The following is a 66,059-nucleotide window of genomic DNA, read 5'->3' on the forward strand; positions in this document are numbered from 1 at the left end:
GTCACTCTTAGATAGTAGGAGATTATGATCTGCGTTTCATTCAATTAAGTCAATGATGAAATCCTTGGCCAAGGTGTACTCATAAGTCGAAAAGGAGTTTTCGATTTATATTGACTTAATAGTGGAGTGAAAGATATGATCGATGATCGAGATTGACACAATTCCATATCTCGTAATTGATCGGATCATATTGACGAAGGGATTATAGTTTCACGGTAAGCGAACGAATTTGGTTTTGTCATATCACGTGACATTTTCCGTCACATGTATTGTCCTGACACATTGCTAGATGTCAATCAGGGACGGCGAATGTGAATTGACGATAAATTAAAAGGGTGTTTTAATTTATCAATTTTGATTAGATCAAAATAATATTTCACGTCGTTAGGCATCGTGGTCGGGAACCTAATGGGTCACACACAAAAGAGAATTGGAAGATTGCAAATTGCCAATTAGTTAATTTAACAATCGTTGGATAAATTAATTAATTGGATTTGTTATTTATATTTTCGAATTAATTAATTAGATTAATTAATTCACGGACCGGGTTTAATTAATTGGATTAATTAATTATTGGACCGGACCGAGCCGAGCCTGTTTGGGTTTATATAAATACATAACTAGGGTTTGAGGTCCATTAAGGTTTTCATTATTCTTGCTGGCACAAGAAAAAACCCTAGAGGCTGCAATCATATTCTCTGTGTGGATCACCGTTGGAGGCTGGACAATTGGACAGCTGTGGTGGCGAATCAAAGTTGTGGAACGAAAAGAAAGGCAAAAGGATTGCAGATCTGGAAAAGGTAGAATCTTATCACAATTCCTAACCAAACACAATGAGATCTATTGGATGGGAATCGAAAATTATTTTAAATTCCGCTGTGCATGTATAAGTAGATTCCCAACAGCTACATCGTTGGATGAGGCATTATAAATTGTCAAGCAGAAAATCTTATAAATTTCCCAATCTTGAAGGCAAGAAATCACCTTATTTCCTACCATATTACCCTTATGACTAGAGACTTGGATAAATCTTATGATTCATTTTTGAAGTCTCCAGTCATCATCAAACCAATAATCGTTCAAACACAAGTAACTCATATTTTGTATCAATGTCCAACAGTTAGTAGTCAAACAAACTTGGTGTTTGATAAATATCCCTAGCAACTGCCATCCTTGAAGGAAAATCAAAAGTTGGAAAAAAAAATACCTTGGGTAACATTGAAAAACTTCATCTTCATGTGAGGAAAAGTTAGCTCGAACAATATAAAGTACTTAGTAGTTTTTTTTTTCACCCTTTGTTCTTCTAAAATTGGATCCATATCTAATTATCTTTATGCAAAAAACAATCATGTTTTGTGCCTTTATAAACAGAAGTTTGTCCAATTTCCCACTAAAAATGTCCCTTTTCCAAATGTACCTTTAGAGAAAGACATTTTGTCCCATTTTCTCTTGACCAATCTGAGAAATCAATAGTATTGATATTATAGGTAGTACAACTGGCTAATTCTCAGCATGGCCAACATAGGTAGTATAACTGGAACTAGTCTTGAGAGGTAGTTCTTGAACGAGTTATTATTGTCGACGCAAATTATATTATAGTTGTAAATTGAGGACATTACCAACAGCTTCCTTTTTGAAATATTTCTTGAGAATTCAAAATTAACAAAAGTAAAAGTTTAATCAATGGCAATAGTTATATTTCAATTTATTATGAAACTCTTACGTCTCGTAACACGAAGTTCTTAGTGGAAGTCACGCGGAACCACATGGAAACATCTGAAAGTCAACAAAGGCTTAATTGGTCAACATAAAGAAGTTAATGGCTAAAGTAGTATCTCATTGTTCAGAAACTTTTTTATTTTTACTTGCCCTCCATTTGTGCTATCAAACTTTTAAATCAAGCTAGATGTGATCAACCTTTTGAAAAGGCATCTTCAATTCAATAGGACGACACATAAACCTCCATATATTCATATCTTGCGATTTTTGAAGATGTGTAATAATTTCGTCTATGTGGACGTATTGAATGATGTGATTCTCGTGAAATTATTTCCACACACCCTTCGAGATAGGGCACCTGATTGGTTAAATGTTCACCCGTCCTCAAGTATCACGACTTCACTATAAAGTACTTTCTTCTGACAAGGTTAAAGTTAGAGAATGATATATTCATCTTTCGTCTACTTGATTCAGTGTGTTTATATGAGGCATGGGAGAGAGTCAAAAGCATGTTATAGAACTGCCTAAATATGGGATCAAGAAGCCATTGCAAGTACAATTTCTGCCTAAAGTAAATTCTACCGATTCAATGAATGTTGATTTGACCTTGAACGGAGCCATAACCACAAAATCGACAAGTGAAGCTTTTGATCTATTTGAGAGCTTGTCAAGTCAAATTCTCTAGAATTTCATGAGATTGACGTGCACTCAATTTTAGTAGTGCAAAATCCAACCAACCCGCCTTAATCGCCCAAAGTGACCCCAATTGACTAGTTGGGTCGATTTTTTATTTTTTATTTTTTTTGTTAGGCTCGGGTTTTGGGTTACGAAAGTGGGTTGGGTCGGGGTCATGGATGGGTTGACCCATGAAAATCAAGTTAAATTGACCCGACTTGCTTAATTTAATAAAAAAAAGGAAACCGTTGTTTATAACCCACAAAGCACAACCCTAAACCTAATTCCAAGTTTCGAACTCTCTGACTCTCCTCTTGCCGACTAGCCATCTCTCACCGTCTCTCATCAAATCGTCGGCACCAGAACAAACTTTTCAGTTGCTGACGACTGGCAAAGTGAAAAGTTCCTTTCAGACTACAGTATTGTCATTTCATTAAAAAAAATACTTTAGGAAATACAAAATTTCTTGTAGGCATTTGTGCACTGTACTCTTATATAGACAGATTGATTCTTATTGGTCTTTTGTAGATGTTATCTTGAAGTTTATCTATTATTATTCATGCAGTGACTTTTGCTGCCATATTTGAAATAATCACTCCTCAATTATTTATTGTTCAAAACTCTCTATGTAAATTTTTTTAGCTGCATATGTGAAAGCGTTAGCTTAAGTTGGTAAGATATAAAGGGCAACATTTCTTGCATTAAGTGTAGTATTTACCTATAAATAAGTTATTCATTCCTTTCTATCCTAGTGAAGACATTCAAAATTTCTATAAATGCATTAGACTGCGTGCTAAGAGCTTGACCACACAATGTGTTATATGTCATATGCAGCTCACTATAAATTAAATTTAAACAATGTCATGACAAAATGTGTTACAAAATAACGGAATTTGGTGCCTTTGAAAATAAGTAATATATACAGCAATTTTATAATTTTGAGTTATTTCTAAAATTTTATTATGTTTCACAAGCAAAATAAGTAAAATTTCTATAGCTGCATATGGGAAAAAGGACTTGATGTTCTCGATTGGTGGAAGGCTAACAAAAATAAGTATGGTGTTTTGTCTAGTTTGGTTAGGGATGTGTTAATAATTCAAAGTTTCAATCGTTGCTTCAGAAAGTGAATTTAGTACTTGAGGAACGATCCTTGATCCTTTTCGTAGATCTGTAAGTCCTAAAATGATAAAGGTCTTAATATGCACTCAAAATTGGTTGAAAGCTTTTCCAAAGTTGGATGATTTTTGCATGGAAGATGTCAAGTACTACAATCAATTGGATGAAGGTAATATATACAGCAATTTTATTATTTTGCGTTATTTCTAATTATTTGTTGTCAACTTAATTTTTGGTAGAACTTTTAGAATCAATGAATTCTACAACAACTGAAGATGATCAAGGGCCCAACTATAAGTGATTAGTTTGTTTTACAAGTTTTCAGGCATTTTTTATTTTTTTTTAATCAATTCCCAATTTCAAAGTTTTTTGACACTTCAATTTTGCTCATTTGATAGTTGACACCCCTCTAATGCTTCACATTACAAGTGCTACCCTTTCCAATTTCATTTCTGCCAATAGCTTTCGTTTATCTACTCTTATTTTTGCCAACAGCTTATTGCTTCACATTGACTATTGTAGAATTCAGATGCAATTTTAATTTCTTTATGTTAGGTTTTGAGTTGGCAATTCTTTGAACAAAAGGTCCAAATTGTAGATGTTCAAAAATTAAAGGTCAATTTGTCAATGTTTAGAAGTTAGGGGGCAACTTGTACATGTTTCAAGGTCAGGGAATACGTTGCAATTTTGTAAAAGTATAGTAGGGTTTGAGTTTGAGTTTGGGAAAACGGGAAGAAGTGTCGTCGAAGTTTCGCTAGCTGCTCGTTAGAAGATTACTCAAGCATAAAAACATAGAGGCCTCGTAGCTAGCTCATCGCCCCTGTCTTACTCGAGCGAAACAACGTCGCTCACTTTTCGTTCGAGCGACAATTTTATCTAGAGGAAACTTATTTTGTGATTTTCGAGATTTTAACCAGATTCACACTACCCAAAACATGTCCTATATATTCTAGTGCGCTATATCTTTCGGGTAGAGAGGATTGAACTTGAAGAACACACCCTACACCTTTTTACTTTGATTCAATCCCACAATTTAATTGGTGCACTCACTTAAAACATCAAATCCACATTCATCAAACACCAAAACCTGTCCTTTTAGCGCAAAGTTGAAGAACGAGGAAGGATCGATCGTTGGAGAACCGAGAGTTCTTGGCAATCCACATGAAATAAACGAAATCTAGAGCTGGAAGGTGGTGCAGGGATACGCATTCCAGAGGGGCTTAAGGGAATTATAGTCAGGAGATTAGAAAAACTAGTGTTGGTTGAGCAGGCAGATTGTAAGTTAATTTTTCGTTTATAGTAGATTCATACTAGCTTGGGCTTGAAATTTGTAATCTCCTAAGGGGTTTTCTCCGTCATCAAATTATCGTATTCTTTAATTTTCAGCAATTTACTATTTTGCTACAGTTCAACATAGGGTAGTAATGTATGTGAATGAATTTGGACTAAATTAATAACTGTGACTTGTTGCAATTATTAATTGGTTGTTTAAAGTTCCGCATAAACACATATTCATTCTCCCTCTAGGTGTTATTTGGGTCAAACTACGTTATTTCACTCTAGATGACTGTAATATTTACTTTTGTTTTGTTTTTGATTTTTTTTTTTTTTTTTTTTTGCGAGGCATTTACCACACTATGGCTATTGGAAAACTGACAACTGTTAGCATTCTTTGTATTTGTATTTTTGGTTTTTGAGTATTCTTTTAGTTTTTATTTTTGTTCAAAATTTTCAATGATGGTTCTATGCAGCTTTAACATCTGAGTTTGAAATTTTTGAATCATTCACAGTTTAAAATTTCTGGATATAGTCTAAAATTCAATTGTCGTTATATTTTCTTTTGAATTTTTAACCAAGTTTTCTACAAGAAAGGCTTTTGAATTATTTATTCATTTACTTTCGTTGCCAAGTTGAGGCGATTTTATAAGGTCTGGAATGAAATGCTTAGTTCCTTAAATTTTGTATACAAGTGGTAGAAAGGATATACATATTAATGATATTTGCTATTGTTAGCATCCTCTGCTTTAGTGACTCGGATTTAACTCGTGAAACCCGACCTTAATAGTTGATAATAAATAGCTTAATAGTTGGCAATCTATTTTTCTATCTTCACTGTGGATCGGGACAAAAGGTAAACTAAAAACCGTCCAAACCAATTAAACCAATCCAATCCAACCCTATCGAACTTGATTGTTTTGGGTTTCAACGCGTAATTGGATTTGGTTAGGTTGATTTTATACTGAACTGAACATGTTGGGTTGAGTAAAAACCCAACCCACGCCCAACTCTATTTATTTTTATAAAATGAAACTTCTATTAAAAAAATAGGAAGAAGTCTCTACTCAACAAACAGTGAAGGCGGTTTATGCTCCTCTATCTAAGTGTGAAGTGTATGGAGGGGATACGATGTTCAAGACTTTCAAGTACTCAAGACTTCAACATCATGTGAGCAAGTTAATCATTCTCAAAGCTTCAACTATCAACAAGACAATCCCTATTTCAACAAGGATAATATATGTTTGAAAAATTATCCAAACTTTTCTTGGTTCAATACTCAAAACCAATGGAAGCCACTAGATTTTATCAACTTTATCCGACATTAGAAAAATTTGCCTTGGAGGAAATTTTTATATAATTCATGAACAAAATCAAGACACCCTTTCAAATCATGTAGCTACAACCAAGAATCTTGAGACCCAAGTGGGTCAATGGGCAAGAATGATGACGGAGAGGCAAAAAAAGAGCTCTGCCTAGCAATATCTTAACAACTCCAAGAGAGAATGTGTGAACGATTACCACAAAGAGTAAGGTGTAAGTACCAGAAGATCACAGTGAAACGTTGGATTACTTAAATCAAGAAAGCACGTTCAAAAGAGGACGAGAGCCTATGAGAAGCCGATAAAATTGATGAAGAGGCTAAAAAAGATGAGCCAGCACAACAACGCCTAAAGACATGGCTTCTATCAAAGTCTATGTATCTCTCATTCCATTTCCTCAAAAACTATAACATCATAAGCGAGATGCTCATTTGCAAAATCTGGATATCTACAAAAATCTTCACATAACATTCATTTTGTCAATGCCTTTGCACAAATGTTACTCGGTGTGTGTTTGAGCCATATTATTTTAAAAGAATGTATTTTAGAATAGTAGATTAATTGAGAATGTGTGACTAAAAAATAAAGAAAAGTTTTAGATTTGCGTGTAATATTAATTTATTGAATAATGTGTTGTTAACCTAATATCAAATCACCATTTAAGAATATATTTTTATTTAAATAATGCGACTCAAACGGAATCTCAATCTTAAGTTTATGAAAGAAATGTTGTCCAAGAAAAAACGACTAGAAGAGTTCGAGAAGGTGATACTAACAAAAGAATATAGTATTATCTTGTCAAGTAAGCTACATCTAGAATTAGAAGATTTAGGGATAGAAGGGTCAAATGGGCAAGTCAAACCTGTCCGCTAAAGCATCTTACAAACTGGCCCGTAATTCGAGTGGAACAATTCACGGGCGGTGATGTAAAGTTCAAGCCTGTCCAATTTTATTGATTGGAACCGTAGGGCCCATTTCAATATAAAAAACTTAAATTTTCAAAAAATAAAATAAAATAAAATATTAGCAGTATTAGGTTCTACGTGGCTACCAAAAGGACGTTGTCACGCCTTTATAAAAGACGTGGCAACCTTCATCTTTAAAAAGAAGGGTTTAAAGTTAGCTAAGCATGTTCATTTTTTCCCTTGAAAAAGTGTTTAAAATCATTTTCATTAGAGGGAATAAATGAAATTTTCAATTTTTGATTCTTAATTTCAATTGAAATTTGTTGACAAAAATAATTATAGCAATCAAAATAGTATATTATATCAAAACTTTAAAGAGAAAACCCGACCTGACCTGAAATACTTTCTGGTCTTGAGCTGAACTCAGGATCTTACTTATATTTACTAGTCGATCTAGGCCCAGATTCGTTATCAAATGATCCATCCATTTTTACAGCAATATCTAATGAGTTTAAAATTACCTTGCATTATTGGTAATCTTTTAATTTTAATATTTTGTGTGATCTTGATGCTTGCATTTCAAGTTACTTGAAACATTTGTCTATTTATATGAGACTTGGTTTGGGAAATTTGAAGGCAAGCTTATATTCCAGGTAGATTTCAGTTTTTTAGACATTGAAAAAGATCAAAATATATCGACGATTTTGGATTGACGATTCTTAACAATTATTCGAGCTTTAATTGACATGGAGAAGCTTATATTAAGGGTGCAAAATGAATAGCTACTTTCCTCATGTTCATAGCACCTAAGAATTATCATCCGATCTTGGGGAGTGCATTAGGATGGAAGTAGTGAACCAAACAAGTTAAAAACAAAAATTGGAGACGAAATGCTCAATTAATTGAGAGTGAAAATTGGAGATAAAGGGTCCGAGCCAAAAGCAAACAAGATAGAAGTTGCTGAACAAATGAAAAAAGGCAAAGAAAAAAATCAAGATTTGGTGAGTCAAATCAAGATCCCTTGAACGAGATTTTATTTTTGTGCACCTTCACTTGTAGGCTCCCTCCTAAGTATGTACTGCATTTTATCGAAGTATGCAAATCGAGATCAATAAAAAGATCCAGATAAATGAGTTAAAAATCTTTGTATTTTTTAATAAAAACATACCATGTTTTGTGGTTTAAATGATAATTAAAAAATCATCTATCTTTAAAAACTTGCTTGTTTAAAGAAAATGGATAAGGCCCCCTTGCCAGGAAATTGTTTCAAGGGTGAGATGATAGATTGTAATTAACAGTGTTAAAATAAATTTTTGCCCAACTGTCAATTATAGTCTACCAAGTGTGAACCTGGCAAAATGCTTGGTAAAATTTTCTGGCATTGTAGCATGATTCAAGACAAATCTCTGTATATTTGCTTATCTAGACATCTGTGAAAAGTCATCCCATTTTTTGCTTTTGAATTATGATGAAGATAACCATTTATAAAAAGAAACTTGAGAAGTTTTACGTAATTACTGTTGGGGCTGAACCCTGGTTCTCTCTTAAATTGGTGCTAGCAGTTTTTGCTATTTTTGGTAAACCTTGTTTAATTGAACACACTTTTATAAGTTGTGTGTTTTCTTCTGGATGGTTGACACGTGGTGGTCTCTTAGATGTTTGATGATTATGGTTCTAGAAGAAGCTTTAGCTCTCTGGGGATGATTCGTATTTTTGGGGCTTTTGTCTCGTAAGTTCATTGATTCGAATGTTTCACAGGCTCTAGGGTTGAGAGAAAAGTGATAGAAAAAAGGAAGAAGATGATTCTTCATTCATGTTTTCTTCTTAAAATCTCTAATTTTAAGTTTAGAGTGATTCATTGATCCTTCGTCAATGTAATATTCTGTGTGAATATTTTAAGAATTTGTGATTCTGGGTGTTGTTGGTTCTTGACTTTGTTCAAACGTTTTTGATAGATTCTTAGTGGATCTTAAGAGTCATCACTGTAATTTGAGAGATAAGTTCTCATTCTTCATCTCTCTGAACTTTTGTAATCTTTGTTGCCATTTTGAGCTGTTCTTAGGGCAACCGAGTATAAACATTTCATTGGATGTTCAACAGGGGGATGTAGGTGTTAGAAGCGGTCATCGAACCTCCAGGGCTACAGTAGAAATAATTCTTTGGCATTCAACTTTAATTTTCTACAGTTTATTTTGTTTGGTCAAGTTATTTTTGTCCCTTAACATTTATATCGTGTGATCTTGGCTTTTCAGTGGTATCAGAGCACTGGATTGATGATCAAGATACCCTGATCTTCGAGGAAAAAGGTAGATCTTGAAGTTTTTTAGTATCTTTTTTGAGCAAAAGTACAAATTCAAGTTTATATAAACTCGCTTGATGAGATCTTTAACTTTTAAGAAATCTTACTATTTAAAATTAGGGTTTCTTGAATTTTCCCTTGTTCACCGTACACCGTTAAAACCCCCTTAAGACTGGTCTTTGTCTCGAGGCTCCTACGAGACATCTGAAATCTGAGACAAATCAAGTATAGTTGTGTACTTGCGAAATCTTATTGGAGAAATCTGTGAAACATAGTTAATTGATCTCTGTGTTGTTTTCTTTAAGTAATTTTGCCTGTACTTTTCATAAAATGTTTCAACTAAGTGAATCTTGCACCCCTGTGTGTAATACTGAGATCTTTCCTTGTTTCACCAACTTGAATACTTGATTTGTCCCTATACCGTGTTGGCATTAGTGCATCATTTTCTTGCTAATATGGCTATTGCTAGGTTTAAGGTGAGTCAATTTGATGGAAAATTTGATTTTAATATGTGAAGCCAAAAAATGAGAGCCATTTTAATGCAAATGAGATGTGTAAAAGTTATAGATGATACTTGGCCTGCTGATTTTCTTCCTGCTAAGAAAGCTGAACTTGAAGAAGTTGCCCGGAGTACTATATTCTTATACTTAACTGAAAATGTGATTAGAGAAATTGGAGAAACTAAAACTGCTGTTGATCTTTGGGCCAAACTTCAAGCCAAATATGTGACTACGACTACTACAAATAAGTGTTTTCTTTTGAAACAATTCTTCTCTTTTGAAATGGATCCTTCTGTTGACCTAGATGAGAATTTGAGCAGATTTACTAAACTTAAAACTTACCCAAGAGTTGGCCGACTGTGATGAAAAACTTTTAAAAGATCAATTGGTTATAGTCTTGTTAAACTCCATAAGTGTAGATCTAAGGAGATTAAGGTTGCCCTAGAATATGGGAAAAATGACATCACCACTGATATTATAATAAATGCCTTAAGAAATAAGGCACAAGAAATTAAGGCTAAGTCAAGTAACAATTACACTGGGGTAAACTTGTTGTCTAACGGTAAAACTCATAGTAGGTCAGAACACTACTCTAAGTTTTCTAAAGAAAATAAGAAATGGTTAGAAAGAAACAAAACCAGAAAAAAATGCAAAAGGCAAAAGGTGCTATTATTGTGGAAAAATTGGTCATTTTACCAAAGATTGTTCTAAAAAGAAAAATGATACAAAGGCAAAGGGTCTTGAAGATGGCAGTAATACTTTGGTCCATGATAAAACTAAAACTGAAAATGGTCCAGTTTTAGTTAGTACTGAAAAGAGGTTAAGTAGTGGATGGATGCTTGACTTAGGCTGTTCTTTTCATATATGTCCAAATAAAAATTGTTTTATTGATTTTGAGAAAACCAAAGTTGGCAAGTTATAATAGGTAATAACTTTCCCTGTAAAGTCAGTGGCATGGGGACTGTTAAACTACTACTGGATATTGGAATTGTTTTGTTTCTAAATGAAACTAGATATGTCCCAGATTTGAAAAGAAACTTAGTGTTCTTAGACATGTTAGATGATATGGAGTTTAACATAAATATGGGAAAAGGACACATTAAAATTCTTAGGGGAGATAAAGTAATTATTTTTGCCCCTAAGAAACATGGCTTGTATTGTTTGAATGCTAAATCTTTCTTAGGTCTAAATGCTTCTGATGTATCTAAAAACTTTACTTTGACAAAGTTATGACATCAAAGACTTGGTCATATTGGTAAAAAAGAATTTAAATACATTACAATCTAAAGGAGTGTTTGGAAAATAAATCTTGGTAATTTGGAATGTTTGGAAAATAAATCTTGGTAATTTTAGTTCTTGTGAACAATGTATTATAGGAAAACAAGTTAAACTTCCTTTTCCAACTAGAATCCACAAATCTAAACAAAATCTTGAAAATTTGCATGCTGATTTGTGTGGTCCTGCCACTGTGTCTACCCTATTTGATTTCATATATTTTCTATTAATAATTGATGATTTTTCAAGAAATTTTTGGGTGTTTTTATTGAAGTCAAAAGATGAGACATTTTCTGTTTTTAAAGATTGGAAAACTCAAACTGAAAATCAAACTAATCTTAAAATAAAAGTGCTAAGAGCTGATAATAGCCTGGAATTTTGCAATCAAGAATTTAATAATTTTTGTAAAGAGCATGGCATTCTGAGACATGGAACACACACACACACACACACACCACAACAGAATGGAATAACTGGATGAATGAACAGGACTTTGTAAAATAAGGTAAGGTGTATGCTATCGAGTTCTGGATTGCCTAAAATGTTCTGGGGTGAGGCAGTTAAGACTGCAGCCTATTTAATTAACAGGAGTCCTACAAGTGTCTTGAATTTTGCTATTCTTGAAACTTTGTTGTCTAATAATCCTGTTAATTACTCCTATTTGAAAGTCTTTGGCTGTGCTGCTTATGCTCATCAAAATATTGGAAAGTTGGAACCCAGATCTCTTAAATATGTTTTTTAGGATATGATGAACATTTTAAAAGGTATAGGCTGTGGGTTAAGTCTAAAAGGGGATACATAGTTATAATTAGAAAGATGTTATCTCCAATGAATCCTTAATGCCCTGCCTTGAAGGAAAAGAAAATGTTTTAACTGAAAAGGATGTTCAAATTGAGGTGGAGTCCTCTAGTAATAACCAGAATAATTCTGACCTTACTGCTGGGAATTTTCAACATGAAGAAAATGTTATTCCACAATAACTGAAACTGAACAGGAATCTGATCATGTTGAATCTTTGGATCATGCAACTCTTCCCTTTGATGAGCACTAACTCACAAGAGATAGGGAGAGAAGGCAGATCAGACTACCTTCCAGATTTGACAGTGATAACTTTGTTTTCTATTTACTTACCAAGAAATTTCTGAAGGTGAATCTAACTCCTTTGATTATGCCATACATGGTAAAGACAGTGAAAATTGGAAACTTGCCATGCAAAAAGAAATGGCCTCACTTCTTAAAAACAAAATTTAGGAACTTGTAGAAAAACCTTAAGGGCAGAAACTTCTACATTGCAAGTGGATCTATAAAATAAAATAGGAAGAAGATGGTAGTAATAATATAAGATACAAAGCTAGACTTGTTGCAAAAGGCTTCACTCAAAAAGAAGAGATTTATTATAATGAAATTTTTTCCCCTATTGTGAAATATACCACCATTAGATGTTTACTGGCCCTTGTTGCTCAATTTAAAAGGGAGTTTGATTAGTTAGATGTTAAAATTGTTTTTTTGTATGGTGAACTTGATGAAATCATTTATATATAACAATCTGTTGGTTTTGAAAAGGGTAATCCTGAGAAAACTGTGTTTATTAAAGAAATCTTTATGTGGCTTAAAGAAAGCCCCTAGACAATGGTACAAAATATTTGATGCTTTTGTTTTAAAATTGGGCCTCAAATGAAGTCAATATGATGCTTGTTTGTATTGTAAGGAAAATGGGGGTAAAAATGCTTTATGTGGATGATATGTTGTTGGCTAGTTCAAGTAAAATTGAAATTGAGAATGTCAAGAAAATGTTGAAATATGAGTTTGACATGAAAGATTTAGGGTCTGCTAAAAGGATTTTAGGCATACAGATTGTTAGGGATAAAGAAAATGACCTGCTGTTTTTGAATCAACATGATTATGTCATTAAAATTTTGGAAAAATTCAATATATATGATTGTAAACCTATATCTTTACCCTTAGCAATTCATTTCAAGTTATCTGCTGAAAGTTGTCCCAAAACTGATGAAGAATATGTCAGGATGTCTAAATTCATTATGCTAATCCCATAGGCTCTGTAATGTATCTAATGATTTGTTCTAGACCTGACATTGCACGAGGTATAAGTACTTTAAGCAGATTTATGAATAATCATGGAGAAAATCACTAGAATGGCATAAAATAGTTGCTAAAATACTTAAAGGAAACTGCATGTTTAGGTTAATGTTTAAATCTAATAAAGAAGGTGTGATCTTAAAAGCATACACAGACTCTGATTTTGCTTGAGATAGAGATAATAGGAGATCTACTTCATCCTATGTTTACACCTTATGTGGCACTGTTGTAAGCTGGAAATCCCAATTGCAAAAGATAGTTGCTTATTATCAACCGAAGCTTAATACATTTCTGCCACTAATGCAATAAAAGAAGGAATGTGGTTAAGTGATTTATTATCTGAGTTTGGTTTTGTTGATACTAAAACTGTTCTGTTTTTAGATAATCAAAGTGTCATTCATCTTTCTAAAAATCCTATGTCCCATGATAGAACAAAGCGTATTGATACTAAATATCATTTTATTAGAGATATAACATCGAAAGGAATTATAAAAATTGTAAAGATTTCAACTGTCTTAAATTCCTATCTATTGATTCGTTGTGACTCTTGTACAAATACATGGAGCAAATGAAGATGAAATGAGTAATTGCTCTTGGCTGCACATACAGACCAAAATCTGGCAGTAAGGTGGAGATTGTTGGGGTTGAACCCTAGTTCTCTCTTAAATTGGTGCTACCAGATTTTTGGTGTTTTTGGTAAATCGTGTTTAATTGAAACATGCTTTTATAAGTTGTGTGTTTTCTTCTAGATGGTTGACACGCGATGTTCTCTTGGCTGTTGGATGATCATGGTTCTAGAAGAAGCTTTAGCTTTCTGGAGACGATTCATATTTTTGGGGCTTTTGTCGCTTGAGTTCATTGATTCGAACGTTTCACATGCTCTAGGGTTTGAGAGAAAAGTGATAGAAAAAGGAAGAGAAAAAGAGATGATTCTTCATTCATGTTTTCTTGTTAAAATCTCTAATTTTAAGTTTAGAGTGATACATTGATCCTTCGTCTATGTAATATTCTGTGTGAATATTTTGAGAATCTGTTATTCTGGGTGTTGTTGATTCTTGACCTTGTTCGAAGGTTTTTGGTAGATTCTTAATAGATCTTGAGAGTCATCACTGTAATTTGAGAGACAAGTTCTCATTCTTCATCTTTCTGAACTTTTGTAATCTTTGTTGCCATTTTGGGTTGTTCTTACTACAACCAAGCATAATCCCTTCATTGGATGTTCAACAAGGGATGTAGGTATTAGAATTGATCAACAAACCTCCAGGGCTACGGCCGAAATAATTATTTGGTGTTCAACTTTAATTTTCTGTAGTTTATTTTGTTTGGTCAAGTTATTTTTGTTCCTTAACACTAATATCGTGTGATTCTGGCTTTTCAATTACAAAAAAGAAAAAACAGTAAAATACATGACTAATTTTCACTTGTACAACTTAAGATAGCCATATTAAAAGATTTAGAAAATGAAAAGGCAATATTTGCTAGATAAAACTGGAGGCATTGCTATAATATTAAAGATTTAGCCCTTTTTTCTTTTTTTTTTTAACTTTTTACTTAAATTTTACTTTTTGAAGTCCCATTTCTTGAAACACTCATTTGGTGAAAAATAAAACTTTGCAAGAGTAAATGAAACCCAAACAAGCGTGGTTGAATTTATTTATTTATTTTAACTAAAAAGAATAATGTTGTCTTTTACAAAAATAAAAAATAAAAATAAATCTTTAATAGCTAAATGTACCAAAACTTGCATTTGGACTAACTATGCGACAAACTCTATGATAGTGATCGAAGTTGCAACTCAATATCAAAGAATACGTGGCATATTTGGTTAAGATATTTGAACCATTATGTAATTTAAATTAACAGCATTAAAAAATCACAATATAATTATAAAATCACTTACAAAGTAGATTTAAAAATGTTGTGATTTTCTTAGATGACACAGCAATGCAATGCTATTTTTAACACATTTTATTGAAAAAGAAAATTTGCCATAATATTTTTACATTTGATAATTAAACATATCAGGTTGGTAGATCAGTGTGTTATGAATTTTTTATTTATGAATGGATTACAATTTTGTGTTTTATGCCTTGCAAACCATTTAGGGCCATTTCCCCCATAAGTTTAGAGAGGCCCAATTTTACTGCAAGCCCATATCACCGCCACTAAATAATAGGAAAAATACATAATTACCAACTTTAAAAATAAATTTCAAATTTGACAAACTAGTGAAATTCTTTCAAAATTTGGGTGGTATTAATTAAATAGATAATTAAATATATTTTATTAATTAAATAAGTTAATGTCACAACAACTTACAGTTTATTGTAACAACTATGCACCTGTCACAATCACAAATCACAATTTTATTGATCACAAATTATCAAATTGATCGCAACTTATTTCTCATTTACAAATCACAAATTTTATAAATCACAATTTTTTTGCGATCATAAATTATCAAATTAATTGGAGACAAATAATTTTTTGATAAACAATTATCCAATTAATTGGTTACAACTTTTTTTGATAACAAATTATCAAATTAACTGGTCACATTTATCCAATTAAATGATCACAAATTATCCTAAATATCCCCCACCTCGCACCACCCAAAACACCACCACCTTAGATCTATAACCCATCACCATCAGGTCTACTAACAACCATAGTCATCTCACCATCATCGCAACCATACCACCACTACTGCCTATAGCCTACACCACCACACTGCACACACCACTACAATACCATAGCACAAATTGACGCATTTTTTTGTTTGTCCACCACACATATATACCATGAGGAAGTACGTTTGTGGCTACTTATATCAACGTTGATGAGCGCTCTGTAAAATGAAGCTACGTTCATCGTCGTTGTGTGTGCGCGCTGCTTTGCTTGATGTCGCGTGCTGCAATACTAGAGGAATGATCTTACTGAAGAAGTGAGGAAGGTAAACCGTGCCGGAGAATGAAGTTTTTGTGACACTTGTTGAAAAAATGAAGATTCTGTAACATTTGATTGAAAAATGAATCAGGGTTAAGGGGTGGGATGAGGTGGTGAGCAGGTAAGGTACACTTGATTTATGAAAGATGAAACTTAAAATCCAACTAATAAAATGTAAAGTTTAAAAACAGGCCTATGTGTAATTTCCCTCTTAATATATTTTTGGGAAAATTGCAGTCGAAGTACCAAACCTTTCGTTTATTAGCAGACTTTGCCCAAACCTTTGATTTGTACCACCGTGAGTACCAAACCTTTAAAAAATATGCAGCTCAAGTCCAAAATGACGGTTTCCGTCTATTTGACACCAAAATCCATCAGTTGACCCCAGAAATTAAAAATTTAATAATTCGACCATATAAGACAAGGCTAAAATGGTCATTTTACCATTTTAATATTAATTAATTAATTAAACTAATTATATATATATACATATATATATACACCCACACACACACACACACACACGTACATACAACCTCTGTATGTATTTCTTCTTTCTTCTCATACCCAACTACCCAATAATGGGGAAAATCAGTCTCACCATATGCCACCCTTCACCCACCGTTGGTAGTGCCACCACCGTCCGGCCATACCCATAAATCATTGCCCCCACTCCCACCTGTAAAAAATTTGGAGTAAAAACTTTCCATTATCAAATCTCAAGTTCCCCATGGAACATGAATGAAAAATATTTAGGAGATTTAGAAATTGGAAAATGAGCAATTTCTAATTTCCAATTCCAAGGTTCTTTGTGAGTTTTGATTTGGTGGAAATGAATTACAGAAACTTTCAAGGGATGAAAATTAGGCGTAGAGGGACATAAGTCGTAATTGATGTTATTATTGGCGTTCCGGCGCTGGAGTCTAGGCAGCAGCTTCTGCTTGGCGGCAGCTTTTCGGCGGCTTCCGCCGGAACTGGAGCCGAAATCCATGCTGGTTCTGTTTCTCCCTGAGCTATGAATTAAGAATTTCTGTATTTGATGAATTATGGTAGGAATCTAAATCCATGGTGTAAAAAAAAGGAAAAAAAAAAACCTTAATTTCAAAATTTATGAAATTTCTTCTTGTTTGGGAACTTCTGTTATAAGATGAAGATGATACTTAGATATTAGTGGATGTGGGTGTGTGAGGAGTAGGCGGAGAAGACGGGCAGAGGAGGCGGCGCGAAGTAAATCGAGGCGTCGGAGAGAGAGACAAAATGGAGAGCCAGGCTGGAGACTTGGAGAAGATGACCAATTTTCATTTTTCCTTCTTTTTATTGTTTTATATTAAAATGGTAAAACGACCATTTTAGCCTTGTCTTATGTGGTCAAATTATTAAAATTTTAATTTCTGGGGTCAACTGAAGGATTTTGGGGTCAACTGATGGATTTTGAGGTCAAACAGACGGAAACCGTCATTTTAGACTTGAGCTGCATATTTTTTAATAGTTTGGTACTCACGGTGGCACAAATCAAAGATTTGAGCAAAGTTTGCTAATAAACGAAAGGTTTGGTACTTCGGCTGCAATTTTCCCTATATTTTTTGAAATTTTCTCCACTTGTACATTCTTTTAAGTCGTTGTTTGATAAATTTTTCTAAAAAGAATGAGTTTTTGAATAGTAAATTTGGAAGAATGCGTGGTTAAAAAATAAAGAAAAATTTTGAATTTACTAAAAAATATTTTATTGTTGGAAGGTGTGGTTAAAAATGAATATGAGAAATAATGGTAAATTCCTAGAGAGGTCAAAGTCAAACCATTCAACATAATCATTTTGCATGATACACGGGAATTATTTCGTCTTCAATTTTGTCTTCGAGATTGGGAACAATAAATATAATAATAATAATAATAATAATAATAATAATAATAATAATAATAATTGAAAAACTAAGGGAATAGAAGAATTTATTCCAATGTTTCACATTTGTGTGATTTCTTCACTTTGGCTAGTCATATTAGTAATGTTTTAATTTTATGTTCGTATTACGATTAACATAAACAGCTTTCAAGTGATCGACTCTCTAAAGTTGCATATAAAAAGTTAAAACGTATGAGAGTTATTATTTAGCCCAAAGTTTTTCACATAATATCTCGTGTTTTTGCTATTATTGTTATTCTCTAATTTTATTTGTTCCCTTTTTTTATTTTTACATTTCTTGAAGGAATACATTGATGTAAATTTAAAAATCTACTCAATTTCTTAACTATATTGTCGATACCGTTTCAATATTTTTGGGCTTAAAAAGATATATACCACATTTTTATTTTAATTCGAGAATTTTATCAAATAAAAACGTACTTTTAATTAAACTCTTTACTTCCTTTTTTATTATTATTATTATTAATTTTTTTATAAAGGATGTCTAGTACCAATGCATCGAAATGGATGAATTGTCAATACTTCAAATATTTAATCGTCAATGTGAAACGAGACTCCAACGTGGATCTTTGAAACGAGGCTCAAATGTGAACAAATATTCAATTCGAAAGCAAAGTTTGTTGAATTAATTACAAAGCTTTCCATTCAAAGAAAGCTGGCATGAGATGTTAAGGCATATTATTTGAATAAAAATAAAAAGTAGATTTGTTTAGTTGGCCGAATATTAAAATTGCTTACAAAAAGTATACCAAATTGGATTTAATTAATGTCCGTTGGTTGGGAATATGCCGTTGAATGTGCACAAGCCAACAGCAGCCCTTTTAGACAAGTTAGGCATATACTGTAGCAGATGCATTATAGCAATTCCTTTATTGAAATAAAAAAAATACAATATTGTACGTACCAAAAATGTACATGTCATAATTTGTTTCACCATTTAAAGTTATGAAAATAAAATAAAATTTTATTGTTAGGTGATGTTAGTTGATAGCGAATACAATTGATTTATTGTTCGATGAAATTAAAACGGTGAGGCGAAGCATCACTTTGACAGCTGTGTAAGCTCCTGAAATCCTAAATAACATTTTTCAGAATTTTTGAAAAATATTTAATATAAATTGAATAGGAGCGTTTAATATCTTTTACTAGGAGGTGAATACGGTTCGATTTGAACTGTTTGTAGCAAAATTTTAAAATCAAACAATTTAGAGTGATTTAAAATTTTTTGAAATCAAATTAAACTATTTCAATTTTTAAATCAAATCAATACAAACGACTTTTTCAATTTTGTTCCATTAAAAACTATAGCTTAATAAATAAAAAGAATAATATATCGAATAAGTTATATTATAAATATTGGTCTAAATTTTCATGCCCAAACGAAAAACTAAATTCCGCACTGTTGCTGAGTCGTCGGACTGATCCACCAAGGGATTTTTAGTCCACATTTTTATGTAGGAAATTACTTCATTCTTCCTCCAAGAGAAGTGGAATATCGATTGGTGACAACCTATTGGTGCAATTCATATTTAACGCCTCATTCTTGCAAAGAAAGAACCTAGACTACTACTACTATTACTCTCTCTTTGCTCGCCAGCCTCGTCGATCTTTCACCATCTGCTTTTTCTTTAGTTTAGCCCTTTCATTATACAACAAATTTTTAGGGTAAACTATTGCCTCAATCATATTTGACTGAACAAACTCTTAAATGAATCAGTAATCCTACCATTAGTAGAGAATGCAGACACGGAAACAATTGTGAATATTCGAATAGCTAACACATCTTTAACAATTTGGGAGACAATCTTTTATTTTTTATTTTTTTATGACGGGGAACTCGCAGCAGTTATCTTTCGAGTGCGCACTGGGTAAACTCTCGGACTAATCCAATAGTCTGCAAACCACGCCAGTTAGGTAAACCGTACTAAACAAACCCTGTGCGATAAGCTCGACCAAGAAAGTATTGGTAGGGGAAATCGAACTCATGATCAAAAGCATTTACGCTCACCTACTCCACCAACTTGATCACCCCATGAGGGGCAATTTGGGAGACAATCTTGTATTTATTTGCATTCAACTTCTACCAAAGTAATATGTCAAAAAGTGCATTGGTCAAATTTTCAAAACAACCATTTAAATAATCTACCAAATCATTTTGATAACGAACAGTAAAATCTAGAAAACTAAGTTAAAATGTAAATAATTAATTGAGTACATACTAGGAAATTGAGATACAAATAAAAAAAAAAGTTGTTGTCCGGTAAAAATTTAAGCGAGTTCGACACATATTAGAACAAAACAACATAACTATCAATAAAATAAAGCAAAGAACTAACAATAATATGGATGTATCTTTTTTATTGGGATGAATTTATTTTTCATTGGGTTAGACAAAATTGAAATTAATTTATTTTCATTTTTTTGGTGAACAGTTTGAAACAATTTGTAAAATTTGAAATCTAAACTAAACTATTTCAAACGCCCTGAATCAATTCAAAATCAAAATATTGACAAATCCACGCTAACCCAAATCAATGGTTTTAAAAACGGAGTTTCAATTTGGTTTGACGATTTTGTTGACCGATCCTACCTTATACAATATAAAAGTAATTAATGCATTTTCCCATTATCCAATGCATTTTAAAACTTCTACAATAATATTAGGTGGCATTAGACTCTACTAATATATTTTCGATGAATGAAAATGGTGAATTCAACGACCATTTAGACTGATGCTAAGCTCTTGTAATCCCACATAGAATTCTTTGTACTTATCACAGCGTATTTAATACGAAAAATTGAATTTGAGTGCCTAATATCTTTCACCATATAACACATTATCCCAATATTTAATGCACTCCAAAACTTAAAATGATAATGTTAGGTGGTAATAAACCTCATTGATAATCGTTCAATTAATAAAAAGGGAAGGGTCATTCGTAATTAGATTAATGCTAAGCTCTCGTAATCCTACAGTGCATTCTTCAAACTTAATATGATATCTTTAATACGTAAAATTGAACTAGAGAGCCTAATATCTTTCACCATATAAAAGTAATAAATTTTCAACACATTATCTCGATACTAAGTGCAATCCAAAATTTATCTAATAATGTTAGTTGATATTGGATCCTTCTAATTTATTGTTCGACGAATTAAATAGTGGGCCAACTGTCATTTAGACTAGTGCTAAACTCCTGTAATTCTACATAGCTATTTTCAAATTTTTTGTGATATTTTTAATACTTAATATTGGATTGGGCATTTTATGAATATTTAGTGCATGAAATTGAACCTGTTTGCCTAATATCTTTCACCATATAAAAGTAATGAAAATCAAATAAAAATTTAATCAGTATCTTGACATTCGATACATTTCAAACTTATCTAGTAATGTTAGGTGTTAGTAGACTTTGTTGACTTATTGTTTGTTGAATCAAAATGAATAAAGCCACTTGTTCAGAGTTAAAAACAGGAGAATAAATAGACAGACTGATGTGTGAGAAAATGATTGAATATTTTTGTTTTAATTTTGCAAACTGTCCAATCATGTGTTGACAGGTGTTCCATCTGAATTTGAGGTTGAATGTATAGCAAGATTGAATTAAAATAGTGAGGTCAATCACCATTTAGACGGGGTGTTAAGCTCTTGTAATCCTACATACAATTCTTAAAACTTATCACGATATATTGATACATAAAATTCAACAAGAGTGATTAATATATTTCACCATATAAAAGTTGAAAAATAAAATAAAACTTTCAAGACATTCAATGCACTCCAAAACTCATCCAATAATATTAGGTGACATTGGATCCTACTAATTCGCTATTCATAAATCAAAAAAGTAAGATCAATAATCTAAATTGCTGCTAAACTCTAGTAATCTTACACAGCATTCTTCATACTTATACTTAATACACAACTAGAGTACCTCATATTTTTCACCATATAAAAACAAATAAAAATAAAAATTTAATGCATTATCTCCACATTTAATACACACTAAAACTTGTACAACAATATTAGGTATCAATCTCAACCTAAAATGGTACTAAATACTAGTAATCCTACATAGCATTCTTTTGACTAATCGTGATATATTTAATATGTAAAATAGAATCGAAGTTCCTAATATCTTTCACCATGTACAAGTAGTAAAAATCAAATAAAATTCTAATGCATTATCTCGATCACTCTAAAACTTATTCAGTAATATTAGGTGACAAAGATTCTTATCAATTCATTGTTCAACTAATCAGAATAGCGAGGTCAACTATCACCTAAATTAGTGCTGAAATCCAATAATCCTACGAAGCTTTCGTCGTATTTATTAAATAATGCTTGTTTAATAAAACTTTGTTAAAAGATCTGGTCAAACATTAATTTTAGCAACATATTTAATCAGGCCTATAATTTTTGTCAATTTTTCAACAATACTTTTTATAATATTTTAAAAAAAAAATAATTTTTTTTAATCAAAAGTTTTTTCAAATAACCCCTTCAACATTACGATTTTGTTCGATAGTGATTGTGAAAATTGATTTTTTGACCGTTAGAAGGAAAAATGAGGCTCGCCTATAAGTGAAGAATTTAAAAACGACTGCTGAAATTGTGAAAATAAGATTCAAAAAATTAATTTTTTGAAATGAAAAATTGCTATCAAATGGGGCTAAAATTATCATTAAATGTTAATTTTGCCCAAACAAAGTTTTTGTTTCCACGGTCCAAACCATAAGTAATTAGGTAAAGGCGGCCGAGAATAAAGAGAAAAACATGCACAATTCCCTTTGAATGCATCCAAATTCCAACCTTATCCCATTCCGTTACACATTTTTGAAATATTTACATTTACAATTATACCCCCCGCCCATTCTGCAATAAATTTCCCTCTAGAATCCTCTACCGACTTGTGTCCTTGTCAATAAAAGGTGAAGGTCAAAGGTGACATTTCATATTCGGTCTAGTTGGTTCAATTCAACTAGACGTTACATGAATTCGCCCACCGCTCCACCAAACTCCGGATAAGCGCATTCATTCCGCATCGTGCCACGTAGACTGATGGTGTCATGAATGACGTAGGGCAGCGTCTACAAATTGTGGCTGGCCCTACTAAGTTAATATTCCTGTTATAATATGCTGTTTCGCGCGCAGGAGAATTAGCCAATCGGAATAATCGGCACGTGGTAAAATTACCAAAAAATTGTGGGGATGCCCGCGGTTATCTGATCGGACGGCTAGAGAGAAGAAACGTAGATAACAAGTGAAGAAGACACGTCTGTGATTCTGTAAATAGCGCGTGACAGATAAACACAAGTGTGCCAGCTGGCGCCACTAGGTTTCTGCTGACCGACCTTATCCTATTGTATTTTTTAATTTCTTTAATTTCTCTTTTTTAATTCTTTCCGGTTAAATTTGTGTTCTTGTCTAGCCAAAAGCATTTGAAAGAGAGAGAATTGAGAGAACGAGAGAGAGGCTGAACCCTAAATTTCTCTCTGACTGAAAGCAGAGTTTTTGGATTTTGATTATCAAGATCCTAAGAAAAGATATACAAGAATTCAATCCTTCAATACAAAGGTTAGTTTTTTTTTTTTTTCGTTTTTTTTTGCCATGTTAAATTTTACGAAAAGTTGATCTCTTGTGTCCAATCTGGTTAAATACTACATGCAAGTGAAGTTTTGCAATATAGGAATAATGTTGCTGCAAGTTTTTTGCGAACGATTGGTTTCTTTTACTGCATTCATTCAGTGGGTTTCTGTTTTATTATATTGATCTAATGTTTTGATATGTTTTTTTTTTTTTTTTATCTGTTAACCGATATGATTTTGATTTTTGATTTTTTTTTTGGATGAAACGACATTTCAGATCTCTCTTAAAGTTGCTTGCTTGCACTCTAGAAAAGCAATCTTGGGTCATTTCGGGAAATTAGGAGAATGATTGGAAATAATCTCGGGGATTGAGTCTTGTTTGATTATAATCTAAGAGCTATATTTTGACTGGTTGGTTGTTTTATGATTTGTAGGTTTTGTTGACGAGTTCTGCTTGAATAAATCTTGCGAAGATGATGTCTAGGTCGTATACCAATTTATTGGATCTAGCCTCTGGGAATTTCCCAGTGATGGGGCACGAAAGGAGGCGCCTTCCTCGTGTAATGACTGTTCCAGGGGTCATTTCTGAGCTTGATGATGATCGAGCTAATAGTGTTTCATCGGAGGCTCCATCGTCTGTTGTTGCCGATCGAGTAATTATTGTTGCAAATCAGCTTCCAGTGAAAGCTAAGCGTAGGCCAGATAACAAAGGGTGGAGTTTTAGCTGGGACGAGGATTCATTGTTGTTGCACATTAAAGATGGTTTCCCTGACGATATGGAGGTTATTTATGTGGGGTCACTGAGGGTTGAGGTTGATTCAAGTGAACAAGACGATGTTGCGCAGTTACTGTTGGACAGGTTTAAATGTGTTCCGGCTTTTCTCCCACCAGACATTCTGTCCAAGTATTATCATGGGTTTTGCAAGCAGCATTTGTGGCCACTATTCCATTATATGCTTCCGTATTCAGCAAGCCATGGAGGTCGCTATGATCGGTCATGGTGGGAAGCATATGTTGCTGCAAATAATATTTTCTCACAGAAGGTGATTGAAGTAATAAATCCAGATGACGATTATGTATGGATTCACGATTATCATTTAATGGTTTTGCCTACCTTCTTGAGGAGGCGCTTCAACCGGTTAAGAATGGGATTTTTCCTTCACAGTCCTTTTCCTTCATCGGAGATATACAGGACTCTACCAGTGAGACAAGAGATTCTGAAGGCATTACTGAATTCTGACCTAATTGGTTTCCACACTTTTGATTATGCAAGGCATTTCCTCTCTTGTTGTAGCCGTATTCTGGGTTTAGAGTATCAGTCGAAGAGGGGTTATATTGGGGTAGAATACCATGGGAGGACAGTTGGAATAAAAATCATGCCTGTTGGAATTCACATGGGACAGATTGAATCTGTGCTTAAGCATGCTGATAAAGACTGGATAGTTGGAGAGCTGCAGCAACAGTTTGAAGGAAAAACAGTGCTACTTGGTGTTGATGACACAGATATATTCAAAGGTGTGGATTTAAAACTTTTGGCAATGGAACAAATGTTGAAGCAGCATCCAAAGTGGCAAGGAAGGGCAGTGTTAGTACAAATTGCAAATCCAGCCCGAGGAAAGGGAAAGGATCTTGAAGAGATACAAGCAGAAATAGAAGCAAGCTGCAACAGGATCAACGAGACCTTTAGGCAGCCTGGTTACGAACCCATTGTTTTTATCAATAGACCAGTGTCTCTTAGCGAACGTGCTGCATATTACACTATTGCAGAATGTGTTGTCGTTACGGCTGTAAGGGATGGAATGAACCTTACGCCGTATGAATACATTGTGAGCAGGCAGGGAATCCCTGGAAGTGAATCTAGTTCAGATTCAAATGCTCCAAAGAAGAGCATGCTTGTTGTATCTGAGTTTATTGGCTGCTCCCCTTCACTTAGTGGAGCTATCCGAGTCAACCCGTGGAACATTGAAACAACTGCAGAAGCATTGAATGAGGCAATTTCAATGGCTGATACTGAGAAGCAGTTGCGACATGAGAAGCACTACAAGTATGTTAGCACGCATGATGTAGCATATTGGGCTAGAAGCTTCTTCCAGGATTTAGAGAGAACTTGCAAAGACCATTTTAGGCGACGCTGCTGGGGAATTGGTTTGGGTTTTGGTTTTAGGGTTGTTGCTCTTGATCCTAATTTCAGAAAGCTGTCCATTGATGCCATCGTCTCTGCTTATTCAAAGGCCAAAAATCGGGCAATACTTTTAGATTATGATGGTACTGTCATGCCTCAAGCATCCATAAATAAGGTTCCTAGCGGGGAAGTGATCTCAATTATCAATAGACTTTGTGATGATGTAAAAAACACAGTATTTGTTGTCAGTGGACGAGGAAAGGATAGTTTAGGCAACTGGTTTTCTCCATGTAAGAAACTGGGTATTGCTGCCGAACATGGATACTTTCTAAGGTGTGCCTTCTTCTCTTTACTTACATGTTTTTTCGTGTTTCTGCATGTATGCTATTACATACTTATTTTACATATAGTTTTCTGCTTGTCTGCTATTATATACCTGTTTCCCATGTCGCTTTTTGCTAATTACCTAAGATTTTAGGCGGAATGCGGATGAGAAATGGGAAACTTGTGGACAGAGCACTGATTTTGGATGGATGCACATGGCAGAGCCTGTAATGAAATTATATACAGAAGCTACTGATGGTTCCTATATTGAAGTAAAAGAGAGTGCACTTGTTTGGCATCATCAAGATGCGGATTCTGGTTTTGGATCCAGTCAAGCAAAGGAAATGTTAGACCACCTGGAAAGCGTGCTAGCTAATGAACCTGTTACTGCTAAAAGTGGTCAATTCATTGTTGAAGTGAAACCCCAGGTATGTAATCTTTTAACACGTCAATTTTCTTGATTCTTTCTTGTACGAGACTGTTATAGATATCTTTCTTTTCTATGTTACACTGCAGATAAAAACATGTGAATATTAACTGGCCTTGCTTCAAGCAAAATATTAAAGTTGTACTTGTCATTTTCCATTGTTATATAAATTAGAACCACCTCTTTTGTTGCTTTGTGTGTCTGCCTTTCGAATTTTCCTGGTATGCTGATGATTGAATAACAAAATTGAGCTGCATTATTGGAAGTGTAATTACGTGGTCTCTTTTATGTAATACTTTCGACGCATTCTCTATTTTAAAATTGGAATAAAGCAGGAAAATATTGGAGTTTCCTGCAAAAGTGACTCCCAGTCTTCAGGAATTGCCTCAAAAACTGATACCTTTCAGGAACAAATTTACCAATGTGTTATTCGTGGTACCTTTTCCATTTGTACGTAGTTGTTGGTCTTATCGCATTAGCTTTGAAAATGATGTGATAATATTATCTCGATGGTGCGTGATGGTAATGGGTCTGAAATGCTCTTCAGATGACTCACACTTTTGAGAGGGATTATCTTGCAATGAACCACATTAGGGATTGTGTTCATTAGAACAATGCAACGATTTTGACACCTATCACTTATATGTTAATGATGGAAAAGACACAGGAGGTTGAAATATCTAGGATAATGTCTAACGTGTCTTCTCTCTAAAACTAACAAAATTTGATTGTGAAGAAAAATTTATTATATCCTAAGTTTCTAATGATACTTGCAGTGTTTAATTTACTGGATAAAATTGAAAGTGTTTCTTTCTATTGTTTATATCTTATTGAATAGTAGTTAATTGAAAAACCAAATTTACAACGACAGAAATTGTCTACCTGGTGTAATCTTTTACCGACCGTCTTGCATTGTCCTACATCTTCATATGCAAAATTCTATCCTATTAAGATTGGTTTTTCACTCGAGGGTTCAATCACTTGAGCTACCAGTTTAGTTTTATAAAGATGAATAGTTCTTGTCCTTGTTTTTATTCTCTTCATTAAGCTGTACTTTTCAATTTTTTTCTCCTCCTTTTTTTTTTTTTTTTTTTTTTTGGGTGTTGTCCAAATATTTCAGGTTCATTAAAAGCAGGGGATACCACCTCTCTGAAGAGTAATACCTAATAAGGACTGAAATGTGGCATTCTTTTCACCTAAAAAGATTATTGGTGTCATCGATTTAGAAGTCCTAAGTCATAAAATTTACAGTTCTTTTTCTGATTTAAGGTCAACGCATCTTCAACTAATTTGTCTCAACTATTTCAGGGCGTTAGTAAAGGTCTAGTTGCAGAGAAGATCTTTACGTCGATGGCTGAAAATGGGCGGCAGGCAGATTTTGTCCTTTGCATCGGTGACGATCGATCTGACGAGGATATGTTTGAAAAGATTGAAGATGCAATAGACAGTGGTTTCCTTTCTTTCAATAGTTCCGTTTTTGCCTGCACTGTTGGGCAGAAACCGAGTAAGGCAAAGTACTATGTGGACGACACGACGGAGGTCATAAACCTGCTTCAATTTCTTGCCGAAGCCTCCGACCCTTCACCTGCAGAGGATGCTTCAGAAATCCCCAATTAGGATTGATTCAGGGATGTCTTCTTCTCCATACACTTCAGGTCTCTTCAAGATCCATTTGTTTTTATTTTGAAGTGGGGAGACAATGGGAGCCATATTGTCCCGCTTTCTGTGTGACAAGCTATTTGAACTAGAGGGAGTTGGGATTTAGTGCAACTGATGGTGGGAACTTATGGCAAGTGGCTTCAAGTCGACTCCGCTTTTTCCTTTGGTAAGTGGACGTGTAGCTGCAATTTCTGGATTCACTCGGTTGACATGGTTTATGGCGATGCATCATTGGAGGTCTTTTTGGCTTCCTATTGGGATTCCTACTTTTATTGGGTTCACCATTTTTATGAAGCTTGAAGCTGCAATTATGGCTGCAACGTGAAGATTAAGAGTGCGCCTGAAGGTTATTTCTTTAGTCTCTTTCGACTATTGTACAGAGTAATATTTACCTGTTTCGTTCTCTTTATTTCTTTTTTGTTTTTTTCCATTTTTTGGAGGTTAAAAGACTTGTCTACCTTTTGCTGCACCAATTTGTTGGATAATTATTGTAGTAATTGTAAATATTTATAGAAGCAAACCTTTTTTTCTACATTTTTCCCCGCTGATTTCTGTATTAGAATGTCCACACGAGGTTCAGATAGGAAATTAGGAAATTAGGAAAATTTCCGAGAATAAAATTATGTAGTTAAAGAGAAGTATGTGTTGCTACTAAACTATTTCTTTTTACGATGAGAAGAAGTTTGGTAGAGCTGCGACATGCAATCTAACATGGCTCGGGTTTGACCTTCAAATTCTTAACAAGACTCAGGTTATCGAGTTCAGGAGCTACTGAAGTCAGCCATGGCACGTCAGCTCATGCCCTCGATGTGGAGGGCCAAACCGAGAGGTTAAAGTTCACTCTTTAGGCAGAAGAGGTTGTAAGTGTGCGCAGCAATGGAAGTTGGTAGATGTTAAGCTTGTTATATGTGGGTTATGGAGGTGCCTAAATTAGCATTAGCCAGCTTCACAGGGGCAAGGACCATGACACAAGGGTTTTTCCAAGACTGTGCACTTACAGCCCTCTCATGAGGGGCTCTCTTATGTGAGGGGGCTGTCATGCTTGGTGTATAGTCACAACACAAACGAGTCATCATTTGTAATATACTCTTTAGGGGGCTGTCAAGTCGAATAAAATATATGTTAATGATTTTTAACTCTCCGTACTGGATTCAGATTTTGAATCATATACTGTTATATCTATAAACTATGTATGTGCGTTATGGTGGGGTTCCGTTTTAGTTGAATGGATAACAATGATGTCAATTGGATTGGATAAAAGCAATCTCTTCTCAGGCTTGAATTCAATAACCAAGACCTATTTTGCTTCCTTTATATGAGGTGAAGTGATATGTACTCTAAATCATAGCCAAATCATCTTCACCCCTATCCCTTGCACTCTTTCCATCTCGTATCGACAGGAGACTTGATTATCAGAGATCACGATTGTCTAGACTTTCTTGAGTTGGTGACATTTGTACTAATGGTGTTTTTCGACGTGCAGATGATTACTAGTGGACAAATTTTCATATCTAGTAGAAAATAGTTGCAAGAAACAAAAAGTTCTTCACTGGAGAAGTAGTAGAAACGACAATCATATTTACTCTACATACACTATAATTATATATATATAATAATAAAGGATTTCATAGAACTTGCAGGCCTTGATCTGTATTTCTTTCTTGGGATAACTTTCAACAAAAAAAACGAAGAGTTCCAGAATTTATCGAATATAATTTTCTCCACAATGGGTCCTCAGTTCTCATCTTTTTGAGCAAGAAACAAAAAATGGCCCCACAATCTACCGCTTATTTTGCCTTTTCTCCCTCTTCAGCCTTCTCTGTGTGAAAGTTCAGCTCATGTCCTGCCTCAATTCCTGACCATGTGGGTCCAAATGCTTCTTGATGGTACTGCCGTTCTTGCACTTGTGTCGTATTGAATACGACAAGTGCATTTTTGGTATTATTATTGGACTATCTTACCTGCCGATTCTATCCAAATACGATTGCCCCCTCAGCTTAGTTGTCGTCCAGTAGATTTTCGATAGTGAAGGATTTAGGAATTCAATAAGCACAGATGAATTCAGATGAGCACGAACGGTTGCTAAACGCTCGTCGAGCGACCGCCCTATATATGGAAAAGAAAAAAAAATCTGATGGAATCATCACAGGTGATCGCAGGGGCTTGTCGAGTGCTGACTCCATCGCTATCCCTGTATATCACATTTTCTTAACAGATGAAAAGAAGTCAAGATCAATTTCGCACATTGTAACTTGGAATATTTTAGAAGTGATGTGCATAGATATCAAAAATGCATTGGACGATAGCCCAGGAACACATGCATTCGAGACACCGGATCTCAACTTTAATAACATAGCGGGATACTTGTATATGTAGATGTTTTTGTGCATAATACAACAAGAGAGAGTGGTTTCCATGCGCTGCCATCGCTTCTTTCTGTTTACCGCCGTTTATATGACAATGTAACTGGGTATTAATATATGCCTTTTAACAAATGTTGTTTCGCCATCTTAGCACCACATCCAGAGTTGTGTCAAATTCTGCAAAGAACTACTGACACTAACTTCTGGGTGGAGTTTTGGTCGAAGATAAGTATACCTGGCTCTGCACCACCGTCTGGCCAACCTTGAATCCCGGAACCACCGTGAATGCCACCCAAAAATCACGCTGTGCCGCCACGAAAATGTCGTCCGTTATGCTTTCCATGTACACTTCGGAAAATCTGGAACTTCTTTTCACTTGAAATATGCTCACTTCTTGATCAAGTGAGAATGCCAAAAAATGTAAAAGCCAAACTCTCCTTCCCATCTCTGCGTAGGCCTTGAAGAATTCAGTTTCTGGGTACTCACCGGAATTAACCATTTTCCTTTGATTCAAATTCCCAGCGAATGAAAATTCCATTTTGGGATGTACTAAATGAAGGTACTTTGCTTTCAAGAATTTCCCAAACAAAGAATTTGGATTCTGCCCGAGAAACTGGATTACACTCACTGATCTCAATTTCTTGAACTGTTCAAAGAAGAAAATTCGAAGCTGATCAGTGTCATTAGGCAACGACTGATGATCATTTTGTATGGAAAAAAATGGTTCATTGAAGCCACTGAAAATTTCTCTGCAAACAAAGGATTCAAATGCAAAACCCTTATGATCCCTCTTGCTGAAAGTGATTTCGGGCTGTATTGCATTGGCTGCAGCATCAGTATCCCAATTTGCAGAGACCATATTCCTAATCATCAACTTGACGAAATTGCGTATGGATCTCAATGCATAGTGAAAAACCATGATAAAAACTCTAGGATTTGAATCAGAGAATTTGATATTGTCAAGAATCGAAAAAGATCCACTTGCATTGAGTTTTATCTCGAGGGATTTATTGTTCTGAACAATTTCCTGCAACTGATCTTGTAGTAATGAAATTTGGGAGTCTTTTCTTTCCATCTCCCCCTGCATTTTTTTCATGGTGATCTCGTAAGTCTTCATTAGAGACTGCTGTTCTTGAATTTCTGCTAGCATTAATGTCACATGGGGCGGCGAAGAATCGATCTGTTTCTTCAAGAATCTGTGCTTCAGCTCTGAAAGTGCTTTTAATTCATCAACCACAGCTTGATCTGCAGATTGTACAGCCTCATTGTTGTACGGAAACTGAGCCATTTGTAGCTCTGCATAAGCTGCTTTAACTGCAGAAATGGTGGCAAAAAGCTTTGCGACGAAGGCTTCAACTGCGGCTCGGTTCTTTGATTCTTTTGCTTCTTCTTCGAGATTTTCTTTCTCGAACTGTTGGGATTCACAGCATTTGAGTTTTTCTTGAGGAATGAAGAGGCAAAATCCAGGGTTTGAGAGATTTTTTTTGGCTGATTTTAAGTGAATAACTTTCTGAAATGTCTTGGCAATTTTGCTTTTTGATGGAGCTGGACATGGAATGGTAGGATCCATTTCAACTCAACAATTTTTTGTTGATCAGAGCATGAAATCAATATTAGAAGAAGAAAATGGCTATGCCGCTATGGTGGAATTGATGGGAGTAAAGTAAGATCTAAAGCGCGGGAAAAGAAAAGCAAAGTTCCTTCACCCACACAAATTACTAATATAGATATGATTAATTCGCGATGGACAAAATACTCCCGACTCCTTTTCACTGAAGAATTCTTGATCACGATCACATTGATTTAGGATCTTTATTTATTTATTTATTTTTAAATCATATTTAAAAAATAAAGTAAGTATTTGAACGATAAACAAAGATATTATGATTCCCCTTCTCATTTGCTAGGGATTTGAATGGAAATTATTTGATAAAATTAAGAAATAAATATGTAAATAATTAAGCATGAATTAGTAAAAAATCAATAAATCAGCCCAAATCTCATCTTTATTCTTTCTTTCTCTTTTATATTGTTTATTTATTTATTTTAATTCGTCGCCGGTGATGTATATTTTTTCAATTTGAAATCTTTATTAGATTGCTTAAAATTAATGGGTGGGATCCACTTTATAAAGCCAAAAAAGTTCCAAAAGAAATAGTAAAAAAAATTTTAAAAAATAAAAAAATCTATTGACTCTGAATAATTAAGGTACATAGTGCATGGCATAGGACGAGGAATCCAAGGCTATATACACCGGTGGTGACAACTATAATTGATTTATAAATGAAAAGGGCAAAAAAAAAAAAAAAAAAACGCAAATAAAATAATGCCGGTCTTAAACTATAATCCAGTTGAATTATAGATAAAATAATAAAGTTATACTTTCGCTCATTTAGCAAGTGAAAATGGATAAAATTGAACATGAAAACATGATAATGCTATAAGTACAGATTTTTTCTACAAAATTTGTACAGGATGACAGCTGTCTTCTTCTCTTCAGGAAGACAGCTGTCATCCTACACAAATTATGTTAAAAAAAAAAATCTATACTTGTAAATTTAATCTCGTGTGTTTCTTCTCTTATATTATTGTAGATGAAGACAGCAGTCATCTTGTACAAATTCTGTTTACAAAATTTCTATACTTGTAACTTAATTGTAAATTTGATTTTGTGTGTTTTTTCTCTTATATTTATTTACAACTAGGCTAGGATGGTTAAACTAGGGTAAAATGATTTTGAATATCGAAGAGTCTCAATTAAGATTCTATTCACTTATAATTTAATTAATTAAGTTGATTTTCAATTATGAAAAGATAATCCTAGAAACATAAATAATTGCAAATTATTGTCATGCGTATTGAAGGGCAAGCCATGTTAATGGAACGAACATCATTACGAGACAACCAGTGCTATACAAAGGTTTTCAATTAATTAATTAAAAGTCTATTGGCCAAAAGTGGTTGGCTCTCAATTTTTTTTTTTGGCATGGCCAATGATCCTATCAATTCACATCATTGTTTTATTTATTTATTTATTGTATGTCGACATTTTGAAAAATCTTGACATGTTCAACAGTGTAATAAGATGAAATATCAGTCGAAGGGTTGAAATTTTTGTTAAAACTTTATCCATTTCTTAAACATTATTGAGTTGGGAAAGACAAATCAATTTTTGTTCAATTTAAATTTTGAGTCCTAGAAGTAACATATTTATCAAATAAAAGGTTGATACAAGTTTTTGTTTGTTATATTCTTACTAATAACATAATAATCAATGGTCCTCACTACGCGCTCGTCGAGCCAGTCCATCGGTGGCGAAGCTGCGAGTTCATGAACAAGTGAATGAACGAGCCATCTTCCTAAAAGGAGTGAGAAGGTTCTCACCCGCAACAAGAAATGACTTATAAGGACTAGGGGCACTCTAATGCCTTAAGTTTGAACGTAGAAATGTTATACCTTTCCTAGAAGAAAGAAACAATAACCTTATTAGTCAACTCGATAGGCTAATTTCATATTGATTTTTGAATCCAAGTTTTGCATATTGAAGGGATAATATCTTTCTTTCTTTTTTTTCTTTTTTTTTTTCCTCCAATGGAAGCAAAAGTCTTATGATTTATTACTTGTTATCGTGTGATTAAAGTGTAGTGGCAACATTTGCAATGATTTTAACATAAATTTGGTACGCATATTGATTGTACGCCAAGAAATTCTTGGAATTGACATTCAAAAATCAGCTCAAGTAGTGGTATGCTATCTCGACATATACCTACCCAAATGAAGTACTGATGTAGCATTATTCTTGTTAGGTTTATATCCAGAATTTTTCTATGTACACTTCTCTCACGATAATAATAATAATAAATAAATAAATAATCCCTTAGGATATTCTTCATGCGAAGAATCATCTTCAGACCCAAATAGGATATAACTTCCCCCCCCCCCCTTCAATTTAACATCACCATGTGAGCAACACAGTTTTATTTCACGTACATGTTACCGAATGTAATTTTTCGCGCAATAGCTTATTGAGCTCCTAGTTGGATTCCATTAAAATTAGTTTTCGATATAAACGTATTTTAGAATGGTAATTTTTTGAAAAAAAGTGTGATTAAAAAATAAGAAAAAAGTTTTAGATTTATTATTTTATTGAAAATTGTGTTCTTGAACAGAAGAAAAAGAAAAATGCATTAAAATTTAAATGGAGCCCAAACAGGGGTGAGATTTTGAGGAAAATTTCGTTTTGAAATAGTGATTTTTCTTTACCCCTTTTAAGAACGTGTGGCTAAACAATGAGAAAAACTATTTTGAATTTACATATTATAACATTATTTTATAAGATAATGTGTGGTTGAAGATGAATTTTGAAAAAATATATATTTATTATTGAAAAAATTGAACCTAAACAGGTGCTGAATTAGTCACCACACAAATAAAAATGCATGCCACAAAAGGGAGGGTCAAAGTTCGTAGGGAAAATACCCAAAACCCTAGATATAAATATTACCATTCTTATCAGGTGAATTAGTTATAATTTAATTTATCAAGTATTAGTTATGCCTCCGTTTAACCCCCATTTTTTTGAAATGAAAATGGGTGGAATAGTTTTTTTTTTTTTTTTTTTTTGAAAAATAAATGGTTGAGAAAGAGGAAAAATTTTCGATTTACGTGTAATATTATTTTATGAAAGATTTTGTGGTAGAAAATAAAATAGAAAAAATTGAATGTAATTTAATGAGTACCAAACGAGAACTTAATATCAAAATCTCAAAACATGAGATTTAGCGTTATCCTAGCATCTATATAATTAGTCAAGCATCATATTAATTATAAGAACACTATAGAATTGGTACAAAATCACCCAGAATTAAAATTTTAAAAGAAGGTTGAAAAGAACTCTTCGAAGTTTCGAATCTCTTTTAATTGCTTTTTGATCAATCTCTTTTAATTTTTCTTCTTCTTCAACCCAAGCAGTAGATATATGAAATTGATATAAATAAATGGTTGAAAAAAAATTATATTTTCAATTTACGTTTAATATTATTTTATGGAAGATTGTATAATTGAAAATAAGAGAAAGAAAGATGTAATATAATTTAACGAGTACCAGACGAGGGCTATATATATACTTTCTCTCTCTACCCCACCTTGACCAATGTCAACAATGACCACCACAAAAATTAGATATGAAACACTCCATCGAACTAGATCTCACTTGCCTTTCTTCGATGTAGTCGAGGAATAAAATCTGCATGGTGCATTGCAGGTGGTGGCAGTTGTGATGTAGTACAGGTAGTGGTGATTGTAGTACATTTGAGTTGGAGACTGTGGGAGTTTCTTGTTCAATTTTTTGATTGGCTTGCTATTTTGGGTTGTAGTGTTGGTCTGCGGAGTGTGCAAATTTATTTGTAGTGACCCTCTTTCATCCAATCTATATTAATAGTGATTGGTGATGATCAAGTCTGTATTAATTGTGATCGGCTATAACTATATGTGTTGTGATACTGGTCTAAAGTGTGTGAGGATTTATTTGTAGTGCCTACAGATTTCGATGAGTTGAAACTCAAAGCTCGAGCTAGGCTCGAGTAAAAATGGTTTAGGCTTTTTTGGGCCCGAGCCGACTCGAACTTTGTTCGGCAAAAAAATCTAGACTTAACTCGAGATTTCGACTTGGGCCTTATCAAATCGAGCCGAACCGGCTTATGATTTTATTTAAAATTAAATTTTTAAAAAAAGGTAGCCACACAGCTATTGCTGCCTGCTACAGACAACAAGACGGCTATGTGTAGTTGCCATTTATTTTATTTGTTTTTTTTTTAATATAAATTTGCTCACAGGCCGACTCTCCAAAATGGGGCTCGACACTAGCCTCGGCTCGATTGACCAAGTCTGAGTTAATTGTAATCAATATGTGACCTCAGCACTCAAAATATTGCTACTACCTCCACCACACAGGTCAAGTCTAATGCTCTAACATCACCTGCAATGTATCGCCATCACCAACATACCATCACCTCTTCATAAGGAATCTCAATATGGTTGTTTTCATTTTGTGATTGTATGTATATATAGAGATTAGAGAGAATTTGTATTTATAGAAAAAGAACATTTGCAAATGGAGAGAGAAAATATTGCTGGCAGAAAACATTTTTGCCATTGGTGTTTGGGCGTGTGGTGGTGGGTTAGGAGAGAAAATAATGCGGCATTGGAGATATTAATATATTGGAATGAAGCTTGCTCCAGATCCCCAGGCCTAAAAACAGGGCACCCACCTCAGCCACCCGTTTTTGGGCTCTTTTTTGGCCTGGATGAGGAGCATTTTTGTATCAGAATTATGTCATTTTCCCACGCTCATATTGCACACAATCAAGAGTTGAACCAGACCTTCCCCCAGGCCCATGACGTTTTTAAGGTAAAAATGAAATTGATGAGGAATTATTTTTTTTCCCCCTATCTATTAGATCAGTATTAAAAAAAATATATATATATATATATATATATATATATATATCACCATAGGGGTGAAAATGGGACTAGTTGCTTGTAAGCTTGGTTCAACTCGCCCTGGAGGTGAGTCATGGGGCGAACAGAGCCACCATTTTGCAGTGTCAGCCGCTCATTGGGAATAGGGATATCTCAAAAATTAATTTTTTCAGTATTGAATTATCTACAGTGTCTGCTATACCACTCCCTATGCAATTGATTTTGCGATTGTTACTTTGTAATTGTTTCTTCAAATTCTCACTTCTCTTCTACTGGTTATCACTTTCTGACTTCTATCTTCTAAAATATTTCTAATGAATTACACTTGAATTTGTGAACCTAGTGTCTGCTATACCACTCCCTATGCAATTGATTTTGCGATTGTTACTTTGTAATTGTTTCTTCAAATTCTCACTTCTCTTCTACTGGTTATCACTTTCTGACTTCTATCTTCTAAAATATTTCTAATGAATTACACTTGAATTTGTGAACCTAGATGAGAATTTTAACCAATTCCTTGCCAACCGTGAAACCAAAAAACAAAATTGACCTACAATATTCTTGAAGTTAGCCATCCTTCGCTCGGCTCCCCAAATCGAGCACTGACCTGCTCTAAATCACTATCTCAGTGGAAAGGATGGTTTGCCTCCTAGGTTGAACCTCCAACGAACTATTATAGGATTTTTTGATGTCACTTTGTTGGCAAGAAAAGGCTGATTTTCGAATTAATGATGATAGAATCATTAATAAAAAAGTATTTATTCAATATCATATTTGATTTAATACGCAAAACACGTATATGATGTTAATGCACAAAATAGTGAACGTAAGATAGTTTTCTACTTAGTCCCTACTCCACAAAATTCATTGGAGCGTCGTGATTTCTAAGACATGGATTAGGATATGATTTACTCCAATATCCAACCGTACATGCAGTTGACATTGTCAAAGTCAATGATCCAGACATGGTTCATGCTTGTATGAAAAGTAATCTGGACCCCGACAAAACCACTTATGAATAATACTGCATCCGGCAAAAGTGGAGAGAACTGTTGTTCAACCTCCATACGCACCATCTTCAATCATCACTGCAGCCACTCATTTTTCCTACTTTTTTGGCTTAAAGTAACAATTTTATTTGATGATATAAAATACGTTCGTGTACAAATTTTTATAGAGCGTTCATCTCATTTCCCTCAATAGCATCGTGGGAAGTATTACATGTACATAATTATCTATATAAAATGTCCATAATTACACGTGACACTAAATCCAACATTTAATTCAAATCTCACACTTGCACATTAACAATCGGATGATTGTCACATCATATTATGGACACCATTATGTGCAATATTTATGTACAAGTAGAATTTTCCATAGCATAATTGACCTAGTTCACCATCATAAATTGACTATTTGTTAAATCGTGCAAATTCCAAGAGAACAAGCTCTTAAGGATTTATTTATTTATTTATTATTATTTTAATACTCAAAATATTGCTACCATCTCCACCACACTGGTAAAGTCAGGGCGAGGCCCTAGGTGACTGATAATATTATTATGAGACCCTTAAACGTAAAAAAAATTTACATGCGTAAAAATACTTAAATATTTAAATAAATCATATATTTACATTTTAAACAAAGACTTGGTACGATTCAAAAGATAAAGTAGCAAATTCAAGTTATTTTCGATAAATCATATTATGGACATTATGGACTCAAGAAAAATTTATTTTGGATAAATAAAATTCAAGTTATAACTTATTAAAGTAAACTACTGAATGTATAATATTGCTTTTCAAATTAAATCATATTGCCATAATAATATTGGACTCACTTGATAGCTTGCAATTAATCATGTATATTAAACTCAAGAGAAACTTATTTTGGATAAGATCGAACTAAGTTAGAATCAACCCAATAAATTATTGTTAAATAATTTTTTAATTAATCAATCTTTTAAATTTATACTAATTTAATTGGGCTTTTATCATGATTTTCATTTGGAGGCCCCCATTAGATGTGAGGCCCTAAGTCATTGCTTAGTTGGCTTTGGCTTAGGGCCGGCCTTGAATCAAGTCCAATGCTCCAACATTACTTGCAACGCATCGCGATCACCAACACACCACCACCTCTTCCTAAGGAATCTCAATATGGTTGTTTTCATTTTGTGATTTTATATATATAGAGAATTTGTATTTTTTTTTCTTTTTTTTTTTATAGAAAAAGAAAATTTGCAATTGGAGAGAGAAAATGTTGCTGGAAGAAAACATTTTTGCAATTGGGGGTTGGGCGTGAGGTGGTGGGTTTAGGAGAGTAAATAATGCGGCATTGGAGATATTAATGTATTGGAACTATGTATTTTACCCAAGCTCATATTGCACACAATCAAGGGTTGAACCAGACCTTCCCCCAGGCCCATGACGTTTTTAAGGTAAAAATGAAATTGATGAGGAAATTTTTATTTTTATTTTTTTATTATTTGTTTTCTATCTATTAGATCTGTTAAAAAATAAAAATAAAAATAAATAAAAAAACTTGCTCTTCTTGACTCTGCCCCTATATAAAATACTCTAGATGGGGCTTCCTTCGTCATTTTTACAATTTTTAAGAAATTAGTGGGAGGAACAATAGGAAGGAGCAAACTAGTGACTTCACCATAGGGGTGAAAATGGGACGAGTTGCTTGTAAGCTTGGTTCAACTTGCTCCGGAGGTGTCGTGGGGCGGATAGAGCCACAATTTTGTAGTGTGAGCTGCTCATTGGGAATAGGGATGTCTCGAAAAAAATAATTTTTTCGCAGTATTGAATTCTCTACAATGTCTACTATACCACACCCTATGCAATTGATTTTATGATTGTTCCTTTGTTTGGAATTGTTTCTTCGAATTCTCACTTCTCTTCTACTGGTTATCGCTTTCTTACCTCTATCTTCTAAAATATTTCTAATGAACTGCACTTTAATTTGTGAACCTAGATGAGAATTTTAACGAATTCCTTGCCAACTGCGAAACCAAAAAACAAAATTGACCTACAATATCCTTGAAGCCAGCCATCCATTGCTCGGCTCACCCCAAATCAAGCACAGACTTGCTCTAAATCACTATCTCAGTGGAAAGGATGGTTTGCCTCCTAGGTTGATGTTGGGTGTGAAACCTCCAATAATACACGTTGATTTCAAACCAGATTGTAAAGAACGAGATTTAATGACAATATTAGAATATATTAGATTACACCACGAAAAACACAAGATTGAATTTGTAAAGAAAGAACACAAAAGGTAAACGCAGAGGAACGATGTTTATTAATTCATCAGTATGGAGAATACAACACTGACTAGCAATACTGTTTCTATGTTACTCTCTACAAACTGACCAGAGGAGCCTCGTAGTTATAGGCCAACCCTAGAATAGTTCTAAAAGACAAGAAATTATATTACAATTAGGAGACCCAACTTCAACAGGATTTTGTTTCCTTATTCAATTTAGTCTCCTTAAACTCTAGGTTAATATTCTCCTAGTCCAAGTCGAATACGCCTTTTCATAAGACTCCTATTTGAGTCATACTCTTCAAAAGACTCCTATTTGAGTCATACTCCTAACAATCTCCACCTTGACTCAAATTTCGGTGCTACGAACGAAACTCCTAGATTTCAAATTCATCTGCATTGAAATTAATTGGTCGAATCTCCTCAACACAGTGACCACTCCATATAAACCAAACACTCGTCCTCTGCGCGGCATCCACAACCAACACCCAAACCCCATTCCCAGGGTTCCCAATTCCACTGAGGAATTAATGTTCACACAGGGTCGAAGCACACCCTGTAGTAAGAATCAAACCAAATGCTTGATCAGAAGGCCCCTTGCCTGAGCTTTCGCCTTCAACATCCCTAGAAGCATCTCAGACATTGCTGACACCACTGTACCTGCACTCGATGAGTCCTATCCCAACTACTAAACATAGTGTACTCGCTGAGATTGACGACAAAGCGGAATCACCAACGCTCTCCCTAGCAGTGTTCTGAATCGACTCAAAGCCCAACACAAGAGGTACTATACCAAACTAAACTTTCACCACGATACTAAACTTGTCCAAATGTCTCCTCTTAACTGGTTCGGCACTCCCCCACAAAATGTACAACTGGAATCTTTTTTGTCCATTCAGTACAACTCGGACTCCCTTTCGGACTTTCAAGACTCCATCTTCTCCAGAGAATTTATACCCTTTTGCATCTAGGGTACTTAGCGAAATGAGATTTCTTTTTAGGTCAGAAACATGTTGAACCTGATCAATTGTTCTAAATGTTCCATCCCGCAGCCTCAATCTGACTCGACCGATCCTAGCAATACGGCAAGATTAGTTGTTTTCCATTACAACTCCACCTTATTGAACAGCCTCATACATTCGAAATAAATTCTTATCAGAACACATATGATGCAAACATACTGAATCAAGAATCCACTCCTTGTCAGGTCTAGACTTGCATCAGATACCACGATCAACATCACATCTTCGTCATCTGAACAATTCTCAACTATATTGATTTCGTCTGAATTCAAAGGTTGCACCCCACGATTTACAGCTAAATCACTTTTAGCCTGCAATATATCGCAATCCTTCCAAATATGTCCCTTCCTTTTACTGTAGTAACAGGTTACATTGCTAAATCTAACTCTCGATTTGCTTCTTCATCAACCACCTTGAGATACAAGAGTTTCCCCATCCCTTGATGTAGCATTAACCAAATGCTTCATTTTCTCCTTTGAGTGCAAAGCATCATGACATCTTTTATAGTCAAAGTATCTCGACTATACAAGATAGTGTCTCGAAATGACGTATAAGATCCAGGCAGCGAACACAACAGAATCAAGGCAAGATTCTCTTCATCATACTTAACCTCCAACGTCTCCAATAATTTCCTTGAACAAGGCAACATGGTCTTCCAACGACTCTCCTTCCGCCATGCGATGTGATTACACCTTCTACTTGAGAGCTAGTTTACTTGTAAGACTTTTAGTTATACACAACTGCTCCAATTTCAACCATAAAATAGCCGTCGTTTTCTCCTTCAAGACATCCTGTAGAATATTATTGGATAGATGAAGATGAATCAATGAAACAGCCTTTCGATCCTTCCGTTGTTTCTTTTCCGTTGTCCAACTAGCTGGCATCCTCTCAATACCCAGTAATGCATCATCCAAATCTAATTGCGCCAAAATAGCCTTCATCTTTACTTGTCACAACAAGAACTTGTATTGCTATCTAACAGCGGAACATTACAATTCAACCCAGCCATCTCGAAAGAATCTCAACCAATCCACAGAAAATCAACAACCTCGCTCTGATACCACTTTTGAGCGCGGAAGTTCCAATAATACACGTTGATTCCAAACCAAATTACAAATAACGAGATTTAATGATAATATTTAAGTATACTAGATCACACCATGAAAAACACAAGATTGAATTTGTAAAGAAAGAACATGAAAAGTAAACGCAGAGGAACGATGTTTATTAATTCAACACTATGGAGAATACAAGACAGACTAGCAATATTACATCTATGTTACTCTCTACAAATTGACCAGAGGAGCCTCGTATTTATAAGCCAACCCTAGAATAATCCTAAAAGACAAGAAAATATATTACAATTAGGAGACCCAATTTCACTAGGATTTTGTTTCCTTATTCAATTTAGTTTTCTTAAACGTGAGGTTAATTTTCTCTTAGTTCAAGTCGAATACGCCTCTTCAAAAGACTCCTATTTGAGTCATACTCCTAACAATTGAACCTCCGACAGACTATTATAGGATTTTTCGATGTCACGTTGTTGGCAAGAAAAGGCTGATTTTCGAATTAATGATGATAGAATCATTAACAAAAAAGTATATATTCAGTATCATATTTGATTTAATACGAAAAACACGTATTTGATGTTAATGCACAAAATAGTGAACGTAAGATAGTTTTCTACTCCACAAAATTCATTGGAGCGTCGTGATTCCTAAGACATGGATTAGGATATGATTTACTCCAATATCCAACCGTACATGCAGTTGACATTGTAAAAGTCAATGATCCAGACATGGTTCATGCTTGTATGAAAAGTTAATCTGGACCCCGACAAAACCACTTATGAATAATACTCCATCCGGCATAAGTGGAGAGAACTGTTGTTCAACCTCTATACGCACCATCTTCAATCATCACTGCAGCCACTCAATTTTCCTACTTTTTTTGGCTTAAAGTAACAATTTTATTTGATGATATAATATACGCTCGTGTACTAATTTTTATAGAGCGTTCATTTCATTTCCCTCAATAGCATAATTGACCTAGATCACTATCATAAATTGACCATTTGTTACATGGTGCAAATTCCATGAGAATACGCTTTTAAGGGTTTGAAAAAAGGAACAAGTTAAGACGAGAAGGAAGCGTCAAGGTTATATGATAAGAATTTTTCTCCTTGTACAATCCACATCGAACTGTAAAAGGTACAACCCCCTAACATGAAAGGGGCCCCATGCCAAGGCTAGGAACCCTTGTGAGGGGGCTATGAACGTGCAAAGCACCGTATAATCACTTGCATATTATGAATATAATCTGTGTTCATGCACGATACCACATGTTCTGATTTTGCACTAAATTCGTCTTCAACGAAAGGACAAGCCAAGGGTTGTCCAGCATGGGCTCAAACCCAGTAGTTGGCCTAGTAAAAAAAAAACTAATCAACCAACCGAGTTCCGATTTCTTCTTTTGCTTTGTCTCACAAGATTCTTGCATTGAGATATCTATATCTGCTTCTAAAAGGATTTTGTGAAATTACAAAACTCTACAATTTTCAAGCTTCCACTAGCATCTTTACAAATAATGGGTTGTATGAACATTGATTTTCTCCGAGTTAAACAAAAGACTGAGCTACATATCAATTTTTCCCTGCTAAATAAAGGGAGTATCACCTTGAGTCAACTTCATAGACTCATTTCATCGGAGAGAGTTCTCCTAAACACAGTTCAGCTCAAACTACCTACCTACCATTCCATCTTTGTCATCTCAGGCTGGCAACTTCATTTTTGCATTAGTTTTCCAGCTGCAAACAGATTGCTTGGTTAGTATGATAACGTTAGATTATGTACCCAATGAGACCAGTGAGCTTGTCACCTGATAAAGTAGTAGTAGAAGAAGTCTGCATAAAGAGCTGTTTGGACAAGGCCAGAAAAGCAAGCTAAGCAAAGGAAGAATGATTATTAGTCAAGGAATAAAAAAAAAAAAAAAAAAAAAAAAGGGTTCTTTGGATGTAGAATGCTCGATATGCCCTGTTGATTCATGAGACATGAGGTTTTTGAGAATTTTGGACTTATGATCCATACTTAATATAGGTAAAAGATAAAAAGTATCAGGGTTAAAATGGCGATAATTGCATAAACCAATATTGATCCAGTAATATTTAAATGCATCATTTAGTTAGGATCACTTCAAAATTTCTGCAGCAATTCGAACACATATTTCATAAAACAGTAGAGAAGTTACAGCTACAGCTACAGGAGGAGGAAAGACACTATTGAATACCCAGTAAAAGGGAGAGACAGGAAATTCTCACATTTGGATAGCAATGGCATACTAGAAATATATCTACTTATGGTATATAATTCAAATTGGACAAATCGTAGAACATATATATAAATTTCAGAGTGACAGAAAACACGAGGCAGAATTGCAACGGCCTCCAAATATATTTTCCAGTCAGGTTGTCCAAACACGTCCAAATTCAGTATACCTGAGCAAAACTTATCTTTTCTTCTTTAGCAGCAGTCGGTGAAAAGAGAGTAAAATTACCCGAGGAAGAAAACATATTGCCCAGTCAGATTGTCCACATTTCCACTTCTTTGCAACAGAACCAACTGGGGTAAAATAGCAACAGCCTCCAAATATATTGAAAATGCCCAAAATATCTGGAAAAAATGTAAACAGGTTACAAAGTATATAAAAAGTTTAAGGTGCAATATACAATACGGGTAAATGCAAAACTGATAGATCATATGCACATTTAAGCTAGAAGGATATCACTACAGTGAGATAATGTAAATCAATTGCAACAGTATTGGCATTTTAAATTAATTAGAAATACAAAAACTAGACGTACTCATTAAAATATTAAAACATGCATTGAAATCTCGATGTTTATTTATAACAGAATATAATCACATATGTAAGCAAGCATGAACTCCAGTAAAATAAGATCACACATAAAAGAAACCTAGAAAAACTAAAAAAAAAAAGATGATTTCAAAAGTATGCATAAGTACAGTATTAAAAAATTAACTGCAAGGGCAAACAACAACAACAAATGTATCCACAAATTCATTTGAACAAGCACACACACCGAAAATTACAGAACGAACAGAGAACAATCAATCCAATTTGCACATCACTCACACTACTCAAGGCAAGCACATTCTTATTTGGAGCATCAATTTCGAAATATGTCAAACTTGCTTTAACCGAGCAACTTTAGCTCTCGTGCAGATTGGTATTATTGTATTCTAATTGTTGGGTTGGAAAATTATAAAGAAAATTATCGTATTTTTATGGTTACGTAATCAAATTAATAGAAAATAATATTAAAAAGCAATAAAACATCGTGAATAATATTATGGCCATGGTTGATAAGTTTACAAGGGTAACTAATTTGACTTAGACATAAACATGCAAAAGGTGATTTTGACCATTGATTGAGTGGGTTGTAAAGAGAGATGCAGATTTTTGGTTTTCTTAGTCAGGAAGTGATTGATTTGAGAAATCTCTTTGAATTTATTTGATTTAATTTCACAAAGTAATAAAAAAAAATGAAAATCAGGAATGTGTAAAATTTTAACCCTTTTCGTTAAATTTTATGATATTATTTGTGGGTTTCTTTTATATTTATAATGTTGCCACTTGCTTAATCAATTGCATTTTTAATCTTTAAAGCCTTCATTTTATATATGCTTCTTCACTAATATTGAGATTCATGCTCATCAATTTTACTTTATTACACATTTAGTAAGTATTTATTTTTATTTTTTTTATTGACCATGTTTGAGCCAGCTTACGCGCTCCTCGACTAATTCTACGGGACCCTGAAGTTTACAGCCAGTAAGTACTTTATTGGCCACCATGTAACTATTTTTTTCACTTATTTGCTAATTACTATAAAAAATAGTTTATATTTAAAAAAATTATTGAATTGTTGTTGTTGTCTTTCCGACATGTTTATATATAAATTTTATTACAACGATTTTTAAGATTTCAATCCTCCCTAACAAAAATCATGGATTCGCCCCTAGTTTTAGTGGCCTTAGATGGATACTTGTGTTGATCAGCTTAATTAGGACGTTCAATGTTAAAAATGTGTTGAACAAGAAAATCTTTAGTGTCTTCAAGAGACATTATCATTTATAAGTTAGATCCAGCCAGAGAGTACTTGACTACATTCAACATCAGTTAAATACTTCAAAAGAAAAGAGAGTTGCGCTAGCGTCATAGCAGAACATGGAATGATGTTCACAAATGTGTGTGTGTGAGAGTGAGAGAGAGAGAGGGGTGGTTCTCTAGGATAGCAAAATGTCCTCTAAGACACCCATAGGCCATACCCAAGTATGAGCAGTATAGTCGCATTTACTTCAGAAGTTCACTTCAAAGTTCAAAAAGCTTATAGATCATCGAAATTCACAGGGAAAGGGAGAAGATCGAGATAGACTAAGTGGGCTGACCTCCTGAAATGTGAACTTCTCATGGATAAGAAGTGCCAAGAGAAAGCTCACTCCTACAAGAAGATAATGTCTAAAGGTGTCTAGCTGAAGGTCATATGACCGCCTCACAACTCGATGAAACCGCATGCACCACACAATTGCCAGAGAACTCCCAATGAATACCAACTTCATCACGGTGTTGTACACTGAAATAAAGTCAGTAAACAAATCTATATACCGAGCCAAAAACACAAGTGCATACAGCTCCTGAGTCTTCAACGAAATTCCTGAATAACACAGAAGTACATTTAATTTCAGCTCTCAACTGAAGAAACTAGAAATACCCTCGATAAAGCCAGGGATGCATACAAACTCATATAAACACATATAAACCCTAGAAGTCTTGATGTTATGTGTGAGAATATTAAAATGGATGACTAATTATAGTACCTATATGATACTATAAATATACAGGAATGCAACAAAATTTAGTGTTCAACATAAAGACCCAAAATGCAGCTAATAAAAGCCTAGAGCAATTACATGTATCATATGTATAACACACAGAGAAATGCAAAGACGATATACATATAAAAATTTACACAAGGTACCAAAAAGAAATTGGTCATTCATGAGCCTTCATGTAGAGCTGCTGTGAGCACACTATAGACTTTTCAGATAACTTATAACTTCCATTCTTTTCTCTTCAATAAAGTATTGGATTTGACATAATGAACTTGTAAACAATTGTGTATATTATCTTTGCTGCGGATAGTATGGTACTTTTTTCATGTTTTTTCATCAAAAAATTTTGGATTTATCAAGAAAAGAAAAATAAAAATGCCACCCATCCCAAATACTCTGATCGATGGTCTTATCATCTTGTAAGAATACGATTTTATATATAAAAATTGACAACGCACAGAAAATAATTGCCAGGGTGGAGAACAATGGATGAATTCCTAAACAATGATTGTTTCAGTTCATCAATGTAACTAAATGTTTAATTACTGGGAGAAACGCGAAATTTAGAGTTACGCAGAGGATGCCTAGGCACAAATATGCAAAAGGCATGTGAAGGACCCATCACATAGACATTTAGGTAGATCAACCTATGGATCACAAACTTACACAAACATAGGCAGAGGCTTAGAGACAGACATTCCAATCTAGCTTTCCATGGTCATGCAGACACTTGCATATGACTATCAAATGACCTGTATGGGTATATCTGTGTACATATATGTATTCAAGGAAATATATCCATTTGAAAATATATACATCCATCCATGTATGTATTTGTGTGTGAGGGGAACTCAAACAAGCTGGCCGTTCTGTGTCTTTGAAAACCATAGACAATGTAAAATACTCCAAATTATGCCCTCGTACGAATGTAAAAAAAAATTAATAATAAAAAATAAAAAATAAAAAAATAAAAGAAAAAACCGTAACTAGTAATACATTTAGCTCCAGTGACTCCATTAGGTAAACAACAAATACAGATCGGTCAATTAAAAATCTAAAACTAATGGTTTACCAAAAATACAGAGGAATCAACTCCCCCGACTAACTAATTTGGATAAATCACCCATATAACACCGAAATGTCGCATATTTGTATACATTAATGGTTTAATTAACAAAAACAAACCCTAGACCATGAATTCAAGGTTTAACTCCACAATTAAAATTAATTTTAATAATGCGAGAAAGGAAACTCGATCCTGCACAACTCGATTAACTGAAACAAACAGTATACATGCATACTCGGTAACAATCCAATTAAAAGCATCACCTGAACATGATTTAGTGGCATAGATTTTAAGAAGAAGAACTAAAATGCTAATCAAATGTGTCATATCACCGATGAATCTAAAAATATTCATGGTTACAAAAATTGGAGAATGAGATTTTTCTTTGTTCGTGGATAGGGAAAGTCGGGAAGGATTTCAAGTTTAAACTTTCAATGGAAAGGAAATTATAAATTGGAATTTTGAGAGGAGAACTGATAGAGGTTGAGTTGAACGGAGTGGGATTAAAAATAATTTATAAAAAAAAATAAAAAATAAAAAATGAAAAAAAGATGGATGGATGGAGGGAGCTGACGTGGCAAATCCAGAAAGTGTTAGAGTCTACGAGTACAGCTGTCTGGATTGAAAATGAGGTGGCAACGAACTTAAAAAAAAAAAAAAAAAAAAAGGGCGGGACAAATAATTTTTAGGGAAAATTGCACAACGATTTCTAACATTTTTAATTTTTGCAAAATTTACCCTAACATTTAATTTGTGTCAATAGAGGTTCATAACCTTTCATAAATATACACATGGGATTCATCTGGATGGAAACTATTCATGAAATCATCAATTGACCAACAAAAATGAATTTTGACCAATTTAGCTCAAATTAAAAGCAGTGAAATGATAACTTTGTATATTGATAAATATTGACAATTCACAATTAAAATAATAAACCAAAGGGGAAAAAAATTACCCCAAAACCTCTACTACCTATCTTCATCTTCTCCACCCAACAGATTGATTTTCAATCATGGCCAACCATCGACATCCACCAACAAGCCACTGCAGCACCATGAACATGGGTACGGCCACCATCCTCCAACTCCACACCACACCCCCATTTCGAACCATCCCCAACCAAAAATCATTTCAAGGTTGGTAGGAAGTCCACCCCACCCCACCCCCCATATATATTCATTCAATAACCTTCAAATTTTTAAACCTTCCCAATGAGTTTGCAACACAAAATAAAAATCATACTTCGAAACACCAGTTGGGTTTTTAATTTCTTCCGAGATTCTAAATTTTTGGACTTTAAGATGGGAGAAAATTTTGGAGAAAAAGAAGGAAAAGCGAGAATGGCTAAAATCTATTTTTAATTTCAATTTCAAATTTCATTTTCTTGTCCAAATTCAAATTTGGAGAAAAAGAAGGGAAAACAAGAATGGCTTGGAGGGCCCTTTTTTACAACCAACTCACGGTGGCAACAATAACCAGTAAAAGCTTTAAGCAATTTTGATGAGTACTAGCATTTGCCAGCTTTTCTGTTCGGGAAATTCATTGGTGGACTTGCATCCATGTTTATGTACTTTTGCCCTACTTTTTGTAATTGGAGAAGATGAATATGGATGGGGTGGAGTGTTGTGGTAGATTTTATTATTATTATTTTAATTTTCAATATTTATAAATATACAAAGTTACCATTTTACCCTTTTAATTTGGTCAAAATTGGTCAAAGTCCACTTTTCTTGGTCAATTGACGGTTTTCATTCAGATGGATCCAAAATGCATATTTATGAAAGGTTAGGGACCTCCGTTGGCACAAATTGAATGTTAGGGTAAAATCTACAAAAGATGACAAGATTAGGGACCGCTGTTACAATTTTTCCTATTTTTTTTTAATTAGAATTGACTATTGAGAATGTATTAAAGGGCATAAAAGGAGTATTCTAATTGTAATGATATGAAAATGCTTTCTCTTGGAAGACAAAGAATGAGAAGAAAATGACATGCTGATTCTCTTAGCTTACATCTGGCTCATGTTCGTGTTTGAATAATTTTTTATTTAGATACTTCGTAATTCATGAGAACCATTCATCATCCAATTTTATCTTTCACAATTTATTAATTCAAGGAGAATATAAGCACTTTCTCGATATGCTTTTAACAATTTTATTATTTTAAACTTGAATATAGAATCTATTTATAGTTAATTTGTATATGAAAGAAAATAATTTGAGTGTACTTTTGATTTATTCATAGCTAGTAGGATTGTAATGGGTTGATTCGAGTCAAATTTTCTACGGCTTATATGGGGCCGAGACCCCTTTTTTTCTTTTTTTTCTTTTGTTAATTGAGGAACAAGAAGTAAATGTAAAAAAACGATCAATGTGGATTATATGTCCCTTATTAATCATGACTTCGTTCTATGCCATCACTCCCAGTCAAAAGGAGCAATGGTGGTTGACAAGGTGTTGATTTATGTTTTTAACACTTCGAAAATGAAGATGGGCGAGGTGATGACATGTGACCTCATCGGCCACGAAGATGGGAGATGCTATATTCAAGTTTTACGTGATTTGAAAAAGAAGTGCATGCATGACATTCTACTTAACTGGCAACCACATATTTTATTCATAAGTAGAGACATAAAATAGATTAAATTAAAAGTCTACGAGAAAGAGTTATATTTTATGACTAGTTATAGTAATATTTATATTAGTTACCATATATCAATCCAAAATAATCTAGTTGCAGCAGTAGTCCACACCTACTGACATATCGTAGCACTTGGTAGAGACAATGAGGTGCAACATGTAAATATTAAAATTATTATTCATAGGATTAAAAGTTAATACTAAAGAAGATAAGGTTAATCTTAAAATTATGTTGAATACTCAATTGTCCCACCAATCTATTGCACTGACACGACGGAGTAATTCTTACAGACAAGTTTCTTTGAAAATAGAAAGGAAACTAATTTATTTCATAAATATGTTTTTCTTTTTCTATACAAATTGAAGAATCTAATCTCCCTCTTCCCCAACCAAAAAAAATAAATAAATATTAATGGCTCATATTTGATTTGAAAAAGATGCATTGTTTTGAATAGTATATTATTTATAAGTTTGGTTTATGCTTCGTTTTGTTTCTAATATGTAGTGAAGAAAAGGAAAGATAAAACAAGAATAGAAGGAATTAAAAAATTTGAAAAATATTAGGCGCAAGTATTCTCATAATACATTTTAAAGGTTTGATTTAACTTGTGTTATTGGGTCATCCTCAAGTGATTCATTTGATGCTAAACGTGCATTTTCCTTAACATGCTTTCTATATTTGAGAATTTTTCCCCTTCTTGAAGTGGAAAAGGAGTGATATACTTTATCGTGCACAACGTTGCAAGTTTCTTTTAATGAAGATTGTCTCTTGCAATTAAAGATATGGGGTAAATAAGCCCCTCATGGGGTGATCGAGTTAGTAGAATAGGTGAGCGCGAAGGCGTTTGGTCAAGAGTTCGATTCCCCGTATCAACACTTTTTCAATCGAGCCTGTCGCACAAGGCTTGCCTAATACAGTTTCTCTAATTGGCGTGGTTTACAAGCTTTACGTCAGCCCGAGGGTTCACCCAATACACATCCGAAGGGTAGAGATTGTGGGTTCCCAAAAAAAAAAAAAAAAAAAAAAAAAAAAATTTTTGNAAAAAAAAAAAAAAAAAAAAAGAAATTGTTGTGGGGTAAATATTACTTTCCCAACACAAGGAACAAGCAAAATGTACAACTGGTAGTTAATAAAGCAAGTGACACCCTTATCTTGACTGTGTAACGAATTCTTGCATGTGCAATTAACATTCAGTTCGCAGCTTACAAAATCGAAGGCTGAAAATTTTAGGTCATGCATCTTACAATCATTTAAGTCATTTCTTGGAAGTTGGAACTGAAGATAGTAAGAGCGGAGATTACAGGTCGGATTTTGACAAGCAAAACAGCAAAAATGCTAGTAATAACGATGACATCTGCACGTAAGTCAAGTTCTAAAACTGCTTGTCGGTTTGACAAAAAATTAGGGGATAAAGATATATGGGCTCATGCCACCCTATTGGTGGGGGTTTGCCCATGTGGCCTTGGCCATCAAGAACGGTTGCGGCAACTAGAGTTTAAGCCTGTTCAGTAGTAAGGTGTCCCTTCTTATGTCATTCAACAGGCTGAGGGATGCTCACAAGAAAGTGGATGGTCAAAGCAAAAGGTGGTTTTTATTGCAGAAAAGCTCAAACAAGAAAATATATGTATGCTCTTATGGGTTGTGTGTCCATATAATATAGTTTTACTGATATAAAAATAACAATATTTTTATATTGAATAAAATTATATTTACTTTATTTATTGCATTTAAAAGCTCAAACAAGAAAATATATGTATGCACTGTTGGGTTGTGTGCCCATATAATATAGTTTTGCTGATATAAAAATAACAATATTTTTATATTGAATAAAATTATATTTACTTTATTTATTGCATTTATTTATTATTGAGCATGCAAAATTAAAGTACCTGTGATCACTTGTGAGAATATGAATTAGGAACTTGTATTAAGAAGTACAGTGTTACACAATTTATATTTTGATCATATATAATTTGTTCACAATCTATGTATAAGGGTTGGCACCTTGTACTGAAATATTGTAGTTTTGACCAATTCGTTATTCGAGTTTATGATTTGTTCTTATCATAGAAATAGTTAAAAGTGACACTAGTACACTTAGATATATTGAATGGACCGCTTGTCGAATTTAATTCTATAGCATGACCATGCAGAGAATTAAATTTCACTTGGCCACTGTGTATTTCATCTGAATCTCTTGACAAGATTATTATATCTTTTCACGATTTTTATTGTTCTTTGATTCATCAATGGGCGAGATCAATTTGATTGATCAAATATCTCAATGAGTTGGGAATTTGAGAATGAGCGGAGTAGAGAACATGAATTCATGTCAGGAACTGTCACCCTGAAAAATTGGTAGAGTGACTACTTAAGTATTTTCTGTTGAACGGTTAAAATCTGAGTTCAGTGTTTAGTGACGGCTAAATTTTGATATCTGTATTTTGTTCAAAGGACCACTGAAGAAAATGAAATTTAAGTTAGTGAGAATAATTAGAGGGGCAAAACCATCATTTATATCTGTACCTAAATATCGGATCTCGGACAGAGATGAAATACATATACGGCAGATCTGAGAAAAGTATTATAAATTTATTGGCTTCTGTGATCTTATATATTCCAAAAGTTCAGTCTTTTACCTTTTGTAAAAAAAGCAAAGACTAATAATTAGATTGGGTGGTCTAGGGTTGACTAGACAGGATCTAATTGTTGGAGTTTGGATAATATATGCCCGATCAAGTCCCTATGGGAGGAAATGGTGGTAGATAGCCACCAAAAACAACCAATTTTTCAAAATAACCGTTGACTACTGTTTTAAAAAATTTGAAAAATATGTAAAAACCTTAAAAACAATGAAAACTCAATATTGCCCCTAATAAATTACTCTCAAACCGACGTCTGGAGAAAGAAGGAGAAGAAATATCAAGGAAACCGACGACTTTTCTTGGAAGGAGACCGACCGGCCACCATTAGAGGCGAAGAAGGTAAGTTTTGCTTATTTTTTTCCCATTAATCTTTGAACCTGAATGTTGAAAGTTTATTTTGTTGGAAATAGTGGCAGAAATCTTTGTAGATTATGTAAAATTACTAGAAATTGCATTTTTTGAGGTTTTTTTGGCCGGAGATCGATCTCCGGAAATGGCGATCTCTGGCACTGTTACTAGAGAAGGTAGCGACCACCTGGTTCTTTTTATTTGTTTATTTATTTTTATCGTGTGAATTAAATAATTGAAATACACAACAATAAATTATTATTTAAATGAAAAATGTAAATAATGAATAAATGTTAATAATCAACATACGTAATTAAAATTAATTGAAACAAATTTCTAAAATTTAAAATAAAGAATTAAATATTTACGTTTACTTGTTCAAAATATTTACGTTTTCTTGTTCAATAAATAATTTAAATAATCAATCAATATAAGTAATTAAATCAAATAATTTAAAAGAATAATCGAAAAAAATAAATGAAAAACGATTGGAATAAATAATTAATTGACATGCACAAAAATAAATAATGAACATTTAAATAATAATTAAATGATTATTTAAATAATAGATGAATACATGTTAATAATCAAAATATGTAATTAAAGTTTAATTAAAATAAATAATTAAATATTTACGTTTATTTGTTCAATAAATAATTTAAATAATCGATTAATATAAGTAATTAAATCAAATAATTTAAATGAACAATTGAAACAAATAAATGAAAAACAATTGGAATAAATAATTAATTTAAATGCACAAAACTAAATAATGAACATTTAAATAATAATTAAATGATTATTTAAATAATAGATGAATACATGTTAATAATCAAAATATGTAATTAAAGTTTAATTGAACTAAATTTCTAATATTTGAAAAAAATAATTAAATATTTACGTTTGCTTGTTCAATAAATAATTTAAATAATCAATCAATATAAATAATTAAATCAAACAATTTAAATAAACAATTGAAACAAATAAATGAAAAACAATTGGAATAAATAATTAATTTAAATGCACAAAACTAAATAATGAACATTTAAATAATAATTAAATGATTATTTAAATGATAAATGAATAAATATTAATAATCAAAATATGTAATTAAAGTTTAATTGAAATAAATTTCTCACATTTGAAATAAATAATTAAATATTTACGTTTACTTGTTCAATAAATAATTTAAATAATCAATCAATATAAGTAATTAAATTAAATAATTTAAATGAACAACTGAAACAAATAAATGAAAAATAATTGGAATAAATAATTAATTTAAATGCACAAAAATAAATAATTAACATTTAAATAATAATTAAATGATTATTTAAATGATAAATGAATAAATGTTAATAATCAAAATATGTAGTTAAAATTTAATTGAAATAAATTTCTAACATTTGAAATAAATAATTAAATATTTACGTTTACGTTTACTTGTTCAATAAATAATTTAAATAATCAAACAACATAAATAATTAAATCAAATAATTTAAATGAACAATTGAAACAAACAAATAAAAATAATCAAAGTAAGTAATTAAAATGTAGATAAAAAATTGAAATAAATATCTAACATATAAAATAAATAATTAGATATTCAATTAATAATTAAAACAAATATTAAATAAACAACTAAAGAAAAATATTACAAATCATTACATATTTACGTTTAAATGTTCAATAAATAATTTAAAGAAAAAATTAAATAAATAATTATAATAAATAATTAAAATTAAGCATTCAATAAATAATTAAAATAAATGTTAAATAAACAAATAAAAAATTGAAATAAATAATTTAGATAAACAATTGAAATAAATAATGAGCATTTAAATAAAAATAAACAATTTAAATAACTAAGAAATATAAATTTTCAAAATAATTTATTTAAATATGTAATTAAATATAAATAATCAAATTTAATTAAATAAAGAATTGAAATAAATCTCTAACATGGATTAAAATAAACTATGAAATAAATAAATTTACAAAAATTAGTTTTTCACTTTTTATAATTTTTTGTCTAATTTTAATTCATTTTTTTATTATCTGTTATTTTGTGCGTATATTACTTACAATTCGGTTAATTGAATTTTATGATATTATGATTTAAATGTTCTAAAATTTGAAATTTTGCAAGATGAATTACCATTTGGACGCAGTCTTGAGACAGGCTCCTGACAAAGTTACGTCGAACTGTAACTTTGCCAACTTCACAGCAATGTTGGATTCATTAGACAAGGAGTACGTAGAGATATTATGTCGATCCTGCCTATGACCCTTGTATTCGCTGCGATCTGCACAACTCTCTGGACAGTTGATCGATTCATTACTGTGTCGGCTGCTTAATCCAGTTGACGGAGATGCCCTCCACTTTGATCTTGGAGGCAAGGTTGCTACATTTTCTATACTCGAGTTTTCCCTCATCACTGGATTGAGATGTATGGGTGAAGAGGCAGCGAGGGCCAGTATTTCGACAGACAAGAGGCAACTGAATGATTATTTTAATAGGTATACGACAGTAACACAGGCGCAGTTAGAAGATGCATTCGAAAGATACGATCAGATGTCTAACAAGTTGAAGTTGGGGATAAGGTTTGTACTCGAGAGCTTATTGAGGTGTCATCACAAGAAGACGTCGATTGACGTTTTTCATTTACAAGTTGGTGATGACATCGATATGTTCAACAGCTATCTGTGGGGGCAGAGATGCCTTGTCGATACTTTACGCGTCTTCAGGAGGGGGCATTCGATGCCTATGGGAGATAGGCTAGAGCGTAAGTACAATGTATATGGCATGCCGTTAGCTTTGCAGGTAGATGTTTATCATAATGAGTTATCTATTTTTTTATTAAATTATACATATAATAATCGTAATTGTTGAAAATATGGGTCTACGAGACTGTCCCCATTTTGGCTGGTCGGTATGCGAAGAAAGGGGATACATGCATCCCTTGGATGCACCGCTGGCGAGCATAAGACAAGCCCTTTGCAAAACAATTATCAGCTATTCTCGATGATACTGAGGTACGTATTATATATTTGCGTTTTCTATTGTATGTCATTTTCAAAATCTCGATACGTGGTCAGTAATTCGATGAAATGTCAATATTTCAGCTTGAAGTTCTCACTGAGTTGACACCATCGATCGAGGAGGAGGATCAGACTTATATCCGAGAGTTGTTGACAGATCATGCTGCTTGAGAGAGGCCTGAGTCCATCATCGATTGGGACACGGTATTTTAATTGAATATAATATGTTGATTATCGTTATAATTTTTTAATTACGTTATTCATTTTTAATGTTTATTTTTTTAGGAGCGCCGTCAATTATAACTTCCGTCGAGAGTATCACGTTCCCCGAGGATGTCGCCTTCGTCGAGGGTGTCACATTCCTCGAGGATGTTGCCTCCGTCGAAGGTTTCACCTCCCTACATACGATCAACTCCGCCGAGAGTGTCACTTCCCTATATGAGATCACTGTCTCCTGCGTCCAGACACCTCTCACATGGATCAGTTGCATGTAGTCAGAGTGTTTCCATCGATGATATGTTCCGACTTATGATGGAGATCAGAGGCAACGTAACTGACTTACGGTACGAAGTAGCTGACTTATGATGTGATGTCGGGATGGTACAGGTCGGTTTAGGAGACCTTTATGCTGAGGTCGTAGCAATATTGGGCGACATAGTAGGCTTGCGTGGGACTGACAAGTATCGGGATGGAGGGAGTGGCAGAGGGACAGGCGGTTATCAGGACGGAGGGGGTGACAGAAGGGATAATGGAGGGACAAACGGCTATCGGGAGGAAGGGGGTAACGGAAGGGCCGGTGGTTATCAGGGTTGAGGAGGTGAGACGGGGTATGTTGACTCATTGTGGGTATCGGATGATGTATTAGCTTCATATCTCAGTGGCTCGATGGAGATAAAGATGGAGATGGAGGATCGGGCCCCGATGGAGATGGACGAGGAGGTCGAAAGGGTATCGGAGGAGGAGATCGTGAGGGTGTGGGAGGAGAAGGGGGTACCGGAGGCGGAGGTCGGGAGAGTGTCGGAGGAGGAGGTCGTGAGGGTGTCGGAGGAGGAGGGGTACCCAAGGCGGAGAGGGTACCATCTCGGACGCCAGACTCGTCGGACGTAGTTTTTGTGTCGGAGAGGATGAAGGAGGTGGTCTCGATGGTAGGTGAGGGAGTACTGGAGATTGGGAGGGTGTCGCGTATTGTTGACGTGACGGAGCTAATGGTCGGCAAGAGGTTGAGGGCACCATCACAGTACGTCGTTTCTCATTTTACCAAGGAGGCGAAGAGGAGGAGGTTCATCGATGGCACACACCCGAATTTATTCAGGGAGGTGGACCACGCCAAGTGGAAAGCGTTCGGGATGGAGTAAAGAGCAATTACGCCCAGGTAATTATTGTATTATTCGTTAAGGATTAATACATTACGTAGATGCTGACGCATCTATATTTTTACTTAACAATTTCTTTTCCTATTTTTCAGAGCCAGCCCCAGGATTGCTTATAAGACGATCTCGAACGCTTACAAGTTGTTTCATGACATCACTACTTCGGGAGCTTGGCTCGCCGATGATGTAAGTGAAGTAGTAATATTATTATTTATTACATATAAATATTTTTGAGTTTTGAATTTATGAAATTAAATAACTCATTTTTTAATTGGTGTTTCCTAGTGCAACATATTGACTTCGCCATGGATTTGCTACGAGATCGAGTTGAATGACATCCAAGACCGAGTTGAATGACATTCAAGATCGTTCAACATTCCTGGCCGACTCATATTGAACACTAAGTTCATACGTGCCATTGACATTGAGTACCAGACGTTCCAAGCTATGGGTAGTGAGTACATGGTGCCTACATATATGATGCACTGGGTCGTAGGGATGTGGCCGAGTATCGGGGGAAAGTCATGGGAGGGTTGTACGCATATGTACATCCCGATGTATGTGAACCATCACTGCATTACAGTAGAGATTGTATTTATCGACTTGACTATGTATGTGTATGACCACGATCATTCGTACCTGGCATAAGGTTAGCTCGAGCAAAGTCGGGGGGAAAGCCATAGGAGGGTTATATGCATCTGTACATTCCGGTGTGTGTGAATCATCACTACATTACAGTGGAGATTGTATTCGTCGTCTCGACTATGTATGTTTATGACCATGATCATTCATGCCTGACACAAGGTCAGCTCGAGCAAAATCTAGAATCGATGTCTATGATCATTCCCATGCTGGCTAGACGAGCGAACATTACTGTACAGGACACGACGACGACGAGACAATAAATATTGTAAGTATTTATTATTTTATTTATATAATTTACAACTTACGTTTTAGTTAGACGGTGATGTGCTAATACAATATTTTGTAATTGTAGAGGTGATTACGGCATGTTTGCCATCAAGTACATAAAATTTTTGAGTGTAGTACCAAATGTTGATGCAATCAACCAGGCGTGGATACAAAATTAGAGAAATAAATTAGCTTATGATTTATTTGAATTTAATGGTAATCCGTAGATATTTGAGTCGTGTTTTTAAAAATTATTGTGCATATTGTAACGTTTAAACATTGTATATTTCATTCATTCATTTATTTGTAATTACGAAATAACTGTAAAATATATATTATTTTTTAATATTTATTTTTTAGTTTATGTATTTATTTAAATATTTCATGACGTATTTATAATATTTTGGTATATTGTGGAGAACGCACTGTGTTTTTAAAAAAAATTCAAATATTACGAAACTAATTAATAAAATATTGAAATAAAAAAAATCTAATAATTAACATTAAGAATATGTATAAATAATTATTATCAATGTTATAAATAATGTTCCATAAATTTCAATTATACATCTGTTACGTTATCATGCAGAGAGATCTGACTTGTACAAAATCTTTTGGTATGTTCTGTTGCACCACACCTGCCTTACTTACGAGGTCGGAGAAATTTTTCAGTCGATGATATTCTAGATGTATGTGTACGTCCAGAAGTACGTGGACCGACTGCTGGTGGCAACAAATTATTCAATGAGAGAATGTAATCGAGAACTTTCCACTTGGCTTCATTCGGTATAGAAAATATGATTTCGGCATATACTGCTCTCCAAGAACCAGTCGTGTAATAAGCACTACATAAGGTGTGTGGTTGAATTCCTCTATACATAGCCACTGCCACTGCATGTATACACGAAAAACTCTCCAACTGAAACTATCTACACGTGCACGTGTTATCATTCAAGTCGACGATGTATCCAAAATTACGTGCACATCTCGCGGAGAAGCGAAACTGATTGAGTGGTTCTACATACACCTTCCTCACCACTTCTAGAGTCTTGGAGAGTTTATCTTCCTGAGCCGGGATTAGCACATTTGTGCAACTCTGTGATTCCTCACGACGATCATAAAATCACTGTTGCAATTTGTCACGAATGTTCTCAAGCATTGCGAGAATTGGTAACTCTCGATCCTTCTTGATTAAGGCATTGAGCGACTCCGCATTGTTCGACGTCATCATGTTGTATCGATGTCCTGGAAAATGTGATCGTGCCCAATGTTTGATCCCCATTTCTGTCAGATACTCCTATGCATCATAAGATTTACTTTCTATTTCGATCATAAACTTTTCAAACTCTTGAAAATTGTAAGCCTCTGCAGCTCTCCTAAACAACATAACGATATCCTTGCCTTGATACTTGGTCTTCAGATTTCCTTGTATATATGGTACATATAATAACCATGATGTGCCTCGGGGAAGATTTCGGTGATACCGTTAATTATTGACTGCCCTCGGTCGATTACGAATGCAAAGTTCTCGACATCCCCAATTACTTCCCTCAACTTCGTGAAAAACCAACACATCGTCCGATCATTTTCTGCGTCAATTATGCCGAATGCAAGAGGGTAAATTTAGATGTTAGCAGCTTGACATGTTGAAATAATCAACTTGGCCCTGTATCTCACATTAAAGGTTGTACCGTCGACTAGGATTAAAGGTCGCATTGCGTTTCGAAATTCTCAAACGCATTGTCCAAGGGCCATAAGAAATATTTGAAACGATTCTTGTCATCCTTCTCAATAAAAAATATCGGTCCAGTATTAATTCTTTCTATGTTATAGCAAAACCTGATCAATTTAAATAAACAATAATCATAATTTAAATAATTAAATAAATAATATTAAATAAACTGAAAAATTAACAATTGAATTAAATAATTAGTTACACATTAAATAAAGAATCGATAAATAATTAAATAAATAATTGAATTAAATAATTAGTTAGATATTAAGTAAACAATTGATTAAATAATTAATTAAACAATTGAAATGAATAATTAACATTTGAAATAAATATTAAATAAACATCTAAACAAAGAAATACCTGGCCAATTTAGCATAACTCTCATCGGTCGAACCCATCAAGTCCTCCAACGCGTATTCTTTGGCCTTGCAAGCATTCTGATAGCTCATGAGCACCCCGTACTCTCGACAAACGTCATTAATGATGTCCGAAAGTCTGTAGATTGTTCGTGGGTCTTGAAACTTGTGCATTACTTCTCGACCAATGAATTATGATCGGGCTTGCCTGTGATCATTTCGACGAATACCCACTTCGCAAGTATGTTCCCGTGCATATTTACGAATTACAAAGAACTTATTTGTGTCCATTTTCGTTGCTTGCAAACGTAAAAGGCAACTGTCGTCAACGCAAACAATTGTGTAAGTCGACTTGTTTGATTTCTTCACTTTAAACTCAAAATTGTGTTTCAAAGCAATTCGGTGAACAGCTTTTTGCAAATTTTTCTTCGTGTCAAACAGTTGCTCGACATACAAATCTTTATCATCGGGGACTACACACGAACAATTAGAGGACCGTGCACTCGGTCCAACTTGTGAGCTCCCACTCAACTCATGTCTCAGACGGGATAAAGTAATCAAATTCTCATTTGTAAAGTCATTATCTCTTTCCTTATCTTGAACTATTGAGCGAATTCAGTGTGTAACAGTGAGATCAAGGTGAGGAGCAACTATCTCTAGAATAGCCACAACATCATCACTTACTATTTCCACTGTGTCCTAAAACTCATTCACATTACAATCCCCTCCATCGAAATCTTTGTGTTCACTCTCGGGGACATTTTTCTTCATCAAAGTTACGCAAATAGGAATTGCACGTTTCTTGTTCATTTCAATTAAAACCTTCATTTTAGTTTCAGAAGTAACCATTATAGGTGGAATTGAAATAAATGTATGCTCACCCATTAGAAATCCCAAGTTCAGTATCTCATTGTACATTTCTGCATATGATGTACTTGATGTTATTACAATTGCAGTACAACCATGTCTTTCACTCGTCTATTTTCGCACGCATCGATCATTTTCATTATTTTCATATTCACCAAAGTAACAAATCGGGACAACGGCTAATCCCATATCTGCATTAGGAAACATCATTTATTAAAAAAATTGTAATTACGAGAATAAAAAAACAAAAAAATGACACACACAATCATTAAAAAAAATGCCCGGGCTGTCCGCGTCGAATGTTAAACAGTCGGCCCGGGCTTCCGGGCCAGTGGTAAGAAACATCTGGCCCATACGATCGGGTCGGCTATCTTCTCCATTTTGCTGATCTAAACGGATGAATTTTTTTCCTCGTTTTTGCTAAAAAAATTATACATCCATTTACGACTGTAATAATTTATTTTTCTAAAATCATACGCTGAAATAAGATTTAAAGATTCAAATAATGTACTAATTTAACTAAAATGAAATTCAAAATACGTATTTATACTTACCAATTTCAAGTGCCGACTGTGAGTAATATCTTTTTGTTGAGCCTTTGATAATTTCGTGAGATTTCAATGTTCAAGCAGTTGGAAGAGGAAATTTCTTTTTAACAGTGTTGAAGAATCCGATAAGGAAAGTGATTTCATTTTGAAATTTAAATGGGAGTGTTTGGATTTATTAATTTTTTAAAGAATATATTATTCACTTTTGAGCAAATGATATGTTTTTGTAATTACAAAACATAATAAGAGTAAAAATGACATTTATTCTTCAAAAAGCTCTTTTGGTGAATGACAAAATTTTTTTGGTCAATGTGAAAAAAAAGGTCTTTTGACTAGGTCTTTCTTAAAAGTACCTCGTCCATATGGTAGCTCCATAAAGTATTGAAACTTAATTACGACAATTATAATAGTTTTGGGTTTAATTGTAATTATAATAAAGTTTTGTACTTGGTTGTAACTACTATGAAAGTTGTAAATTTAATCGTAATTGTAATTAAAGTTTTAGAATAACACATGCAATTAAGTTTAAACTAATTGGAATTAGACTTAAATTAAAACTCATCTTGGGTTTTAATTAGAACTCTTGTTTGAATGTGAAATTATAATTATACATAAATTGTATCTTTTTTTCTCTATAAATAGAGACTAGATTGACAGAAAAATACTACAAAACTCATAATTCATAATTTCATAGAATTCAAATTTAGAGAGGGAAAGAAAGAGAGAAAATATTTTATTTTCTTGCTTTCCAATTGTCCAATTCAAGAATTAGTTTCTGGATTAATTAAAAAAAAATGCCTACACGCGGTGTAATTCTTGCGTTGGAGAATACCATAGAAGGCTTGAAAGTTTGAAGTACCAAGTTTCTTGCAAATAAAGAACCTGAAAGTATGCGAATCAGAATCAATTCAAAGGTTGATTATCGAACTTAGGTAAAAAATTCAAATCCTTTAATTTTGTTATAATATACACGTAAACATTTAGACGATCTCATTTATTGAATTAAACAAAAAATTTAATTTCTGGTTAATTCTACTTCCGCATTCCAACAATTGGTATTAGAGCAATCTAGATCATTCATGTGCTTGTTATTTCTGAATCTTGATTGCATATTCTTGTTTAACGAAGTCTATTTTTTTTTTATATATGTTGATTAAATGATTGGACTATTTTAAACTATGAACCAATTATCCGTGGCCAGTCTTTGGTTATAATTCATTATTTCGAGCATGTAATAAAATAGGTGGATTACGACTCTATCATCTTGATTTAATTTTTTGTTTCAATTAAATTCAAAATTATGAGCCTGCGGGGCATAGAAATTTATGCAATTCTTGTATTTGTTGAATCTCGTAATTGATTGAAGATTGAAGAAGAAGACTCGAAGGGACGGAGAACAAAGCATTCAAAGTTTTGTTTTAAAAAAAATTAATCGTAGGCAATGCCGGACAAACAATAAGACTGTCTGTTGATGACAGACAGTTTTTAACTGTCTATCCGACAGACGTGCAGATCTATCTGAACAATTTTTGTCTGCATAGTTATTTTATTCAAAGAAAAATAATATATATATTTCTAAATTAATTTTGTAGATACGGTGGCAAAGACTTTCATTGTTTTTGGAGAGCTGATGTTGGATCCTTGAAGTTTTTTGGCTGAAGATTTATATTAAATATTAGGTTTAGATCCAATTTGTTTTTAATTTCATTCTTTAGTCATTTTGGACCACAAATATTTGTTATTTTTATCGCTTTATGGATACTTTAAATTATTGTTTGAAATATTGTCATTCTTGATATCATGACATATAGATTTATTTGTGATATCGTTCGGGATACTATGAATAGGATGCATATCATTAAACACAAATTTTCTTTGATTAATTTAATTTGAACTTAATTTTTATGAATTGAAAAATCGTAATAATTAAATTGTATATTAATTTAATTGATATGAACAGTTGGTAATTATTTCAATTAAAAACAATTATTTTAAAAGATTGAGTGGGAGAGAGTGTTTATTTAAATAAAAACCTACGGCCTCCTTTGGTCAATTCATAAGTAAAGTAACGCGCTTGCCTCGTGCTGATAATGTAAAGGACTCTCTATAGGAGGGTCGCATGGTTCAAGTTGTTTGAGTGGATTTCTTTATGATAAGATCATCTAAATAGAATATAATTTGTGATCATCCTATAGATGGCGAAATTATTTTTAAGTATTTAGAAATCAAAATTATCTATGAACCTCTTGTAGAGACTATCGTCTATAATTTTGGTGATCAAATAAAGCGATGTTAGGTTTAATGTAAACATTTGTTGAAAGATATATTTTGTTTAAGTGGGAGGATCTCAATTTGATTAGTGAACACACTGACCTTTCCTATAGAGAGAGGCATGTTGGATCACAGAGATTAAGTCATCGTTGCATTATTGTAGTTAGATGAATCTACATATGCATTCATGCATCATATGCTAAATTATCATTCGCTGCTCAATTTTTAATATGCAAGAAATTTTTATTTTTCAGTAAAATGTGTCTCAGTGCTTTTTCGGTTATTCTAAAACAAAACCAACTTGTCGGGGATAATTAAGTGGATTGGAAACGTAATTTGATGTTTTTGTTTATTGCCGAAAAACTTGATTTTGTGCTCGAAGAAGAATGTCCTGATGTACCTACTGAGACACAGGCAAGTCCAAGAGGGCTGTGTATGATAAGTGGATCGCTGCTGACAAGATGAATCGCTGTTATATTTTGACATCCATGTCAAACGTGTTATAACAAAAGCTTTAATGTCGGGAGACCTCTTATGACATACTAGAAAGCCTAGATGACATGTTTGGACATCAAACTAGGAGGTCTCAATTTGAAGCCATTCGTTTTGGGGATGGTGGGTCACGTGAACCAACAACTTTCAAAATTGAGGTTTTTTTTTTTTTTGGGAGAAATTGAAAAATAAATTAAGGATTTTACTACTTTTTACTAAAGGGTTACAAAAGGAAATAGCATTGTTGCTGTTACTTTTATTTGACTTAAAAAAAAAAAAAAAAAAAAAAAAAAAGGAAACTGCTGACAAGATGAATCGCTGTTATATTTTGACATCCATGTCAAACGTGTTACAACAAAAGCTTTAATGTCAGGAGACCTCTTATGACATACTAGAAAGCCTAGATGACATGTTTGGACATCAAACTAGGAGGTCTCAATTTGAAGCCATTCGTTTTGGGGATGGTGGGTCACGTGAACCAACAACTTTCAAAATTGAGGGTTTTTTTTTTTTTTTTTTTGGGGGGAAATTGAAAAAAAAATT

The 66,059-nt window shown here is 33.7% G+C and overlaps 2 protein-coding genes and 1 pseudogene across 5 annotated transcripts; 1 reads left to right on the plus strand and 2 right to left on the minus strand.

Moving 5' to 3' along the window:
- The first annotated feature begins 23,469 nt into the window (after positions 1 to 23,469).
- Positions 23,470 to 29,312, plus strand: LOC111370505 (probable alpha,alpha-trehalose-phosphate synthase [UDP-forming] 7). 4 transcript variants are annotated; one of them, XR_002698424.1, is made up of 5 exons: positions 23,470 to 23,628; positions 24,074 to 26,094; positions 26,240 to 26,513; positions 27,821 to 28,517; positions 28,851 to 29,312. XR_002698424.1 is itself a non-coding variant. In XM_022992223.1 (4 exons), the coding sequence occupies exons 2-4, from the start codon at positions 24,113 to 24,115 to the stop codon at positions 28,127 to 28,129; spliced, it is 2,565 nt and encodes an 854-aa protein (XP_022847991.1). In that variant the 5' UTR covers positions 23,470 to 23,628; positions 24,074 to 24,112; the 3' UTR covers positions 28,130 to 28,703. The 4 variants fall into 4 exon arrangements, 1 of the variants encoding a protein (XP_022847991.1); XR_002698426.1 differs by having other exon boundaries at positions 28,917 to 29,312; XR_002698425.1 differs by having other exon boundaries at positions 28,923 to 29,312.
- Positions 29,313 to 29,794: 482 nt separating this feature from the next.
- LOC111370507 (protein GRAVITROPIC IN THE LIGHT 1-like) lies at positions 29,795 to 32,320 on the minus strand. Its single transcript, XM_022992224.1, has one exon. The coding sequence runs from the start codon at positions 32,102 to 32,104 to the stop codon at positions 30,731 to 30,733; it is 1,374 nt and encodes a 457-aa protein (XP_022847992.1). The 5' UTR covers positions 32,105 to 32,320; the 3' UTR covers positions 29,795 to 30,730.
- An 11,499-nt stretch (positions 32,321 to 43,819) lies between these two features.
- On the minus strand, positions 43,820 to 48,775 carry LOC111370508 (annotated as a pseudogene).
- Positions 48,776 to 66,059: the final 17,284 nt, after the last annotated feature.

This window comes from Olea europaea, chromosome 21 (assembly GCF_002742605.1).
Source record: "Olea europaea var. sylvestris chromosome 21, O_europaea_v1, whole genome shotgun sequence".
Classification (NCBI taxonomy): domain Eukaryota; kingdom Viridiplantae; phylum Streptophyta; class Magnoliopsida; order Lamiales; family Oleaceae; genus Olea; species Olea europaea.

What these genes read in the sequence shown, in the direction of transcription:
- LOC111370505 (XM_022992223.1), top strand. Translation starts at nt 24,113, where the DNA reads ATGATGTCTAGGTCGTATACCAATTTATTGGATCTAGCCTCTGGGAAT. An exon ending in GAACATGGATACTTTCTAAG is followed by an intron (nt 26,095 to 26,239) that starts GTGTGCCTTCTT and finishes CTAAGATTTTAG; the next exon opens with GCGGAATGCGGATGAGAAAT. An exon ending in TTGTTGAAGTGAAACCCCAG is followed by an intron (nt 26,514 to 27,820) that starts GTATGTAATCTT and finishes CAACTATTTCAG; the next exon opens with GGCGTTAGTAAAGGTCTAGT.
- LOC111370507 (XM_022992224.1), bottom strand. Translation starts at nt 32,104, where the DNA reads ATGGATCCTACCATTCCATGTCCAGCTCCATCAAAAAGCAAAATTGCC.